Source organism: Lissotriton vulgaris, chromosome 1_2 (assembly GCF_964263255.1).
Source record: "Lissotriton vulgaris chromosome 1_2, aLisVul1.2, whole genome shotgun sequence".
Classification (NCBI taxonomy): Eukaryota; Metazoa; Chordata; class Amphibia; order Caudata; family Salamandridae; genus Lissotriton; species Lissotriton vulgaris.
Window position 1 is genome coordinate 226,237,736 of NC_141686.1, and position 72,089 is coordinate 226,309,824.

Genomic DNA, 72,089 nt, shown 5'->3' on the forward strand with positions numbered 1-72,089 from the left:
TTGTGCTCCCCTGGATATTAAACCCCCTCTGGGCAGTATGTTGACTAGGCTGGAAAAGCGAATGGGTGGACATAGGATTCAATGTGTTAGTACAGTCCTTCCCTTGAGGTGGAACAATACTTCCTCTTCTTTCAATTGTAACAATGGGTGAGAGAGATCTGGGTAGGGTCGGAGAAGGTGCTGGAGAGGGAGCTTCATTTACAGGTGGTAACCCTTCAGTAATAAAAGAGACTGCAGGCGACCCCTGGCAGCTGTCGGAACAGGCGGATGGGGATTCAACCAGGGGCACATTGGATCTAAGTGTAAGTGGCTGCAGACAATTAGAGGGTGACCTGGAAAGACGCCTATGTACAAGTTCGATCTCTTTGTCAATACTAGCAGCTGCTCTCTGCAGGAAGGAGTCCATTGTGGTTACAGTGGAAGATGAACTAACTGCTGATTTAACCCCAGCAGTCCCCATCTGAGCCTTTCGTCTCCCATATCTTTAAGTGGCTTCGATGATATCACAACTAAGTTAAAACAGATATGAGCATAAATGAATAGATTAAATCAAATTAAACAGTGTGTATACAAGTGCAATAAAAAACAGACAAATGCCTCTTACTCATATTATGTTGTGGTTTAAGTCCAGCGCTTAGTCCAGGGAAACTTCTTCCCTATCAAGGGATTTAAATACCAGAGCCTGTATTTAAACGTCCAAGCAGTGTCTATATGGTAGGTGTTGGTGCAAGCCTACCTCCTTTCACAGGTTCAGGTACTTGATGGCCAGCTGTTTCCAGATATCGGGTTTGAGTCTGACAACAACTTGAAAGACAGCAGCCAAGAGGGATGGCCCTACCCAGCCTCTGCCGGGCTCAGACTGGCTCGCCCTTGGTCCGGGCCTCGTCTGTGCTTCATCCCGCGCGTGTCTCGCACTGCAGGGGGAGAGGTGGCGCTATAAGCACGTCGGCCATGCCTCCCTATCACTCACGGCAGCTGGTGTGTGCAGTCATGCACTCTGGGGTTTGCAGTCCCCCCCAGAGTGTGGAAGCTGATGTGGGAAGAACGGCGTAGCCCATGGGACCCTCATCCCACAAGGGGTCCTAAAAAATTACTAATACTGGCTTTGAAGGCGGCAGGAGGGCTCAAACAGGCTGGATAGTAGTCCCTTAGTATTTATTTGTGTTAATTTCTCTAGTCACATACCACCTCCAAATCCAGTTGACACAACTTTTATTCTTTAAAAATTATCTTTTTACCAACATACAAAACACATCAATCACAAGGGAAGATTTAAAGCATTTACACAAATATTAAGAAATGGACAAATCTATACAATTCACTCCTAATTCCTTCTTACCCATTCTTGAAACTGAATGGTTGCTACATATTTATAAGCAATCCAACCATGAGGTAGTCCAATACACACAGAGCAGTGATAGGTTAGCCCTCTAAATTAGTCCAAAAAGTGTGTGTTCAATTTCTTTACAGGTGCTAATATTCCGACGGACTTCTCTGTTCTGTGGGGTTGGGGCATTTCGGACCAGTCATTCAGGCCTCGTCAGGACATGAGTGCAAGGAAAACAAAATGCCACAAGGCAGGGCTAATGCTGATCACTAGTTTCTACTCGGGCTCCGCTAAAGGGGCGTCAGAAAGGTCACCAAGGAAGGTCTGTATGGGGGCCACCTTGGGTAGACCACTGAGTGCTCCCAGGCTCTCCACGAGGGAGAGAGGAAAGGCTCCACTATACTCCTGGGCTCGGATGACATGTCCGTATGACTTGATTGTGTCAGGCAACCATTGGACCAACTGTGTTGGTGGCGTGAAACTGCAAAAATATAACCACTGCACAGTATAATTTCCATTAATTCTGTTTCACTGCATTTAAAACCCTATAATTGTAATCAGTACAGTAGATTTACACGAACAAGGCATATTTATAACCTTTGGTACTCTGTCTGGTGTTCTTCAATGCCCACACAACACCAGACAATACTTGAAAATGTAAAAGTGATCTGTGGTGCAAACACATAGTTTTATATATTTCAAGCCCAATATATCAAATGCATGCACAATACAGCTGATGCACGATTCGTCATCGTTTCCTAGCATATCATCTCCACCAAGCTGAAAATAAAGTGCATAGTCCAAAAGTGGCATCAATTACAACTCATGCTCAAACAAATTTTTATTGGCAGTCAAACAGCCAGTTTATCACGGTTTGCATAGCTTTGCATCACTTTACAGCTGCAGAGTTACATAACAACTCACCATGTGCTGTCTTGTGTTACCCATCATCGGATATACATTAAGTTGGTGGAGCATGGATGTTCCCATGTATACATCCCAAAATTATGAAGCAAACATAATTTACTACAGGTAGTAAACCTAGATATTGGCTTTCCAGCCTAAAGGTGGTCTTCCCACAAGTTGTTTGCCTTCCTCCTCCATTTTACCTGATCTTATTTATGCTGGTCCTAGGACTCTGTGCACTTTACCACTTTACTCCATGAAAGATACCTCCACTAAGCTACAGTCCTTAACGGAAAATTGGTCTCAGATGAATGATCGTCTTATGACAGTGAAGCAGAATATCTCCTCCCTCTCTTATACAAATGAGAAAGTAAATACTCTTCAATCCCAGATAATGTCTTTACAGCAACAGGTTGAAGATTTAGAAAACAGAAATAGACGGAATAACTTTTGCATTTATGATTTTCCGGAAAGTTCAGAAGGTTCTGATCCTATATCGTTGTTCAAGTCCTTTCTTCCTAAGCTGCTCCAGCTACCTGAAGGTGCTTCACTTAACATTCAACGTGCCCAAAGACTTGGTCATCACCGCACTGACACCTCCACCTCTCGTAGAGCAAGAGGGGTTATAATGTACTGTCTTGAGTATACAGATCTACTTAAGGTGCTCTCGGCTGCCAAATCTATTCAACGTATTTCTTGGTCAGGCTCTACTTTATTCTTGGTTCAGGACTGTGCCAGATCTACAACTAATAGACTCAAGGAGTTTTTGAATATGAGACCTGCTTTATGTGCCATAGGTGCTAGATATGGCCTCTTCCACCCGTGCCTCTTCAAGATTACCTATGACAATAAAATGTCAACCTATGATGATCCTGTCAAACTGCGGAGTTTCCTCAACTTTAGTAAAACTGACTCTATGGCCATTTTTGATGCTTCTTCTACCCAAGCTGTTTAATTGGTTCTTATGTTTTTTGTATTGAATTCTCTTATAGGTTTCATGGTTTCTAGGTCTTACCATTTATAGCTCTTACTTAACATATTTGTTTGTTCTGCGCTGTTTGTCTTGTTGGCTCTTTCTATTTTCTTTCTCTTTTTGCTACTCTCAGTTTATTGTTTCTACATTGTGCCTGTTCTACTTTTTTGTATTAATAATTATTGTTACTTCTTCTTTTTTATTCCCTTGTCTTGACAGGTGCCTGGATGTCTACATTTACTGTGTACCCTCGCCCTATCTGATTTGCTGTGGTATGTCCTTGTCCTCGTTTTGTAGAGTCTGGATGTGCCATTCGTTTCTCGTGGCTTCACCTACCCCCATTTTTCTGTGATGTCTTTTGATTTAGGTATGCTCTCTATCCTTCATTTTAAATATCTTTTCTCCCTCCTCTCTTTTTTTCTTCCTCTTTCCTATTCCTGTATTATTTCGTCTTCTCTTTCGCCCCTGTTTCGTCTTCGTGGTCTTCTGCTTCTCCATTCTATTCTCACATAAATACCTATTTTCTTGAATTACCCTCTTCTTTTTTCTTTTCTACTTGCATGTCTTTTCTTCATCTCCTTTTGCTGTCTTTTCTCTTTCTCCTTTGTTTCCCTTACTAAATCTTTTCTCCGAACCTCGGTCTTTCACTTCTTATTTTTCTTGTTTTCATTTTCTTCTCTCACTTCTACATTTAATGTTCTTAACTTTTCTCTCTCATTGTATATTTTGCTCACATAGTTGGAATGTTATCAATCTTACCTTTTGTTCTTTGTTGGTCTTTATTGACCTCCTATTCTTGGTAATTTTATTGTTGGTTTTATGACCCTGAAAATCATATCTTGAAATGTCAGAGGTCTGAATTCCCTCATCAAGTGACAAGGAGTTTTTAACACATCTTTCCAAGTTAGGAGCTGATATTGTTTGCTTGCAGGAATCTCATTTAAATGCTAGTGAATCTTTAAAGTTGAAAAGGAACTAGGTTGGAGATGTTTTTTTTCTCCGGGTGATGGGAAACATAATGGTGTTATTACTCTTTGCCATGAATTGTTGAAGATTAATTTGCTTTCTTAACAGTCTGATGATGAAGGCAGACTGTTATATACTAAATGACAAGTAAGAGGTGTATTGTTAACTTTGTTTAATGTGTATGCACCTACTAATGGGGATCCTCTGTTTTGGTCTACTTTGTCTCAGCAACTTTCCTCCTGTATTGACGACAACTTTATCCACGCTGGGGATTGCAATCAAGTGTTGGACCCCTTTACAGAATGAAATTCACTGGTTTACTTTAAACCTCATAAAGCACATAAAGTTTTTGTTCAAACCATTCAACAGTATACACTTATTGATGCCTGGAGGATCTGCAATCCCACCACTAGAGAATGTGCGTTTTTCTCCCCAGCCCACCAAACCCAATCCAGATTAGATTTTTTTTGTCTCACATGATATTTCCCAGTTTTTGAGAAGGGGAACACCACACTTACCTGACTTAGTTGCCAATGGGCATTGCCGTGAGGGGAACGGCGGGAGCAGCGAAAGCGGCGGCACACGCCGGGAGGCGAGGGAGGCGTCCCGAGAGACCGGACCACACTCCCCAGCATTCCCTCTGCCAGTAGCGCGCCCGTGACGCGCAGAGAGCGCCGGAGGCGCCTGATAAAGGCTGACCCCCCGGGAGCCCAGTGGAGGAACACCACGCTTACCTGACTTAGTTGCCAACGGGCATTGCTGTGAGGGGAACGGCGGGAGCAGCGAAAGCGGCGGCACACGCCGGGAGGCGAGGGAGGCGTCCCGAGAGACCGGACCACACTCCCTAGCATTCCCTCTGCCAGTAGCGCGCCCGTGACGCTCAGAGAGCGCCGGAGGCGCCTGATAAAGGCTGCCCCCCCCGGGAGCCCAGTGGGGGAACACCACGCTTACCTGACTTAGTTGCCAACGGGCATTGCCGTGAGGGGAACGGCGGGAGCAGCGAAAGCGGCGGCACACGCCGGGAGGCGAGGGAGGCATCCCGAGAGACTGGACCACACTCCCCAGCATTCCCTCTGCCAGTAGCGCGCCCGTGACGCGCAGAGAGCGCCGGAGGCGCCTGATAAAGGCTGACCCCCCGGGAGCCCAGTGGGGGAACACCACGCTTACCTGACTTAGTTGCCAACGGGCATTGCCGTGAGGGGAACGGCGGGAGCAGCGAAAGCGGCGGCACACGCCGGGAGGCGAGGGAGGCGTCCCGAGAGACCGGACCACACTCCCCAGCATTCCCTCTGCCAGTAGCGCGCCCGTGACGCGCAGAGAGCGCCGGAGGTGCCTGATAAAGACTGACACCCCCTCTAACCCCGCGAGTCGCGCGCGGGAGCGGCCGGGAGAAGCCCGGGACAAGGGCGGGCCGTCTGTGGCCGTCAGGGGCCAGAAGAGGCCGGGCAGGGCCACCCCCTTGACTCGAACTGTGAGTATTTTTGAAGGACATTACGTGGAAAACCCACTTGTTCCCCCTTGTGTATTTTAATCAAAATTTTTCCGGGTACTGTCAAATCAACCCCTGAAATGTCAGTCCAAAGTACATTACCGGATAATTACCTACTGAAAGTGGTCTCCAAAATCAACAGCGACAGAAGGAAGTCACTAGGAAAAAGTACTAATGCAGACCCCCCTTTGACTATGTCCGTTGATGCAATTAAATATGTCAACTCAGATAATATTGCTAATGAGATTGTCGCTCCTGTAGAGCTTGATAATAGTATTATTAGTACAAATGTCGAAGCGACCAAGGTTTCTGACAAGTCAATAATGGGGGAAGATGACCAATGTGATAATGTTGGGGGGACACCTCAGCAATCTGGGAGGGCTTCAGAATGTATGCGAGCTTGTAGAAAACCTATTTCCAAGCGAGGTAGTCATATCTCAAAAAGGAAAAAAGATACAACCCAACTGGAACATACCGAGGATTTAGTAACCTCTAACCCAGATAAATATGTTCTCATTAAGCCTGACCAAATCGACTCACTAACGAGTACTATTCTCAGTCAACTTAGTATGGTGGTAGAGCCATTGCTCACCAAGATTGGAGATCTCCAGGAGGAAGTAGCTAGGTTAAGGGGCTTGGTGGGTAAGCATGCAGACAACTTAGAAAAATCTTTAGCCGACATTAAAAAGTCAACTTGCCCTGCCACTGCTCCCACTATGGATAAGGAACAGCCACAAGCCTCTACTAATGCCCCTCCCATGGTGACTAGGAAACACTCCTCTAAAGAACCACTGAAACCACTACCCACATCGACTCAGGAGGCAGGAAGATCCTCAAAACAATCTAACAATGGGGTTACAAGTACTTTGCCGGGTGTTAAATTATCAGCCCCCATGAAAGCCCCCATGCAAGTATCAGCACCTGTGGTGCCAGCTCCATCTGATACGACGGGAGGATCTAATGGGGTGCCCACTAGGATATGTAGACGCCCTGTTGATCTACCACCCGACTGTGTACCCTACGTTGTGGTATTAACCAACGTCCCCATTATCACTCAGCCCCCAAACAAATATGAGACACCTGATTCTTTGAGAAATAAGACTATCTCCTGGCTTAACCGTCATTGTGGCTATCCAGTCGGCTATTCTGACCAAATCATCTCCATCAGAAGAGTCAACTGGATAGGTAACACCAAAAAAGTCGGTGGGGGGGATTGTGTGATAATAAATTTTAAGCACCCACAACATGTAGACATGTAGCGACTGTTTTGCTTAGAGCGGCCGCAATTACTCAGTCGGAGACTGAAGTAATTGCTAGACCATTGGGCTATTTTTATAATCACCTCAGTGGGCAACCTCTGCCAAACTGTAAGGAGAGGGTACCGAGCAATCCTACCTATCCATCTATGGTAAATAGACCATTGATGCCTAACTTCTTTTTTGGCCCACAAAATGGTCTATTCACCACACCGCTGCATTTGGGGAATCCTATGTTTGGGGGGAATGTTCCCTTAATGCATACCCCCAACCCATTTGTACCGTTTGGTAGTACCCCTTTGTATGATAATGGAATGGTTTACCAGGTCCCCACCCAGAACAGGTTCCAGTCCCTGAGTCATCTAGACCCGAACGACTGACATGAGATTGACCCTCCTAGGGATCTAGGATGTAGTACTCCTAATGAAGAAGTTGTTTTGTTAATTGAGGAAATGGGTAACGATGTGTGCTTGAACTGTTCGTTGAATGGGGGAGATATCCCTAATTTTATACCTAACATAGAGCCTTTTACTACAGAGAATAACATGTCCATATCTAGTGTTGAACAGCCAAATGCTAGCAAAGAGAGAGAGAAGGTAACTTGTTACATTGCTAGCTGGAACATTGCGGGAATTGGGGGCAAGGAGGATGCCTTAGGCTGGAAGCAATTTGTGTATTTGTTTGACATCCTGTGTTTACAGGAAACCTGGAGCAAAAATTTTAAGGGCATTGAGGGGTATGTGTCCTATGAGCTCCCAGCATCGCCCTCAACCCATGGTAGAGCTAAAGGCGGGTTGTTGGTGTTAATTTCTGTCAAATTACCCATCTTAGTGAAAAAGTTTGTTAATGTGGGGGCGCCTTCACAAATTTTATGGCTTGCACAAGAAAATGGTAGAAATATTCTATTGATAAATTTCTATAATAATGTTTTCGATAACACTAGACATGTAGCAATTAACGACTTAGATACGGCAGTGAATAATTTTGTGAAGAATTTTAATGGTGCATTTGAATTTATTTTTGTGGGGGATTTTAATGTTCCTGTGTGCCCATTATCCACCCAGAAGGTTTGTGGTGTGTATAACCGACTGGGGGAAGCTGAAGTCCATTTTCCCCATCACACCTACGGGGAAACTCTGAATAATTTTATGATACAGTATGACTTGGAAATTATGGACAATGCTAAAAATGACATGGGTGGAAATATACCAACTTTTAAAGGAAGGGGCGCTAATTCTGTTATTGATTTTATATGCATGTCATCAACCATTGCGCCGCTATGCCCAATGCCCAAGGTGATAGATATTATGTTAAGTGACCATAACTGTTTGACTACTGAATTAACTTTCTGGGAAAAAGATCATGTCTGCGAACAGGGTATCATCGCTAATATTGAACCCCATAGACAGAATGGTTATAGACTGAGGTGGAAAGGAGAAAAAGCGGCCATAACATCAGATTCCATTATTTCTAGTTGTCTGATGGATATCACGGCAATTCTAGAACAAGAAGACACCTCGTCTGTCAGTATTGATCACTTTAACAGAATTAACTCTACCATCAATAAAAGGTTTACTAAAGAGGCTGGGTCTAAAGCTAGGTGTCCAAGGGGCTGGTTTGATCATGCTTGCTCTATTGCCCGGAATGAACTTAAAGAGGCCCTTGCAGTAAAACCAAGGGATAAAGATCTGGTGGTCCAACTTAGACAGGGAAATAACATGACCCTCAAACGTAGAAAAGCTGAATTACAGCAAGAAGCCTGGGATAATCTTACCCAAGCTGCGGACACGAATAATTGTACCCTGTTCTGGTCCACGGTGAATAGCCCATTCCTAAAAGATGACAAGGTCTCAGAACTCACATCTAATGTGAGTATGGATTCGTGGATCCAGCATTTTTCTAACATTTTTGACTCTAGCAATTTAACAGATTCCAATGGTGATAGATGGCCCATCCTAGCCTTAGATATTACCATCAGTGAAACCATGGCTAGTATAAGATCTAGTAAAGGAGGTAAGGCCCAGGGGCCGGACGGCGTTCCCATAGATGTGTACAAGACCGCGCCAGATATTTGGGGCCCACTGCTTACCAAAATCTTTAACTCAGCTATATGCTGTAAAATACCGTCTACCTGGGAAGAGTCAATAATCATCCCTATTTATAAGAAAGGAGACCGGGGGGATGCTAAAAATTATCGACCCATATCTTTATTGGATTCATCAGTTAAAATTATGAGTAGGGTTCTTCTTGTAAGATTAGAAGAGTGGGCAGAATCAAACGAGATACTAAGTAACTGTCAGTTTGGCTTTAGGAAAGGCCGTGGTACTATAGAACAGTGTCTGAATTTAGAGCTATTAGTGGGAAAATATACCCAGGCGAAAAAAGGGTCACTTTACCTTTGTTTTGCTGACCTTAGTAGTGCCTTTGATTTGGTAGACCACGCAATATTATGGGCCAAATTATTGGAAATGGGTGCCCCTGAAGGAATTATTTATTTCTTAGCCCGACTGTATGAAAAGCTTCGCACCAGCGTCCGCTATGGACCCAATGGGGAATGTATTACAAAGTTTGGGATAGGAAGGGGTTTCAGACAGGGGTGCGTTTTAGCACCCCTGCTTTTTACCCTTTTTATTAATGAGGTCGAATCTGCCCTGCAGGCAGTCGCTGCAGATGCCCCTAGAGTTAATAACTTTAACATACCGGTATTACTCTATGCGGACGACGCAGTGTTACTGTCTAGGACACCCCAGGGTCTCCAACGTTTGATGGATTGTTTTGTATCCTTCATTAAGAAAAGGAAACTGGTGATTAATAAGTCTAAGACTTATGTAATGGAATGCGGATCGGGAAAAGTTAAAAGAAAAGGTAAAACCCACTATGTTATTGATGGTGAACCAGTTAAAAAAGTTGAAAACTTTTGTTATTTGGGAATTACCTTTTCTAATAATGGGAGTTGGGCCACTGAACATAAGGTGGTAGGAACTAAGATGATTAGGAGCGCTAATGGGGTCTTTCTGTTTGCCAAGAAGCTGGGGAATAGACGTATTAAAGACATGTTAAATATTTACCAAGCTAAATGTCTTTCTGCGGCCCTTTATGGGGCAGGGGTATGGGGTGTGTCATCTGCCAAGAGCCTTCAGGTAGAGGAGAACCTCTTCCTGAAAAAGCTCTTATGTTTACCCAAGTCTACTTCCAATTCCTTGGTTCATAACGAGACTGGGATCCAAGCCCTAAATGATCTGATCATGCTAAGGCCCATACTACTGTGGCGCTCTATCTGGCTCAGTGATGGTACCTCTTTGAACAGAGCAATTATTAAGAACTGCCTTCTATTGGACCAACACTTGAAGATCCCCTGGATCAAATATATTATTGAAGGTGTACAAAAATTATACGGGATCAATGTGTTGATGGACCCCTATAGGCTCTCGGAAATCCCCAAATCTAATGTGAAAACAATCTTTTTAAATCATTGTAATGAAAGGCATCTCTTAGAGGATTCTAAGTTAATTACATGTGTACTGTACAATAGCATGAATGAATTTACTGGTTTCAGCCCATATCTATCACAGGTGACAAGAACATCGCACCAGTTTGTACTAACCAGAATGAGGATGGGTATAGTACATTATCTGGTTGCGTGCCCTAACATTAAAATGTGCCCTACTGGTCCCTGTAAATGTGACAATGAAACTGAACAAAGCACTAGGCACTTTTTGTTAACATGTGAATTGTACAGAGAATTACGGAAATTCTACTTGAAGCCATTATTCAATAGATTTGGAGTGAGAAACACTACGGAGGCTATGAAAATGCTCTTTAATCTGAACCACCCGGACATTTGCTTTTTTACCGCTTCTTTTTTGCTTAAAGCTATTAGCGCCAGGAAAAGTATATGTTTTTAAAATATATGAACATTTTTAAATATTTATTCCATCCCCCTCTGGATATTTTGAATCATGTGGTCTTAATTGGAGATATGTATTGTTTAATGTATTGTCTGTAATTAATTATTCTATATTTTATATTATGTGTTTTCTTCTATGAAATTGTATGAAATGTCTGTATTATTTGTGCTTTTATGGACATGTTGTTTAAATGCTCCGAATAAAGCTTTATGAAATGAGAAGCGCTGATATTGGTTCTATTCTAATTTCAGACCATGCTCCCATCGCCATTTACTTGGATATAGTTCCAAATTCCTGCTTACCCAGAAGATGGAGATTTAATAACTAACTACTTATGAAGTATTTTTCACTCAACCAGACTGAAAATCTTCACTTTTCTGTTGTGTGGGATGCATTTAAAGCTAAAGCCAGAGATTTTATTATTGACTTTGTTTCCAGAAAACGTAAAAATGCCCTTCAGGTTTCCCGGGATCTTTTGGCTGAGATAAAGAAGCTCGAACACTCTTACTATTCTTCCAAGTGCAAACAATGTCTCTCACAACTGATTGAGAAAAAAATTCTATTTAACAAAGATTCTGCAGAGAATGCCTCGCTATATCTGTTGAAGTGAAGTGCAAAATACTATGGTGGCCAAAATAAGGTGGTCAAGCTCTTGGCTATTTATTTACAAATTAAACATAACAAGTTTGATATTGAGGGTATTCTTGATGAACGGAATATACTACTCACCAGAAATCTTGAATGAATTCCTCCTTCTTTATACGTCATTATACACTCCTGAGACCACGCCCTCAGAATCTCATATTATACATTTTCTTTCAGATATTCACAAATCTTTTGATACTCAAATTGACTTTTTCCCATTGGAAGCTGACTTATCACATCAAGAACTTCTTAGTGCTTTACATTCACTTAAAAAAGTCAAAACCCCGGGTCCAGATGGATTCACAGTAGAATTATTTACTCACTTCGCCCCTATACTTCTTAAAAAATTACTTAGGGCCAGATGTAGGTAGCCCAATACTGGTCAGTAACCGCCGAAATTACCAAATTTCGGCCATTACCGACTGGGTTAGGCTATTGAGATGTAGGTGGCTACATTTCAGATTCGGTAATTTACCGAATCAGTAATTTAAGGAATCGGTAAATTACTGATTCCTTAAAATAACGAATCAGTAAATTACCGAATCTGAAATGTAGGGAGCACTCAAATGAGTGCATTGCACAGTTAAGGATTCGGTATTTACCACCAAATAAAGGTTGGTGGTAAATATCAAAAACCTTAGTTTTTTTTAAGTGTGCCATGTGGCAGACATACATGCCCTTAGGGCATGTATGTGTGCCACATGTGCACCCATGCACTATTCAGGCGTGTAACAGGGTGTCAATATGACACCCTGCCACACTTGAAAATGTCCCCCCTATTACCGATTCGGTATTTACCGAATCAGTATTTACTGATTCGGTAAATACCGAATAGGTAATTCCCATTCATTCCTATAGGCCAAAGTTACTCCAAATAGAATGTTGCGGATTTCCTATGGAAAATAGATCCTAACTATAACTACCTACTGGCGACCGCCAGTAGGTAATATGAATATATATATATATATATATATATATGTATATATATATATATATATATATGTACTAGCAGCCCGTCCCGACGTTGTCCGGGTATGAATTGCTGCCGGCCAGTAGTATATTGTTTCGTAGGATTTCATTTTGATAGCATTTCTTATCTGAGACAGGCCTGTGAAACGCTCCGATTCACAGTGCACTGCTGATGCACTTAAGAGTGTGCGTTCAGTAGTGTGTGAACTCGAGTTTCCCTACTTTATTTTCCTTGCAATATTATATAGCGCGAACTCGACAACATGGCATGAGCACAATTTACATTAACGAAGAATACATTGATTTGTGGTAGGCACGGGGAGACAGAGCGATTTGCCTGGAATCACAGGATGTTGAGCTGATGCCGAGATTCTAACGTAGCTCCCCATCTCTAAAGTTCACAATTCTAGAACTTGTGGTGGGAGGTGTGTCTAAAAATGTATGTCGGTGCTGGGCATCAATGAGAGAGACCTGTGCATTTTTCCAATTGGTGGTGAAAAAATATGAGTATGTTGCTGGAGATGTGGGCCGCCGTGCCAGCAATGTACTTACGGGGGAGGGTAAACACCCATTATTCCGCAAATATCTTTCCGCATAGCATCACTCTGCATACTTTCATTACGAAAGTACCATAACTCCGCAATGCCATTATAACGCATGGCATTACATTTTATATGCTTTTACCACGCATACATTTACAACGAAATTCGTTGTAAATGCATGTTTTTTAAAAATGTTTGGATAAGGCAAATATGGGTATAGGGGTATATGTTTTGGGGTACCGAGGTATATGTTTTGGGGTGTTTGTGTATTTTAATGGTTCAGATATAGTTTTGGGTTATGGGGTACAGGGGTATTTGTAGGGTTCAGGGCTAGGTTTGGGTTTTGGGGTATAGGGGTATTTTTAGGGTTCAGGGGTAGGTTTGGGTTTTGGGGTACAGGGGTATTTTAAGGGTTCAGGGATAGGTTTGGGATTTGGGGTACAGGGGTATTTTTAGGGTTCAGGGCTAGGTTTGGGTTTTGGGATACAGGGGTTTTATAAGGTTCTGGGCTAGGTTTGGGTTTTGGGGTACAGGGGTATTTTTAGGGTTCAGGGGTAGGTTTGGGTTTTGGGGTACAGGGGTATTTTAAGGGTTATGGGCTAGGTTTGGGTTTTGGGGTACAGAGGTATTTTAGGGTTCAGGGGTAGGTTTGGGTTTTGGGGTACAGGGGTATTTTTAGAGTTCAGGAGTATGTTTGGGTTTTGAGGTACAGGGGTATTTATAGGGTTCAGGGCTAGGTTTTGGTTTTGGGGTACAGGGGTATTTTTAGGGTTTAGGGATAGGTTTGGGTTTTGGGGTACAGGGTATATTTATAGGGTTAAGATGGGTTAGTGTTTAAGGGTGTTGGGGTATTTTGGAGAGTAAGGGTTGGTTATGATTATGGGGTGCAGGGGTATTTAAAGTAGGGGTGGGCGGAATTGGCGCGAACTTGGTACAATAAATCCGCAATATTTCGTTCCGTCAGATTTCCAATTATTAAAACAGAAACCTCATATATTCAGAGGTAAAATAACAAGTACTTCTACATGCTAAAATGCATATAGTCATTTCACAAAATTGAAATTAGCTTCCAGCAAGCAGTGAGAGAGGTGATGATTTTGAGATCAAGCCCCTGCAAACCATTATGGGATGAGATTAGCAGTGGGAAGTGAATATTATAGTATACAAATAATTCTACAAAGAGCTGCAGTTCACCTCGTTCTCCCCAGTTGTCCCCAAGAGGCAAATGCAATAGCATTTAAAATATTATACATCAAGCTGCAGTTCACCTCATGGTCCCTAGATGTCCCTGATGAGGCAAATGCAATAGCATTTAAAATGTTACACATCAAGCTGCAGTTCACCTCATGTCCCTAGATGTCCCTGATGATGCAAATGCAATAGCATTTAAAATATTATAAATCAAGCTGCTGTTCACCTCGCCGTCCCTAGATGTTCCTGAAGAGGCAAATGCAATTGCATTTAAAATAGTATACATCAAGCTGCAGTTCACCTCGTCGTCCCAAGATGTCCCTGATGAGTGAAATTCAAAAACATTGAAACACTTTCATGAATGCTAAAAATTATGCTAAGCTTATCCCATAATGTTTTGCAGGGCCTTTTAGTTGTATTTTTGGCCATAACTGTGCTTGGGGTGGTTCTAAGAGAATGGGACCACCACTGAATTACTATTTAAAGGGAGCAGGAATGTATAGAACCTGGGAAGAAAAAACAACACCCGTGATGGAATGCCCCCAGCGATTGTCACGCCCCCAGCAAACACCCACAGCACAATGCAGACACGCCCACAGGGGACTACTTTGCTGGCACAGTTATTTTACATTTTAAAAGTATATGGTGGGCGTCTGCATAGCCTATGTCCTTCTGCTGCAACTGTCCTTTCCAACGCTGTATTGGGTGTTGTGATTGGTGCTGTGGTTCCCGAGTTTACCTTGCCAAAAGGTGCAAGTTCTCTCTTTATAATAGTAGTATAGATATATATATATATATACATGTATATATATATATATATGTATATATGTATATTTTTCAACAATGTTGCTCCTGCTGGAAATACTTCGCCTTGCAAGGGGTGGCTCGTAACCGGCGGCGCAGCCGGCAATAAACATCCATAAGCAAACGGCGTACCTTCGAGCACTCAGTTGGAGTAAAACAAGGAGTCTGGTCTCTTAGGCAAAAAATAGCAAGGTTTATGACTCAATAAACCTCGCTTGGCTTAAGAGACCCGACTCCTTGTTTTACTCAAACTGAGTGCTCGAAGGTACGCCGTTTGTATATATATATATATATATATATATATATATATATATATATATATATATATATATATATATATATATATATATATATATATATATATGATCAAGCCTCTGGAGAGAGGCGAAACGCGTCATGGCGGACATGCTGGCGATTTTCATGCACACAATAAAGCACTGAAATAATTTGCACCAGACCTGGGTTTTGTTCATAGTCATTCTTTTCCTGCGGTAACATTTGCCGGGAACACGTGGGATTGTGGCGAGGAATCCTACGAGATATATAGATGGTCCAGTGGAAGGCTAGGAGTAGCCGAAACGTGTAGGCCGTCCGTTTTTTTGTTTTTTCGATGCACGCTAAAACTTTGCACATGGTGTGTGAATAAAGCAAAAACTTTTACAAACTTACCTGTTGCTCTGCCGTGACTTCAGCCAATGTACATGGGGTGAGAAGAAACGTAGCTATATATATATATATATATATATATATATATATATATATATATATATATATATATATATATATATATATATATATACACACATATATATATATATTTATATACACACATATATATATATATATATATATATATTCAATGAAAAAACCATAGGTTTTAGCCCATATATAGTTAGGGATTAGCATTTACAAAACCTTATTTTACTCGCATAAAACCATTGAAATTCGCATATATAGTTAGTTGCGCTAACTATATATCGCGCACCCGCAATCCACTGCTGATGATGTCACATATTACATCATTCATGACATGGTCAGTGACATCACTGATGTCATCATCCAGTGACTGTATGCTTCTGTAAAGTTAAAATATGTATTACATATTGAAGAATGAGTGGATGTATAAGTGTCTGGATGAAGGATTTAGTAGGTGCATGACTGACTGTATAAGTGAGTGATTAAATGTGTCTCACTGAGTGCATGGGTTAGTGACTAAACTGTCTTAATTTGTGCATCATTATGTCTGTTGTTCTGTAAACTGCTGCATGTGTTGATCAGTAGCTATATGAGTAACTATATGGGTTATTGATTGGTTGCCCAAGTATTTGTATGGGAGACTGAGTGTGTGTGGGGGTGGCTGGGAGGTGTATGACTGTGCATAGATGTGTGAGCAGTTGATTCACTAGATGTATGGGTTCAAAAGTGCATATGGAAACAGCTGTATGGGCGGTTGACTGTGTGCATGAGTGTATTGGTGAGTGAATGGATATCTCAGTGCTACATGTCAAAGTAAGTACATATGTAAAACACAGTACATGTGAGAGTTGACATATATAAATAACTGTGCATAAGAGCCAGTGAATGTGTGAGTGGCTGTATGGATCATTGTGAACTTGTATCAGGGATTGTATAAGGGAGTAAATATGTGTTCGTATATGTTTGAATAAGTAAGATGTGTATAACTGTATAGTTGATGAAATGGAGGTGTGATTGATTCTTTGAATGACTGACTAGGTTTGTGAGTAACTCCATGGATGAGTGACAGTCTGTGAGTGTCTGTTTACACTGAGTGTATCTAAGGTTATATCAGAGTCTGAAGAGGTTCATCGTATAATCACATGAATGATGTCGTCAGTGATGTGATCAGTAATGTCAAATGAGATGTCATCATTGATGTCATCAGTGATGTCATTTAAGATGTCATCATTGATGTCATCAGTGATGTCATTTGAGATGTCATCAGTGATGTCATCAGTGATGTCATTTGAGATGTCATCAGTGATGTCATCAGTGATGTCACTGACCATGTCATGAATGATGTAATATGTGACATCATCAGCAGTGGATTGCGGGTGCGCGATATATAGTTAGCGCAACTAACTATATATGCGAATTTCAATGGTTTTATGCGAGTAAAATAAGGTTTTGTAAATGCTAATCCCTAACTATATATGGGCTAAAACCTATGGTTTTTTCATTGAATTTCAATGTTTTTTTAATAACAAATATCAAAAGCTGTCAAATGTCAAGTACGTGATAGGTAAAAACATGTTCGTGTTTATGCACGCTGATGTGCTTTAAACGCTGCCCCCCCCTCTTTCCTCTTAGAAGTACTCTCTCTTTGCAGATAGTGAAGGGTAGTTAACGCAGGCCTTTGCCCCCGTTGTATTCCATCGTGCCTGCTTGTCTCTCCATTTGATTGATTGTTATCCAAGCATTTACTATTTTAGAATGTATTCTCTTTGGTTCATTCTCTATTTACTAACAAGCACAAAGCCGCAATACTCTGTTTAGTCTTTGCAGATATTGAAAAATCGTGTAAAAAAAAAATAATCGAGCAAAATCAGTAGGCCACTAATGGGATCTCTTTTTGACCTCGCTAAAATAGAAACATTTGGAACAACCCTTCATGAGAAATACAAAACTAGTGAGATGAACTGAGCTCCACACCATGATGGTTGCAAGACAGCTCGGCTCCTCCACCCACCCCGCTCAAAATAACGATAAACTCTATCCAAATATTATAAATATATACAACACACCAGCAAAGTAACAGGGTAAAACATTTTATTAAATAACTATTTACATAACTATTTTATACTTTTTGTTGCCTGAACAGGCTAGCTCAATCGATCGAGCATGAAACTCATGCACTCTGATAGCAAGCGTTGCTGCATTGCTATGCAAACAAAAACTGGTTTCCAGTTTGTACATTCTTCAAGATTTTTCATCCAAGGCTGGTTGAGAGTTTGTAGAACGATGGCTTCAGATTTTCAACATACGGTGTGGTGGCGCGGACTGGGAGGGTGCGCTTGACTTCTGCCCCCTCCCCAAGTCGTGTTGCCCTGGCGTGGCCTAAGATCGCCCCCAACATAGGCGGCCGGCTCTGACTATATTCTGGACCTACGTTGTCGCGTAATGCGTTATATGACACGCCGCCTTAGCGCACCCGGAAGTACTCCAGTGCGCGAAGCGCAGCTTCCCGGAAGGGATCCGGGGCGCGGCGCGCAGCGCGTAACGTAAGCATAACAGGTCATGTGACTTGTTAATAAAACTTTTCATTGGTTCATATTACTTTTGTTATTCTAATGATGAAAGGCTTGGTCATACGACCTAAAAATTACGCTTTTTATTGCTTTCGAACATTATTTTTTCTTAAACATATATATTATAATGTTCCAAGCTAATGTATTTTCCCGGAAAATTTACAACTGTCCTGCAAGTAAAATATATTCCTTTTTCTAGAAAAAGGGCGTTTCTTCGTCCCATGACGGAGCCGTTGAGCAAAAGATGCTCGGCCTGCTGTCTTAGTCGCCGATACGCCTGAATATCCGATTCTTATCGATCACTTTATGTTGCAGGAGTAAAAAACACAACAGCCCTTGACCATTTATCTTAACTGCGTTCCTGCGTATTATACCTTTTATCCGTCATGTAATTGGACTGCTTTATTTCACTTGCCTTTTACTGATTCGAAAACAGTGACTAAAATTAAAAACTTTACCAATGTAAATACTACTACCATGTTTTGTTTTAAAAACCATTATTGTGAAAATGTCAGTATACAAATACGGGCCTATAACCACATGGGCCGGCCACGGAGCAAACTGGAATCGTATATGATGAGGAGACATTTACACTGTAGAGGAACGCAACGAGAAGGCCATTAGGTTGCAAGAACTAAGGTGTCTAACAGTTGCGGAATCGGTGGACGTACATTTTGTAATTAAAATACGACAGGGCCACTTACAATAAAATTATCTAGATATACATTTGCGGGCAAGTACCATGGGTGACGTTAATTCGAACTTTCAATAGTACAGTAATCAATAACACATCAGAACTTAATATCAATAGGGATGTCGAAATATTCAATCAATTCTCATTCCCGCCCGCCATGTGCTTCAAAACTGCATACGTATCTCGTGATATCAAGGTTGTGCAACCAGTACACAACAAGAAGTTACGAGTCCCATTTATACCGGCGCCATTTTGGGCGAGGCCGGGCAGGTCCAGGATATAGTCAAAATGTCTCCACCAACCAGCGGTCGGACCAGAACCCCTTTCGGCAGTCAAAAAAGGTTCAGTTAAATGACAACAGAAGAGATAGGCAACAAGACCAACAGTCAAAAGAGGGGAGGGCAAGATCTAAATCCATTGTTCTTCAAACTCTCAAGCAGACTTGGATGGACAAGTCCTAAAGAATGTACAAACTGAAAACCATTTTTTGTCTGTATAGCATCACCAGCAACGCTTGAGTCAGCTTTGTGTGGAGCCGCCATTTTTATTCAATCAATAGCGTCCCCCTGCACACATTCAGGGACTTGGTCGTGTCTAAAGGTCAAACGAATTGTGGAACAAGATGCAGAAAGGAAAAGGAAAAAAGTTCCGCCGGACCATGGGACTTTCGGCGCAGCATTGTAGGATGGCCACACCAGTGCGGCAACTTGCTAGACACCACCTCGGTGCCATCCAGATCTCGGCGCGTTGTGCTTCCTTCGGCATACTGTAGCCACAAGTGCGGACGCAACTCAGCTGGATAGCGAGTGAAACACCAAGGGGCGCCCCACTGCAGCCGAGGAGCCTCCAACTTGGGGGCGATGCACAGCATCACATTGCTTTCTCAAACAGCCCCCACTGACTGACGCGACCTCACAGGCCATTGGGGCGCCCCACGCCGACTTTCGGCGCAGCATTGTAGGATGGCCACACCAGTGCGGCAACTTGCTGGACACCACCTCGGTGCCATCCGGATCTTGGCGCGTTGTGCTGCCTTCGGCCTACTGTAGCAGCAAGTGCGGGCGCAACTCTGTTGGCCGGCGTGTGAAACGCTAAGGGGTGCCGCACTGCAGATGAGGTGCCTCCACCTGGAGAGGCGAGAGAGGCCAGTTTGCGCCACCTCCCCCCCCCCCAGGCACCCCACGCCGACTTTCGGCGCAGCATTGCAGGTTGGCCAACCAGTGCAACTTGCTGGACACCACCTCGGTGCCATCCGGATCTCGGCGCGTTGTGCTGCCTTCGGCCTATTCGCACATCGGTCCGCTACTGACGCCGCCTCACGTGCCAACGGATTTTCTACGCTTTTTATAGCAGCGCGTAACGTAAGCATAACAGGTCATGTGACTTCTTTATAAAACTTTTCATTGGTTCATTTTACTTTTGGTTTCCTAATGATGGAAGGCTTGATCATATGACCTAAAAATAACACTTTTCATTGGATTAAAACATTTTTTTTTCCCAAACGATGAAAGCCCCACCTTGTTTCTAGATGTTTCAGACTGAAGCTGGCGTCAGCCTGAGAGCACCACCATCTCGTGGCTCCGTCGTGGTCATTCCGCGAGCAATCATGGCAGCCGCTCCCCACCGGAAGCCTGCAGGAGTCGGGAGCCCCCAAGACTTTTGTAAAATCTTCAAGGCTCAGGGGACGTCCGAGTTCCAAGGTGTCCCAGGGCCATTTTAGTGGACCAGGCCCAAATCCGAAGAGCCGTCCGCCATTTTAAGAGTCCTGTGGCAGCCGCCTATCGCTGCACCGCAAGAGTGGGCGCAACTCAACTACATGGTAAGCGAGACACTGTACCCGCAACAGCGGGCGATAAACAGCTGAATGGCGGAAGAGGCACAGTGTAGCAAAAGCGGGCGGAATGGCAACTGAAACGGTAAAGGGGCGCCCCAGTACAACCGACGAGCCTCCAACTGGGGAGACCCGTTCACGCCGCCTCCCCCCCCCCCCGGGGCGCCCCACGCCGTTTTTCGGAGCAGCATTGTAGGATGCCAAAACCAGTGCGACAACTTACTGGACATCACCTGGGTGCCATCCACATCTCAGCGCGTTCTGCTGCCTTGGGACTATTCGCACAACAGACCGCTACTGACGAGGCCTCCCCACGCACCCCTCGGGACGCCCCACGCCGTTTTTTGGAGCTGCATTGTAGGATACCAAAACCAGTGCGGCACCCAGGTAACATCACCTGGGTGCCGTCCAGAACTCAGCACGTTGTGCTGCCTTGGGACTATTCGCACAAAACACAGCTACTGACCATTGTTGCTTCTTTTTTCAAAAAAATGTTTAAATGTATTTACTGTTTTTGTTGCGTTCTATATATTTAAAAGTTATTAAAGTGTTATAATCCTACTTTGTTGGAGTGCTATATATTTATAATGTGACACATAATTGTAAAAACTTTGATGTACAAAGAGGCATCCCTGGAATCTTCCGCTTCAGGCTCGGTCCCACACACCCTCACAGTGAGAATCCCCTCCCCAAGCACAATACAGGATGGTTATCAGATAGTAGGAACACGTGTGGTGTGACGGATCTCATCGGGTGGGGGCCTTGATCTACTGTAACTCCTTTGAAGAGGGGTGATTCTCTACAGCTGGGGCCATAAACTACATCTGCAGGGCTAGGTGATAGCCTGGGACCGGCATGAACAATCGGACACAGAGGAAGAGGAGTGTCAGAGGGTGCGGTAGTGAATAGGGTGAAAGGGTGGTGTCGGGCGGGCACAGGGTGTGATTCTCAGGGAAGAGCAGCGCACATGGGAGGAGGTTTCTGGCCCATGCATGAGAGAGAGAGCGGGGGTGACCAGTGCGTGGGGGAGATGCTTGCGAGGGTGAGGAGCCATGCTGAGGATAGGCGGCGTGCAGAGAGTGGGTCTGGTCAAGGCATCCAAAATGACTGCCGTGCTCAACAAAAGTGTGGCATTGCAAAAAAGACAAGATGGCGCAGACAATGTTTATCAATAAGGATTAATTTATAACAAATATTTAAAACAAAATATTTACTCGCAGTGACAAAATGGCGGTCAACAGTTCCTGATTTCCATCGAATCGAACGTTAACAGACGTCACGCAGCAAAAAAAAAAAACGCTCACACACAGCCGCTGGAAGACATGTATCAACATATATGTGCCTCCTCAGCCACCTTCAGAAAACAAAAGGGGTCCGGATACGTCTCCCATACCCCCTTATACCTAGTAATTTAATGAAATCGAAACACAAAATGGCGAATTCACGTTTCGCTACCAGTTTGCAACCCGGTTCGCAAGCCGAGAAGCGCTTCTACCGCGAAAAATCAAATTTTTATTATTTGCCCCACGGGACCCTTTAATAACCCCAACATCATTCCTAGGGTATCAAGAGGGGTCTACCTAGCCCTCTTTCATTAAATTCCCCCTTCGTTTTTCACCTCTTCTTGTCTCTCGATCCTACCGAGAGACAAGATGGCGGCCGCACCGGACTGTTTAGAATGTTGACAGACACCGGAGAGCCAATCAGCTTCGCTACGCAAAGCTCCGTTACGCGAAAAGTACGCGATCTGGAGCGCTATCTGGGACGCTGTCACAGATATACCTGTTTTTTAAACGTTAATTTCTCAAAATCCACTGGAGCACATATATTGAGACCCAGCAAAGGCACATCGGGCTAACAGTCCCTATAATTTTGCCAAGTTTCGTGCAAATCCATTCAGCCGTTAATTTGCGAACCGAGAAGCGCTTCTACCGTGAAAAATCAAATTTTTTTTATTTTCCCCACGGGACCCTTTAATAACCCCAACATCATTCCTAGGGGGTCAAGAGGGGTCTGCCTTGCCCCCTTTCATTAAATTCCCCCTTCGTTTTTCACCTCTTCTTGTCTCTCGATCCTACCGAGAGACAAGATGGCAGCCGCACCGGACTGTTTAGAATGTTGACAGACACCGGAGAGCCAATCAGCATCGCTTCGCAAAGCTCCGTGACGCGAAAAGTACGCGATCTGGAGCGCTATCTGGGACGCTGTCACAGATATATACATTTTTTAAAACGTTAATTTCTCAAAATCCACTGGAGCACATATATTGAGACCCAGCAAAGGCACATCGGGCTAACAGTCCCTACAATTTTGCCAAGTTTCTTGTAAATCCATTCAGCCGTTCGAGCTAAAAGTGAGGCCAAACGCCCTATGGAAATTAACATCGGAAAAACTTGTTTTGGGACCCCCCTTTTTTCTCTGCCCCCCCTAGACGAATCCCCCCCCAAATTTTCAGGGGCTGCTCAGAAACAAAATGTGCCATTTTCCTGAAAATTTCAGCCGATTCCGTCCACAAACGCCAAAGTTATTAGACATAGAATTTTCAAAAGTTCCATAGAGAAATAATCCTAACTATATATACCTACTGGCTATCGCCAGTAGGTAATATATGTATGTATGTATATATATATATATATATATATATATATATATACATTCCATGCCCCTCTCCAATGGAAAAGAACAAGCCACACCTGTAGCAGGTCAGAAATGCGCTTTATTAAGCATTCTGGGCATGACGAGTTTCGTCGTGTAGACTTTCTCAAATGTCCATATTCATTAGAAGTGCTTACATAAGTCCACCTTTAACCCAGATGACCTCATTACGATTGGCTGACACCTGCTGGCCGGCACTAGGGAGCATCAAACAAACTCGGACCTCCGAGTCTTGCAACAGGCAGTCATGTTACGTCAGTACTCCCCCCAGTGGGCGGTGACTGCCTATTACTCCACTAGCACTGAGATCTTGATGGCAAAAGCGGCTCTCCTGAAACAACCACCCACCTGCAGGGCACATCTGTAACCTTGGAATGACACATCAGTGCGAGAAGCTCCCTCATGTGTTCACAATCCAGTCAATTGGCAGGTCACAGTAGCGCAATGCGGTGGTTCGGCAGCATCCCCAGTCGATGGGGTAAACCAAAACACACGTTTGTTTGCCACTGCTTACGCCGAACAGCTTGGTTGGGTGGGGGGCTCGGTGTGCTGTGGCCGCATACAATATCTCCATACCACGCCCCTCTCCAAACGAAAAGAACGAGCCACACCTGTAGCAGGTCAGAAACACGCTTTACTAAGCATTCCGGGCATGACGCGTTTCGTCGTGTAGACTTTCTCAAATGCCCATATCCATTGGATCTTGGAAAAGGCAGTCATGTTACGTCAGTACTCCCCCCAGTATATATATATTGATATTTTAATGCCTTTTCATTCTAACCTGGATAGGGTTATATGATAAAATAAAAAGATGTAGCAGGTCAGAAACGCGCTTTATTAAGCATTCCGGGCATGACGCGTTTCGTCGTGTAGACTTTCTCAAATGCCCAAGATCCATTAGATCTTGCAAAAGGCAGCCATGTTACATCAGTACTCCCCCCAGTATATATATATATTGATATTTTAATGCCTTTTCATTCTAACCTAGATAGGGTTGTATGATCAAATAAAAAGATGTATGTTTCCCTTTTTTTCTCTGTTCCTTATCCCCCATATATTGTATTGTACTGAATCAATTGTTTCGTTATTAAACTAAGGGGCATATTACCAACAACTAGCGATAATTTTTGTCTCTAACTTGTTTAGAGACTAAAATTATCGCCGCACATCGGCGATTTTTATCGCAGATAAACCTTGCTATTAGCAAGGTTTATCGCAAATGCGATAAAAAACGGCCGCAATGCATGAATATCGCTGAAAAGTCAGCGATATTCATGCATTATCGAGCAAATGCTCTTAGCCATGTTATCCACCTCCCATTGGATAACATGGCTAAGAACTGCTCAGGGCAGGTGTTAGCTTTTGGAGATATTCGCGCTTAGCGCAAATATCTCCAAAAGTTGGTAATAGGAGATAGCGATGTTAGCGACTGTTTCCAGTCTCTGACATCTTGGCACACCCACTTTGCATGTCATTAGTGATAAATATCACTGACATGCAAAGCGGGGCCCAAGATGGTCGTTATCTCCTACTAGCTGTCGCTAACTGGTGTTAGCGGCAGCTAGGTAATAGGGAGATAATTTTATCTCCTCTTTCTTGGCTTTTAAAGCCAAAAAAGCGGAGATAAACCCCCTTGATAATATGCCCCTTACTTTCTAAACTAAAAAAAATATTTAGCACCATGTAGAACAGAAACCTATAGCCCCTGTTGACACATCTAGTCGCAATAGACCGGGAAAAAGTCAAAATGGTAGGCTGACCATGATGGAGCACTGCGCATCTACCCCTCCCAGTAAGCTTCGGTCAAATTGTTTACCTTCTGACGTAGAAACTTTCCTGAAAATATTTCAGCTGGGGTCCCTCGATGCTCTCCACCAGTCTGGGTTGGGTGAGGGTTTTGACGGCTTGATTTTCAATGAGCTCCTAGTCAAACTCTTTAAGTCTGACCTCCTCAGCTTTTCAGCTGGACAAACCAGTAGAGCAAGATGACTTTGCAACATATAGAAAAATTCAAGCTTATGGGAAAGTCAGATTTTAACTTACAATTTTGAATATGCTACTTTTAGAAAGTTACATTAGTAGTGGTGAGTTGCACACCGTTTACTTCCATTTTTAGTCCTTAGTTTTATATTGCTTCAGATATATAAAGGCGTGCAAGAAAGTATCGCACTCTGTCCAATTGCGCTAATCGTATTAAACAAACACATGTGGGACTCTTTACGATCCGACTACCATCCGCACAGCCATATCCATAGATTAATGAGTCCAATAAAACAATTTCAAGTTTCTTCTCAATTCATCAATTTTTTCTTTCGAATTATTTTGCTCCATTTTTGTTCTTCTTTCATCGATTTATTTTACTCATTCTTGTCTTATTTTCAAAAGTAGTTAGTGGTGGAAAGCGGGAACCAAGCTAGTTTTAGATCCACATTATGCATTGTTAAACACCTAGTCACGGTAAGCACGCTATGAAGTATTTTGAGAGAAGAGACAGGACAAGAAAATTCATGGGCGTAGGGAGGTAAAAATAATATCAAATTAGTGGAGACTATATTAAGAGATACGTTATGTTTGCCAGATAACAGGGTGATCTGAATGAGTGTATTACTGGGTGGTAGAGAATGAGTGGGAGATGATGAAAGTTGAGGAAAACACTATGTTGTTAAGTATGTAGAGTTTCTGTAAAAAGAGCTGGCTTTTCATATAAAATTAGTGTTTGATATACTCTTTTGGTTAAATTGTGACTAGGATCATCACATCCAGGCTGATGGTTGTTTTATTAATTTTTTTAGATACCCCTGATAAAAGGAACATATCCCGGAATGCATTGGGGACCTTTTAAATAAAGCTGTGACTTGGTGAAACACCTCCTGTCCATGAATACTTTTGAAAATAAGACAACAATGAGTGAAATAAATTGATAAAAGAAGAAAAAATTGGAGTAAAATAATTTGAAAGAAAAAGTGGATGAATTGAGAAGGAACTTGAAATTGTTTTATTGGACTCATTAATCTATGGATATGGCCGTGCGGATGGTGTTAGGATCGTAAAATGTCCCCCATGTGTTTGTTTAAGACTTTTAGAAAGTTGCCATTTTCCTGCCTTAACCCTTTCATTCCTGTTGCTGGTCTTTTGGGCACATGAATGGGTGGAGTTGGCCTTTGGGCCTTGTGCATTCTATTGTGGGGTTCAACGGGGCCAGTGATCAAAAGCCTCCATTTTGTAAACTCGCCGTCTTTTTATGTGGTAACTTTTCACATGCTCTGCAGGCACAAGATTGTATACTTAGATATCATTCTGCAGGCAGTCAATTTCTTGGTAGCATGTCATCAGGTAGCTTAGTACACTTCATCCAAGGCTAAGAACATCGCACACAATACCATTGTTTTTGGTTGTCTGCTTGGAGACAGCTCTGAATCAGAAAGATAAACAATCACCTCTGACAGAGTGTGAATGGAACTGGGCTTTGATCATATATACTGCCTCTCAGCTAGGTTCCTCAGTATAACACTTCTATGGCTTATCCTGCAATTTGTGACTGAGTTGTAGCCCTGCTAATTACATTCTCTATCCTTCAAAGGTGATGGTCTTTGTCAAAAGTACATGGATCAGCTTTGTGGCTACCAGGGATCTCCTGCTTTTACCACAAGCCGTCATAGTGAAAGATACTCTTTCCGGAAAATGTTTCTGTAGCTAGGATTTATTTTTTCATGATGGGTTAGCTATCCTTTACTCAGACAACCTCATAAACAAGTTTTGAGTCCTGAAAGGAAGTCAAGGGGAGAAGATCAAAGAAGCAGTAACAGCAACCTGCCAGAAGGTACTGGTTCCCAAGAAGCACCTGTACAAAGAATTGATCACCACCAAGACTCTATGCAAAAATCAAGAGAGAAAGGAAAAGAAAGCTCCAGTCAACACCATTGAAGCAGGATCAGAAAAAGGCAAAGCTCAAGGTAAATACACCAAAACCAACAAGGAGGCAAAGAGAAGCTTCAGAGCAGAAAAGGGAAGATCCATTGATGGTTTTGACACAGAAGCCTAGAAAGCAGCAAGCCATGGAAACTTGAAAGACAGGTGACGCGAGTACCTGTGCAAACTACAGAGGGATAACTCTTCTATCAAACCCAGGCAAAGTGTTCAACAGAGTCATTCTGAACAAAATTAAGGAACACGTTTATGCTTAGGTGTGAGCCCAGTTAGCTCACTGCTGGAAAATTAGATCCTGCACAGACCTGATTACAACACTGCACATCATTATTGAGCAGTAGATGGATTGGAACTCACCCCTCTATGTCAACGCCATTGACTGTGAGAAGGCATTTGACAGCGGAGACAGATAGAGCCATGGGAAACTCCTCCCCACTACTGTTTGGAGATAAACCACAAAGAATCATCAGGAACTGTTACAAAAGAACGGCCTGCAAGATAGTCCACGGAGGACAACTCATAGAAGCCTTCCAAGTGAGGATTCAAGCCTGGCATGAATATTTGCTCTTGACTTTTCTCTTCCAGCTGGACATTAACTGGATCATGACGACATCCACAGCAAGGAGGAGAAATGGGATCCAGTGGACACCTTGTACATAGCTCCCCAACCAGGTCTTTGCAGACTACCTGGCCCTACTCTTCCATATCTATCTGCTGATGAAAGAGAAGACCAGCAATGTGGTAGCCACTTCAGCACAACTTGGCGCTAACATACAGGGAGAAAGAAGATGATGATAGCTAACCCGGAGAGCACAAGTGCAGTCAGTCTTGCAGGCGATGCACTGGAAGAGACTGAGGCCTTTATCTACCTGAGCAGTGATATAGACAAGCTGGACACTACAGGTGCCACAATCAAAGCAAGAATCAGCAAGGCAAGGGCTGTCTTTATTCAGCTAAAGAATATCTGGAGCTCCAAGGACCCAACCCTGCAAACCTACATCAGGTTTTTTAACACCAAAGTAAAATTGTTCCTTCTGGATGGAGCAAAAACATGGAGAACAACAGTGACCAACACCAAGTCTAGACCTTCACCAGGTCCCTGCCTTTGTCACAAATTGGAAATTCTCTGAAGAGGGAACACCAAACAGCTGAACTAAAGATTTACGTACAAACGCCCTTCGTAGAATCTGCCCCTTTCCCTCACCTGGACCGATACCTGCTGTTGCCTCCTAGCTCTCCCCCCGCTGCCGCATGCCATCTCAGACCTTCTGCGGCCGCAGTGCGGGGGAGGGCAGCTGACACCGGGGGACACAAGGACTACAGGTCCCAGCGGGCTAAGCGGCCGGAGCCAGGAGGCGCTATATCATCAGCCACTTCCCCGGCAAAGTGGGGGAATTTACGTACAAACACAGTTGAGCTGCAGGAAAGGCTCACCTTTGCTTAGGGGTTCGGAGAATCTGCCCCTTGCCCTCACCTCGACCGATACCTGCTGTTGCCTCCTAGCTCTCCCCCCGCTGCCGCAAGCCATCTCAGACCTTCTGCGGCCGCAGTGCGGGGGAGGGCAGCTGACACCGGGGGACACAAGGACTACAGGTCCCAGTGGGCTAAGCGGCCGGAAGCCGCCGCCAGAAACGCGCCAGGAGGCGCTATATCATCAGCCACTTCTCCCGCTTCGCGGGAGCGTCGCCGGGCTAAGCCCTGGCAAAGGGCGGGCCGTCTTAGGCCGTCAGAGGCCAAAGGAGGCTGGGCTGGGCCACCCCCCTTTTGGTTGCCCTACACCACCTCTGTGGACCACACGTAAGGTCTGTGATAAAGCCATTTACATCTTGGTTATAATTGCGCCTGAACTATGGGGAAAAAAATTGCACCTGTAACTAGGCTAAAAAACTCTCTTAAATCGGCCAACCCTTTGGTCACTACCACTCCGCGATCAACATTAACTGCAATTGATAAAATGCTCCAAAAAACTATCGATGTTGTCGCGAATGCCATTCAAAACACAGAAAGACGCTTTTCTCTCCCATCTACCTTGCCTCCCCTCTTATTGCATCATGATAACTCTATGGACTCATTACTGGCTGCTTCCTATGCAGGACTCTCAGGGACAGAGCAAAATGAGAACTCCATAATCTCGGACAATGTATCAGTGTCACAACGCACCCCTGGCAGCAGAATATCTTCCACTCCTACTCTGCCCAGGGCTGACACAAACATTAGCCAAGACTCTTGTGCACTATTGGTTGATGACCAGCCTTGCATAAATGATGCTGAATCTCAGGCGGATATTGATATATCAATTACTGAGGTAGATAAAAGCGACAGTATTCCGATACGAACCAGGGGCCAAAAAGCCAAGACAAAAACGAAGCATCTAAATACTGAGTCCCCATTAAAAACATATAGAAATAAAGGAGGACGCAAGCGCAACCGGAGATCCCATGTCTCCATAGAACAGGAAAAGATTAGGGGGGAAAACGAAAACATGGCTGTCAAAACCCCACCTATAGAAACTACTCTAGTACCAGGGAATGAGGCATTTTGGGGGAGGAAGGAGACACTACTGTCCACACTTTTAGGCCCAATTAACCAACAAATTTTAAATTTGGATAAAAAGCTGAAAGTGTTGGACGACCGAGTATCAAAATTGGGTAACCGGGCAGATCCCTAGTAATAAAGCTGAAAACGGGACATCTGGCCCCTCTAAGACCAAAACCAGCAGGCCCAATACAAACACCAATACTAACCCAAAAACAGTGGCCCATAATAAATCCACCCGATCCGTCCCTACATCTAGCACTAGTAATAACCAACTTCCCCCCAAAAAACAGGCTCCTAATTCAAGCCAGAACTTAACTAATACAGCAAGCGTGGTGAGGATGGCCCCTAACACTGATAACAGTGTAAGGGCCCCAACTCACCATTCGAAGACCAATCCCCAAAACTGCCCCTCAACTGAATCTGAAATGAATTCACTGAACCCTAGAAAGAAGATGCCTTCTCGCATCAATCTCCCCCCTGAATGCGGGGCGTATGTGCTGATTCTGGTAAACGTTCCTAAACTAAAGAATGAACAAGAAAAAAGCCATACAACCCTCAATAATAGGATCCTCCACTGGCTAACTACTAATTGCAATTTCCCAATGGAAGGAGCAAGGGAGATTATCCAAACACAAAGAGTGGGGTGGGTAGGCCCATTGAGAAAGAAGTTTGTGGGAGACTGTGTTGTTATCAATTTTAGGACCCTTGCCAATGCACCACTACCCTCACCTTGGGAATTTAATACGACCCTGCTCCCCTTTGGTTATTTCTATAGACATCTAGCCCCAGCATCTGGGTCTATGCCCAAACCAGCTGTACATTCTCAGGATCGAAATCTTGGAATTAGGAATTTCTATCCATCACACCAACTAAACCAAGATTTGTATCCCATGAACATTCAAGCCCTGTGTTATCAAACAAAATCTACGGGATACACGATGACTTATCCACATCCTTCGTTCACGCCCCGGTACAACTATAGTGAAAGGCCACACTTTAGTTCTAATGTAAATTCCGACTCCGGTTATAATGAGTTGAGGCCTAAATATAACATACCAACTTATAATCGATTTGAGTATGCTTTCTCAAATCTAGATGAACAGGATTGACTTGGGATAAAGGGAAACAGTGATGAATGGCGAGACCTAAGTGCCGATATCGAGGAACTTCCCTCCTCGGTGTCAGTCATTGTCACCCAGGAAATATCTGCACAAAGTCATGCCACAACATCATTAATCACAGAAGAGACAGTACTTCCCACTCCATCTGTCCCCATGCAGAGCATATCCAATAATGCTATAAGAAAATCTGTCAAACATACTGAACACTGTGACTTATCTATTCTCAGCTGGAATGTTGCAGGACTAGAGACAAGACTAACAAATCCTGAATGGATTAAGATATTGGATGGCAAAGATATTATTATGTTCCAAGAGACCTGGGCAGTGGAGAACCTATATATAGAAGGGTATCAAAGCTTCAGTGTGACAGCACCAAAACCAGATTTCGGACGTGCAGTGGGAGGCTTGTTTATTGGTATCAAGACACTGGCCAGTGGCACAATTACAGATCTTTCTAGAGGGCACCCGAATATCCAGATTTTAGAGTATAAGCGAACGACCCGGATTTATTTAATTAATTTTTACAACAATGACTTTTCTTTTGTTCCTAATAAGAACTATGAAGCACTTTCTAAGACTTTACGAAACCTTGAAACTAGTTTTGCGATTGAGGAGGAAACATTGTTCCTTATTGGAGGGGACTTTAATGCAAACATTGTTAGTAAATATGGCACCGAGGGGAGGAATCACCTAGATTTGGTGGAACGCAGGGGTATTGAATTATCAAATATCCTAACTGAGTATAACTTATGTAATGTCATGGATATATGTCATACCTCTAGTGAATCCCAAGCCCCCACGTTCAGAGTGCGGGACTGTTCATCCAAAATTGACTTTATTTTTATGTCACCTCGATTATTAGATTGTGTGATAAAATCTATTGTGATAGAAACCTCGTTCGGTGACCCCTCAATGTGATGTTAAAACTAGGATGTAATAAGGTCTATGAAAAATTAAATGGGACAAGAGACATTACACCAACAGGAGATGGTTTGTGCCTTAAATGGAGGGGAGTCGATAGTGGGGCTGTGCTAGAAAACGTAACCAGATCACACCCTAATCTGCTCACCTCCTGCCTAAATATGGATGGGGACTGTCACAGGATAATCGAAGATTTCGAAAAACTGTGTACAGCAATAAAAGCCTCCTTGTCAGTCCCGTTACCTAAGGTGCTTAAAGAACCTAGGTGGTTTGATTCCGCCTGCTCATTAGCAAATAGGGAGCTTCGTAGGGCATTAAATGCTAAACCAGAATGTCTAGCTGAGGTCCAGACTGCTAGAAAATTTTATAAACTAAAAATAGCCGAAAGGAAGGCCGCATTATTAACAGAACAATGGGAGTCGTTGGTTCGGAGTGCCAATTTGAAAAATAATGGACTTTTTTGGTCAGCAGTGAAAAAAACCCGAGAAATGGGCAAACAACTTACCCCAGTTAGCTGTAACATAACTAGTAACTTATGGGAGGCCCACTTCTCTAAAATATATGCTGCCCCAACCGAAGATATATCCGGCTCACCAGAGGGCCAGCTCCCCGGCTTAAAAATAGAACTGCATGAGGTGGTTTCAGCCATTAAAGAGAGCCCTGGAAACAAGGCACCAGGTCCTGATGGGCTGCCCATAGACGTGATTAAGTATAACCCAGATCTATGAGCACCAATCCTCCTCAATGTTTTTAATAGCCTCCCTACAGTCCCTATGCCCAAAACCTGGGCCATCAGCATCATAGTCCCAATCTTTAAGAAAGGGGAGAGATCGGATCCAGTGAATTATCGCCCGATCTCTCTCCTGGATAATACATTAAAAATTTTGGGGCGAGTTATATATAAAGGGTGGTAGAGTGGACTGAGGACACGGGCATGCTGGACCGTGCCAGATGGGATTTAGGAGCGGGGTGGGGACTGTCGAGTAATGCTTGAACTTGAAATTGATTATTGATAAGTACAGCATTGCCCGATCGTCCCCTATCTACCTTGCTTTTATGGATCTCTCATCCGCTTTTGACCTAGTAAATAGAACTAAACTATGGGCAATTCTTTTAGACTATGGATTGGATGAGGCTCTTGTTAATTTTTTCGCATATCTTCACACCGACCTCAAAGCGCAAGTCAGGATTGGCGCGGGTGGAGAAGTATCAGGACCCATCGAAATAGGCAGAGGGGTAAGACAGGGGTGCGTTTTAGCACCCCTGCTGTTTATTATCTCCATTAACGGCTTGGCCAAGGCACTAAAAGATGTGACTAGTGACGTACCATCTATCCAGGGGCACCCATTGCCAGTTTTATTATATGCTGACGACGCGGTCTTGATGGGAAGAACTCCCAATGCCCTTCGTCTACTGGTAAGAGGCTTTGTCCAATACATGGAGGGCTTAGACCTACGCGTCAATTTTTTAAAATCTTTTATCATGCCCTGTGGCACCGGGAAATGTAAACTCAATACGATACATATAGGGGCAGACAAACTAGAATCTGTTAGTTCATTTCCCTATCTTGGTTTGGTTTTCGCTGCGAACGGCTCATGGAGTGGGCATAAGGCCCACGCCATGAGCAAATTCTCGAAAGCCAACAATTCTATCTTGAGTTTGTCCCGACCTAAGAAAATAGGTGCCACTAGAGCTATTTAAAAATGTTTTAAACTACAGTGTTTACCAGTAGTCACATACGGGGCTGAGGTCTGGGGAGCAGGAAAAAGTCCCGGGATCCAGCGTGAAGCAGATCGATTTTGTAGGAAAATCCTGGGTGCCCCAATCTCCTCTACAGAATGGATTTGTCATGAGGAACTTAACCTCTCCTATGTATGTGACTTTATCAGATCTAGACCTGTTCTTTTTTGGTTAAGGATCTGGAGAAATTACTCTGCAATTTTAACACAAAATATAATAAAAGTCTGCCTTAAATGTGATCATTTTTTAGTATGAAGGAGTTCGGTCCTTAAAGTGGGAAGGCTGGACCTGAAATCACAATTTTACACGAAAGAAATGCATTTCTTTCGTGTAAAATTAAATGTGATCATGGCATGTCAATCCCCTGGCTCGCTGATGTTTCAAAAGCATTGAGCGATGTAAACAGGGAACATCTTTTCTCCGATCCTAATAACATTGAAGTGAATGACAAAATTGAGGTCAAACAAGCACTGTATGCACTTTATAGTTCAGAACGAATGAAAAAAGAAACTGTCAAATCAACTGTTGTGCTTTATCAGAAAAATGAATTAAGTAGGAATAATCTTGCACAATACCTCCCTTTACCAATGACGAATTGGGAAAGATCATTACTGTTCCGATTAAGGGCAGGCTCTATAAAAACTTTATTGGGATTTCTCTTGGGCTACCACCATGCAAATGATTATAATCCATGCCCATGTGATGGTAGTAGTAAACAGAATGATTTGCACTTTCTATTCTTTTGTACATTTTATTTAAAATATATCAACTGGTTTTTAACTCCGTATTTTTGAAAACACAGACCCCTTTCATTAGGGGAATCTTATGCAATGTTATTGTCCCTGGATACAGATGAATTAATTTTCCGCACTAGCACTTTCCTGAGAATTATTACATGTGCACATAAAACCATGGAAAGCCCTTCTTAAATTGTTTACTTGCCCCATGAGAAATGCTTGAGTTTTTAAATTTATTATTCCATATTTGTTTTTAATGTACAAATGAATGTTTTTATTGTGTACTTTTATGAATTTTATGAAATTCGAATAAAGGTCTTTTGAATTGAATTGAATTGACTAAAGATTCAGCATGTGGTGACCTGACAGCAAAGTGCTCCTCTGCCTAAACCTGGAAATGCTTGTTTATTTATAATGAAAAGCATCCTTGCATTTTCAGCCAAAAGCTGAGCCTATTAATATGTCTATTATTAGCTTTCTCACCTTGTGGATGAAAATAAACATTAGCATTTGACAATGTGTGTCAAGGCCTGGTACATGGTGTTCAAGGATTCGTGCTAATGTTCTCTCTAAGTAGAATCTGTAGGCAAAGCAGAGAAACTAAACTGGCATTGTTATGCACGCAAATGTGTGTCAAAAGTCAATGTGTGAAGAAGAAGACAACTTAAGAAACACGTACATGGTAAAAGATGGCAGCGTTTCTTCCCAAGACGAACTAAGAAACATGACACTGCTATGAGAGTTTAGTTTTTTTATAATAAGGTAAACTTTATTTATTCTTTCAATATAAACCAAACTAAAATTACACATAAATGAGACATTCTTATTCTATAGCTGTACAATCAATTTATAATTTATGCACCGTCTTTAAATGAATACAACTTTACTTACTCCTTAAGAAGGCAGGGGTTTAGAAATTTATATTTTATATACTTTAACTTCTGTCTGTACCTAAAGGATTGTGAGCAGTTGGCCTGGCATATGCTGTCCACTAGTTATAGTGGGCACCTTGCACCAGTTCAAATAACCCCTTAGAGGTAATAGGTTAAAGACAACCTTATTTGAAAGCTATCCTAGTGGTAGCTATTGAGAGCAGCCTTCAGGCTAAGTCTTGAAGGAATGTGAAGCAGCTTGTTTTACCGGTCTATAATCTCTTGAATGGCCAAATGGAAGGAATATAAAATATATGCATTTATTCTAAACCCACCCTACTAGTCTCTTTATGGGGCTAGATGTAAAAGCATATATGTTACATTTAATAACACACAGTAGATTAGCAAAATATTCGCTGAGCCCTAGGGGCATACCAAACCATATATTAAGAATGTGGTATAAGAACCATGAATTGACAAGACACAAGGCCTACAGCCTGTAGAATCACTGGGGCCACAAGGAACCACCCAAGGTAGTGACACTGGGGACCCATGGGGGACGCCTGCAGTGTGAGAACACAGCTGTGAGACACCATTAGCTTCTATTGGGAAAGCTGCGGATGGAAATTTAAAGATTAAGGATATTTAGGAGAGGAATTTGAGCAAATCCCTTTAGACTCAAGGGGTTCTAGGGCCAACACCCACGGGAGCACCAGAGTACTCGAGTTACCTCACTCAGGGAAGCCGGGTGCATAGGTGTCTTTTGGTGTTGGGAATCGTCGGTGATTTCAATGGCGATCTGCTGCAAAGTGCTGCTGCTATCAAAGTGGAAAGTGTCCGGTGTGATCCAAGCCTGGATCGAATATGAAAAGAACCTGAAAGCAGAGGGGACAGAGTCTGGGTCACTTGCCAGTGACCAGGGGCACGATAGACAAACGCCCACCGATGTCAGGTGATTTCAGGTTGAAGAGGTGGAGCTTGACTCTGCATCCACGAGGCCCAGGCGGCGTCGATAACAACCAGGAGCTGGATTCAAGCTGTCCCACAAAGGATGTCGAGAGCTGCGGCATCGGTGAACAGATTGGACCCAACAAGCCTTGGCAACAGCAACCCATGCAGAAAGAGAAGAAATGCTTTGGTGCAGATCAGCAAGGTCCTGGGGACTCACCAAGTGGTGGAGAGTAAGGGCACATCTGGAGCAACTAGGGAAACCCAATGAAAGTTAAAGTTCCCTTCTCAGTGACCCACCAGTCAGCGGACCAGGGATTGCAAAGGTACCTCGAGCGAAAACACAAAGGGCCAGCTCACAGAACCCTCCTGGAGTGTAGGCCAGAAATCTTCAGTGAAAAAAGTGCTCTGGGTCTAGGAAACAAGTAATCCAATGCACTGCCTCAAGGAACGTCGAGAAGCTAATGCACTAGCAAATATGCACGTGTCCAGGGGTTCCGGTTCCACGGTACTTACAAGGGCTGCGGGTCTCAGCTTTGCTGAGTTCTCAGGTCGGCCTTGGAGAAGTCTGGAAATCTACCTCCTGGGCTGCAATTACTCCGGAGTCTGTCGGGAGCTTCAGAGATGCAGACTGGTCAGATGCATCTTTGGTGCCTGTCAAGCAGGGGAGTAACTCCTTTACTCCAAGGGAGATTCTTCAGTAATCTAGTCGTGTAGATCGATGAAGCTCCAGTATTTCTGTAGCAGAGTTTCGTCCAGGTGTAATCTAAAGTCCTGTAGTCAGGGGTTCCTTTCTTAAACCCATGGAAGGGGTTGGACTTACTCTAGGGACCCACTATGGGAGGGTATGGAAAGAGGGGTGGCTACACCCATTTCCTTTGTCCAGTTTCGTGCCAGAGCAGGGGCTGGTAGCCCCTGCAACTGGTTTGAACTGGGCTATGGTCAGGGACACCAAATGTGCCCCCAGTGCAGACTTCAAAGCACTCTCAGAGTGCACCACCCCAGCCCCAATTCACAAAAGCCTGTCTGGGAGGTGGTTACCCCAACCTGTGACAGGAAACCTCTTGTCCAGGCCCCCCCTGCCAGAGTTTCATCCAGCATTATGAGGCCACTTTATGTTTGGACTATCACTCCTTTGCTTACAGTTGGACATCTGCTTCATGTTCTGAGGTGGAGTTTTCCCTAAATACTCTATTAGTGGGCCCCATAAGTCTTTTGGTCTGGATGATTCTGGAATCTCCTCTGCGTAAAGAGCTAGCTCTTCTTTACAGTATACCATGTCCTTGTTCCATAGTTCCACTATAGGGCCTAACCTCTTTCTCCAGTGTTTTGCTACCGGTCTATTGGCTAGCTGCAACGCGATTGATGTAAATATGTGCATTGCTCCTTTCAATGTTGGTATTAGGCCAAGCATGCATACCTTTGGGCTACACTCTATTATATCTACAATCACTTTGTTTCTGTTTTGAACCACAGATACCCAGAAGTGTCGTATTCACTTACATTCCCAGGCTAAGTGCAGAAAATCTGCTCCTTCCCTCCCACACCTGTGTCCCATGTTGTCTTCTTTGATCTAATATGTAACCTTGCAGGTGTGTAATATATTTGGTGCCTGTATTTGAAGTGTACTATACACAGATTACAATTAGATAGTATCTCCTTTGTTTGGCTGCAGCAGAACTCCCAGTCTTCCTGCGTGAGCTTAGCTTGCAATTGCTCATTACAGTGCTCTAGAGCGCGGTTCGGGGTACCCTCCACCTCCTCTAGTGCTATTTTATATAATTTGGTGACTCGTTTCCCTCTTGTGGGGTTTGTTAAGATCGCTTGTATCATATTTATTGTTGGTGGTTCTTCTGGAAACATAGGGTATTACTCCTTTATAGCTACTTTGAGCCTTTGATATATGAATGCAGATAGTGATGTTTTATTTTGTTTAATTTGCAAGTTTTCGGTTATGAGGAATCCACCCTCTGTAAACATGTCTCCCATCTTATCTATTCCCACCTGTTTATGAATTTTAAACCCCCTGTCTCTTGTGTAACCGATAATGCTGGATGGTGTCCCAGCGGCAAAAGCGGGGCATATAGCGTGGCATATAGAGGAGGCCTATGAGCTCTCATTCCTAAGATCTGCCATGCTGTGGTAGTAGTGCAGGAGAGTATTTTTTTTCAGTTTGCGGCGTCCTTCTTTTGTTGTGCAGTTAGATATTGCGTAATGGGACTAGATGTGTATCACCGTCTTCCAGTGCTGTGTGTGGCATATAGGCCTGTGGGTGTACGAGTAAAGCACAAAATGTGCATGAGCACATAAGCAATATAGGTACAGATCTGGCACCACAAATCCCTCCTTTTCATAAGGCCGGGACAATATCTTGCATTTTATCCAATGCTGCTTCCCTGCCCATATAAGTCTCAGTAGTTGTGAGCGTATGTTTGCGAACAGCGAGCTTGGTAAAAAATAGGTATGTTTATAAAGAGGTAGAGGTAACTCAGGGGTATCATCATTTTTATTAGAGCTAACCTATCCGCAAGTGATCTGTCTACTTGTTTCCACATTTTAATCAGTGCCCTTCCACAGTTTTCCCAAATTACCAGTTCTGGGTCTCTATGTATCCAGACTCCCAGATATTTAACTGGGTGCATTGACCATTCTAGGGGATATTCCAGTGCAAGTGGTATGGTGCATTCCATTAGATAGATAACCTTCGATTTTTTCAGTTTATGTTTAGCCCTGAGAATTGACCAAAGCAATTATATTCACAGAAAATGGTCATGAGGTACCTCTCTGACTCCCTAAAATAGAGCACCATGTCATCTGCGTACAAAGATATGTTTATAGGCCTCTGTAAAAAGTGCAGCGCTGATGCCCTGTGTCATTTTCTAATAATGCACACCAGCGACTCTAGCACCAGAGTGATTAAGAGCAGGGACAGAGGGCACCCCTGCCTTGTTCCCCTGTGTATAGGTAACAGCTCTGACGTATACCCATCTATGCCTACTCATACATGCGGATCAGTGTATAACAACCTCACCCATTTCCGAAAGCAATCTGGGATTCCCATTCTCTGGAGTATCTGAAACATGTAGCTCCATTCTATGGAGTCAAACGCCTTAGCGGCATCTAACATTACTCCCGCGTACTTCAACTCTGAGTCGAGTTGATGGTACAATGGAAAGATGGTGCACAGGTTTTGTGTGGTGGATCTTGTGGGTATAAAACTGGACAGATCTGGGAGTACCATTGTATTTAACAAGAGTTGCAGTCTATCTGCTAATATTCATGCTCCTATTTTAACTTCTTTGTTGATGAGTGAGTGATAGGGGCCTAAAGGACTCGCATTTCTCTGGGAATTTATCAAGCTTTGGCAATGTTATTATTAGAGCTTCTGGTAGTGTGGGCAGTAGAGTTTCCTTCTAATAGGCCTCCCTGTACATTATAGTTATGTGTGGGATGATTAGGTCTTTAAACTCTTTGTAGAACTCACATGTGAGCCCATCTGGACCTGGTCCTTTCTATTTGGTAATTCGCATTTTGCCTCCCGCACCTCATCCTTTCAATGGGCTGAATTAAATATTCCATAAATATGTCCATTTGACAGCCATGGGAGTGCAATGTCCGATAGATACTCATCCAGTTCCTCCTGATTCGCCTGCATACGAGAAGAGTAGAGTTCTGCATCGAAACCCCTAAACTGATCTAGTACATCCTTAGGCTCATAATGGTTCTCTCCCACTTCATTTGTGATTTTTATAATGTTATGGTGTCTGTTATTTGCCAATATTCTCATTGACAGAATATGTCCCGCTCTCCCCATCTCTTAGGCAGGTATTGCACTTACTCCAATGCTAACTCATTGTATAATGCCCCTTGTTCTCAAATTTTTGCTAAACTGTCAGTTTGGGGTGTGATCTCATATTCCTCCTCCAGGTGCTGTAAGGCCTCCTCTGTGCATTGCAGCTGTCTGAGATATCTTTCAAGATTCCTGCACTTGTAGTTATTCACATTCCCCATACAGTAGCCCTAAATGCTTACCACAGTGTGGATGCTTTGCTTACCGATCCTTTATTAATTTCATAGTACTCCTCTATTGCCTTTTTGCCTTTTGTAGATCAGATCAAGCAACGTGTCCACTTTGAATCAACTTGTGAATTGTCTGGGTGTACTTGCTGGAAGCTGTAAACTTAGTTTGACCGGGTTATGATCTGATAGTGTCCTGGCCAAACCTCTGATATCTGCGAACCATGTGCTAACCTCTACTGTCATCAGCCAATAATCTAGTCTGGACCAGGTTCCATACTCCATTGATGCGTGTGTTCCCTACAGTTTTTCCGGGTCGTGAATTCTCCAGACATCTACCAGCCCATCTAGTCCTACCCTTGTTTTAGAATTTGAGCAGTCCTAGTTGTATGACCTACTTGCGGGACCGATTCGTATTTACTGGAGTCCAGATGTGTATTCAAATGCCCCCTGCCCATATTATTTCAGTGTTCAGAAGGGGGAGTCGCTAATTCAATATGGTTACATAGAATCCTGGATCGTCTGTGTTTGACCCATACACATTCACTTTTGTGATGAGTTAGCCATGTTTTTGACCCAGCAGTATAGCAGATCTCTGCCCTCATCAGTGATAGTGTGTGTGACCTCAAACGGTGTTGCTTTCCTTATTATTGTGAGCACACCTCTTGCATAAGCTGAATATGAAGACACCAGACAGACTCCTGCCCATCGAGCGTCCACCCTCGCTTCTGTATGTTTCTTGAGGAAGCGCTACTTGAATGATATGCCTGGTGATGTAGGCCATTACCCGTATATTTTCTTGGGATTATTAAATCTCCGTACGTTCCATTTCCGGAGGCAGCTTTGCAGTTAATGACCTGTGTGCTTGCTTAACCACCATTATGGCTGACAAGTTTTCCCTGCCAAACAGTTCATTAATCTTCTGCTCTACATACAGCTCCATTCTTCCTACGTTCGTTGTCTCAGGAACTACTATTATATGTAAGTTGTTGCACCTGGAGCGCGCTTCTGAATCTTCATTTTTATCTTGTATTGAAGTTAGGAGATTCTCCATGTCTGTGCATTTTTTGAATCGTTGATCTCAGGCCATCCTCTACAGGTGAGATTCTTCTGTTTCCTGTTTGGAGTTGCACTGCCCGCCTTGCACTGGTTTGTTGTTTTTTTTTCATCAAAAGTGTTTTGCGATTGTATTTTCTCTGACTTCCCCATAGTGAATGTCTTCCTCTGGCCTGCCGTCCCTAGGTTCTGTGCCTATATGTTATCGCCACTGGGGGAAGCCTGTATAATTCATTTTGTTGTGCCTTTATATCTGCACTTGGTTTATCTGAGTTATTAGGCATCTGTTGCTGCTCACAGCGGGACAGTATTACCGTTCTTAGCTTGCCCGGGGTGTCACCGCTTATATGTAGCTAGTTCACACTGACTGCCTAAAATCTTCGCTCTACTGCTAGACAGTTGCCTTCCTATTAAGGGTGGGCGTAAAATCCGTTTCGCGGGCGAATTTGCGGATTTTCCGCGATTTCGCGATCCGCGAATCTCGCGGTAAAATCCGCGAATCAGCGGGGACGAATTTTCAGCCAAGCAAGGGTTACAGCAGCAGGTGCAAAAGTTGAACCTAATTTCTTTGTAACCTTTTACAAAAGGGTTACAAACAAATTAACTTCAACTTGGACACCTGCTGCTAATTGCTTCCTGGCGCCTCGTTGCCTACTTGCAACTATTCTCTGACCCTGCTCTGACCCTTGAAGCAGGGTCAGAGAATAGTTACAAGTAGGCAACGAGGCACCTGTCCAAGGAATTAAACCTCATCAGGAAGCACTTACAGATATAAAAAACAGGAAGAAGGGAGAGGATTGCAAATACACCCATTTTGAGTTGTCGGGAGGGGTTAAACTAAAAGAGACCTTTACAGCACAATTTTCTTATGCATTTTGATAAAAATAAAAAGCTGTATGTTCAGTAGGGGCAACTTAGGAATCTGGCCCTTCAGAGATCCGGCCTCTCTTTCTTTCTCTCGTTCTCTCTCTCCCTCTCTCTTTCCCTCTCTTTCTCTATCTATCTATCTATCTATCTATCTATCTATCTATCTATCTATCTATCTATCTATCTATCTATCTATCTCTCTCTCCCTCTCCCATAAACGACTGCATGGGTAACTTCGCTATGCAAGCGGCTCGCAAAGACGCAAAAAGCCCCGCGAACACGCAAAAAACCAAGCGAACACGCAAAAAAACAAAAATCCGCTAATTCGCACAAATTCGCGAATTTTGCAGATCGCGAATTCGCAAATCCGCAAATTCGCGGATCGCGAATTCGCAAAATTCGCCCATGCTTACTTCCTATGCTCCTAGGCTTGTTTCGTAGGTCACTGCTCATATTCCATAGCACGGTTTCCCCCTGGGTGCGTCGCACCATCACAGCAATTCAGCACCTCAGCGCGCTACAGGTTGCCCGTTGCTGTTTGTTTGCTCCTGTATCACGTTTTCTCCTTGGCCCGGCGGGACCACGGGTGCCTGGCTTGTGTACTCTGCTGCATCTTGGCTGTACTCACAGGCATGTATGTGGTCACTGTAAGGAGAGGCCCCGGCCTACTTCTTCACTCTCTTCTTTCTGGGCCTGCCACTGTGTCAGTGCTTCTCCTTCAAGGCACTTCCCCAGCCACGTCACGCTTCACCGTTGTCCACAATAGGTACGATCTACCCAGAGCATGCCGAGCCCTGTCCCACTTTGACTTTTTATCTGTACTTGGAGTGTTGCAAGTTATCTGTGTCTTTGTTAACCCAAAACAGGACAATATATCCCTTCTCATCCTGCCAGGTGAATCGCCTCTTTTTTATTTATCTTAATACATTAGCTTCTTTGCAGCCAGCTCTAATACTGGGCAGTTGCCTTTCTCTGCTCCTGGCTTAGCTTGTGAGTCCCCACTCGGGTCCGCAGTGCAGTCCTCCTCCCAGCAGTTTAGCTTCTGGGGCCTTGATGATGCATCTAGGGTCCTTATGCCCAGGCCTTCAATTTCTTTGCACTGCTTACTTGTTCAAGTTCAAAATTTGTATAGCACACTACTCACCCAGAGGGACTCAAGGCGCTTGTGGGAGGGGGGGGGGGTACTTTACTTATTGAATATCCAAGTTTTAAGTTGCTTTCTGAAGGAGAGGTGGTTCTGTGTAAGGCGGAGGTGGGTGGGGAGAGAATTCCAGATTTTGGCCGCTAAGTAGGAGAAGGATCTTCCCCCCATGGTGGATCTATGGATGCGCGGAATTGCGGCTAGGGCCTGATTTGACAAACGTAGTTGGCGGGTGGGGGTGTAAAAGGACAGGCGCGTGTTGAGGCATTCGGGTCCTAGGTCGTAGAGGGCTTTGTGTGCGTGGGTGTGGAGTCGGAAAGTTATCCTCTTGTTGACGGGGAGCCAGTGGAGGTCTTTCAGGTGACCGGAAATGTGAGCTTGGCGGGCGATGTCTAGTATGAGTCTGACTGAGGCGTTTTGGATGCGTTGGAGTTTTTTCTGTAGTTTGGCTGTGGTTCCGGCGTAAAGGGTCTTTCCGTAATCCAGTCGGCTTGTGACCAGTGCGTGGGTGACCATTTTTCTTGTTTCGGTGGGGATCCAACGGAATATTTTTTTGAGCATGCGTAGGATGTTGAAGCATGATGATGAAACGGCCTTGACTTGTCTGGTCATCGAGAGGGAGGAGTCTTGTTGCGTGTTTATCTAGGTTCCTGATCGATACTGTGACCTTATGCCCCTATTCGGCTATAAATCCATTTATTCCCTGTATTGGCATAACCGTTCAAGTGCGATTTTCTGAAAAGTCATCTCTGGCCTCACACGAACAGAGCCACATTCCAGCAGAGTTCCCTCTGCCACTTCCTTTGCGACCAATTAGTGCAATGACAGAGCAGCAGTCACTATCTGATATTCCTAGATAACACTCCGAGTTCTTCAACAAGATAAAAACTCAGCAAACCTGGAAATCCCCGCTTGCTATGTTTTGATTAGTAATAGAACTCTAATGAGCAACTGATAACTATCACTTCCTAGTGACATCTTTAATTGACGTCTTATGTCCAGCAAACTTGCGTCAAACCCGGCACCTGTCAGGTATAAATATTACCAACGTTGCCTTAAGCAATGCCTGTTGTACGAGCTACTGAAGCCAGCTGCCTGCACGACCCCGTGTTGGTAAATCTAGCACTCTGTCGCTGCAGCCTGCTATCCTGTGGTGGTGAAGCTGCTGATACCATTATCGCCGCTAAAGCGCGAACTATGGTGCAGTACGCTTAAGGAGCTGAACAGCCGTCCCTCTGCGAAGACATCCAGCAGATCCAGCTGCCCGCGGACGCTGTCCCCCCTCCTTCCTCGACGCGCTGAAGAGAAGCCGCTGCCTTTCTCGTGCAGAGAAATCCAGCCACGGCGTTTCCGGTTTACCCTCGCGGGTGACTGGGATATCGAGAGAGACCCCTGAAGGAGATACCAATCCTCCATCATTCTATTCAGAGGTATGGTGTTGACTAAACCCTTAGACGAGAATTCTGGAAACAAACCTTGGCAAAACCAACTTAACTTAAAGCTACTTACTTACTCCCCTTTCACGTGTTCGGCTTAGGTCAGGCACACTGGGGTAGGCTTAGTTAGAAGCACCAGTTGAGTATGTTAGCCTAATGTATATATGACTGTATATATGTTTTATTACTTTAAACCGTTGTATGGCTAAGAAACCATATCAATGCTTTTACAGTTCTATTTCGCAATACTTATCTTACTGTACGTACTTTTTATAATAACAATTATTGCAATTGTGGCAATACATTTCTCTTGTATGAGAAGAAAGACTGTTCAATAAATGTTAACCCTTTATTGACTAACGCCCGTCTCTCTATTCTCTACATCTCGTGAAAGTAAACTGCACTAGACTGACTGAGTGAAATACATGTCTATTGTTTCACACGACCCTAGAGATTGACTCTTGATCTGAGGAGCAAAGTCGTCATGTTGCACGGTTGTTGGAAAGCTGAATCCCTTCTTGTCTGTGCCAAGGAAGCTGATCACTTCCTATGCAGAGAAGAAAGTTTCCAGTGACCTCTGAGCTAGTTGGTAACACAACCCAATTAAGTTTAGCATAGTCAGTGGAGGCCTGGAATATCCGCAGTTCCACGTCGATACTACTGTTTATGTTATTCCAATGCACAGGGCCTAGTGGGAAACTAGGAACTACACTACATGGCGCCCAAACGTTTGGTAAGGCGATAAACTAACGCAAGACTTTTAGAGTAACTCAGTCGTGCATATTTCACACCCCTTTCTCCCGTAAATACTCCAATAGACGTCTGGAGTGGGTGAAAGGTTAAAATCCGCCCGACCTTAGTAGGAAGAGATTCCTATGTAAAGCTCTGGTTTATTCAACGGTGAAGGATACAGTGTTCCAAAATATTGTGCATCTAATCTTTGTCTCCTTGGAGACCTACTCTGCAAAACCTGCATTTATACAATGTCAGTAGAAAATAACGGAACCACTGGGGGCGCAGCAGATACGACTCAGCAAGGTCCCGAATACACAGACCCGGATGCAATAATCATCCCGGCACATTTAAGAAAATCTATAACTTCAAAACTTATAGTAAACGGACTGACACCTCAGGGTGGTACAGTAATTTTCGTGATAGAGGCTCACGAGTATCGGCAGACAGAGGTATTCTATTCATGGATAAACTTTCCAGCGGTAAACGCTATAACAAAAGAGTTTCACTATTACAAAATAGAGGAACCTCCGGAAGAGTACGCTCCTTTCGAGGAGATTGAAATTCCACTTAAATTTCAAGAGCACCTGCTCTGGTTTAATGGCGCCCTAAAACACAATGATCACATAACTAGGCTCGGTCCACTAGGTAGACCAGGAGCCACGTGGCCGGTTCTAGCCAGCTACACACCACATCCTGACATTGCAAAAATGTCTAAGGAAGAGCTGTTAGCACAGCTCAAAACACTAATAAAAATACATAGGCAATTAGTCCAATATGTAATGCGGACTGCAACAGTCCAGCCAGCTGTTAATACACCACAGCTGACCCCTCATCAGGGGAACACTAATAAAATTACACCACAGAACATACAGTCATGTCTTGGTAAAACACCCGTAAAACGGGAACAAATTCCTTTCTGGTTGGCACAGAAAATCACTCAAATAGAGGCAGTATTTCCTGATACTACCTCTATTGAGAAACACAGAATCTTGACCATCTGCCTTCCTATGGGAATCGCACCACACGTGGAGGACTGCGACACTTGGGGTACAGTCTTTGCTTCCATTTACACAAAAACACACGGTGTTCCATCTATGACGGTAATACCAGAAGTGCTAAAACAGATTCAAAATGAATTCGGTCCAGAGCCTGCTTTAAATCTAGGTATGAAATTACTGAAAGACTTCAAGCAGGTCACGGCTATATTATTAGCCAACATAAAGGGAGAAGCAGCATCTGTGGCGATCTGCCAGAAGTTGAAGGAAACAGATATAAAAGATCCTGTTGAGCTTGCCAAAATCATAGAAAAATGCTATGAAGAATTAGGTAGAGACAGCTTGGGTGGGAAACCGGTAAAGCCCCAACTGCTCGAAAATCCTGAAAAATTATTTATTTAAAATAATTTAAACACTCCTAAAAAGAGCTGGGATGGAAATAAACAATCCACTCCCAAGGAAAAAGTTTTCCAGTCCAGAGGAAGGTCTCCTCGACGGAGGGAAAGAACTCCGACTCGAGAACGCCAGTCTCCCCAGAGGGAGCCCTCTGAGAAAAGATATAACCTTAGAAATAGGGATAATCTGAAAAAACCTGACAGATATCAAAGTATTGATACACGTCCCTCTCGATCTTTTCCACAGAATTCGGAAAGAAGAGGACGGTCAGACCCAGGAGAGCACACCAAGTCCAAAGACAAGGAACCTGCTCAAAATAAGAAATCTCAATTTCAAAAAAAGAAGGTAGCCAGTATTAGAGTAATCAACCATGCCGAGAATACTGAGGACACAGTTGAAAAACGGGGAGTGGGCATTGACAATGTTGGACAGTGCAGCAGAAATCAGTATAGCGCGCAAGATCTTGATGAGTCATCTGGAGACAGTGGACACGAATGAATACATTCAGGTTGAAACTGCCGACGCCAGACTTAGCGAGCCCCATAAAATATACGAAATAACATTGCGTATGGAGGATGATAAGACTAGGAAAATTAAGGGTCTATTTTGGGATAAGCTCTCAAAAGGCTATGATATTCTGTTAGCTGAAAAAGATTGGCCCCCAGAGTTTGTCAGGGAGTGCCCTCGTGGCGAAGAAGTGATTATGCCTGCCTTCTCGAATCACATACCGATTCACAAAAAATATACATATGCAAGGAAATGGGCAGTAGCCCAGACACCTGCATTATATAAAAATTATGTAGGATGGGATGAGGATTCAACGCCTCACAAAATCCAATTAAAAAATGAACCAACTGCCCAACGGCAGTATCCCATAAAGCAAGAAGCTAAAAAATAGGTCAGGGAGATCTTAGATCAACTTGAGTACCAGGGGGTGATTGAAACATGCACCTCTCAAATGAACAATCCTTTGTTTCCTGTCTCCAAGCCAGACAATTCATATCGTCTAGTTTTGGACTACAGACATCTTAATACATGTTGCAAAACTTTTGCAGTACAAAACTCGCATAGTGCAGCCCTAATGAATAACATAGTTAGGAAAAAATATAAAACGACACTGGACATTTCTAATGGTTTCTTTTGTCAAAACATTGCACCAGAAAGCAGATATTTGACCGCTTTCTCCGCATTTGGGTCGCAGAAAAAATTCTGTCGACTCCCACAGGGGTTCAAGAACAGCCCAGGACTATTCTCAGCTAGGGTGACAGAGTTACTACAAATCTATGATGATGAAGCATTGTCTTACGTAGATGATATTTATCTCACAGACGACGACTTGGATACTCACTTGAAAAGAGTGAACACCATCATACTTGGGTTCGCAGCAGAGGGTTACAAATTCAACTTTAAAAAGTCCCGAATTGCCCATCTGACAGTACTGTTTTTAGGGTACGAATTATCAAGTGAAGGGAAAAGCCTAGCGGACAACTTCTTAGAGAAGTGCGCTGTACTCCAAGCTCCAAAAACGCTGAAGAATTTACAATCCATTCTAGGTTTTCTGAATTTTGGAAGAACTTACATTCTAAATTACGCAGAGAGGGTTAAACCTCTCTACCAACTAATTAAACCTGATTTTAAACAAATCAATTGGACTCAAAAACACACAGAAATTTTGAGATCACTGCAAACAGACATGTTAGCAAAAACAAAATTAGATACACGTGACAACACGATCGATCTTGTAATCCGAGTCATCCCAGGAAGATGCGGATTCACGTACCTGACCTCTAATGAGGGAGAAAAGGTACCTATTTCAATTAAATCTCACTTGTACACACAAGCAGAAAAAACATTCAGTCACATAGAAAGAACTGTGAAAGCAGTGCAAATCGCATTAGCAAATGAACGAGAACTAGCACACGGCAAACGGATTAATATCCTTACAGCGGAATCCGCCTTCGAGGCGCTATTCAGCCCAGTAAACCTGCCTACAGTGTCACTGGATCCGAAATGGATACAGTGTATAGATTCTCTAGGAGCGGAAGACGTGAAATACTATTTCGCCCCGCAATTTGAAGAACTGAATGATTTAGAGTATGAAGAAGAATATCCTCTGCCAATCGAAATTTTGCCTCTCCCACAATATGCCTGTATAATCTATACAGATAGCTTTGTACAGCATTTCAAAGTAGAGAGAAAATCCTACGATGCAGCATGTGCGATCATTAAAGGTCGTTGTCTGTGCGGTAAATTCAGACCGAAAGTAACAAAAACTGAATCTGTAAGAAACTGTTCGGTTCAAAGAACTGAAATCAGATCTTTAAAGATGGCGCTCGAAAATGCAGAACGTGAATTCCCGACACTTATAGTGTGCGGTTCTCATTTTTGCGTCAACTCTTACAACAATAAACTGCAGAATTGGATCGAAAAAGACTACAAAGATGACACAGGTGCCACAATAAAGCATAAATTGCTCTGGAACGAGGTAGCTCTTTTACACAAAGAACTACAAAAGACTCACGTGATTCACGCACAGAGTCTTCGACGTGATGGCGTTCACATTGCAGGGAATTCATTGGCTAAAACAGCCATAGCGGAAGCAACTAAACCGGCTTCCGTAGCCACAAAAAAGCGTACAGATAAGTACATAGACGGGGAAACCATGCTGGCAGTAAAAACGACCGTAAAAGGCGACTGTGCAGCCCTACCCGTAAACTATCCACTCAAATATGCATACATAATCGATGCAAACTCCGTTCCTTTTGCTCGAATCCCTGGAGTGGGGGACAGAGTAATTCCAAACATGAACAGGAGAATATTTTTAATAGCAGACGCACATATGGGTTTGGGTCTAAGGCACAGAAAGATCAAGGAATCACTGACTGAATTGCAATCAGTATTCTGGTGGCCGGGAATGAGTGTAGAACACCAAATATATGCAAACAACTGTGAAAACTGCAATAGGGATCGCAGTAGCGAACCATGCTACCGGCTACCAGTCAGAAAGAGTGTAACACTGCCTACACCCCATCCTGCGTCCTATTAATAGTTAAGATGAAAAGCACTTAAAAAATGAGGCCTCCAGCGCTCGGCTGACGCTAGAACGGTTATAAAAGATTTGCGAGTCAATATCGGCATATACGCAATTACCACGTTCCATTCTGACCATAGTCCTGCTTTCAGCTCTCGAGCTTATAAGGAGGCCATGGCCAGCATGGGAATTGGGTTGCGGTATTCTTGTCCGTCATACCCCGGAAGGGAACAGTGTGGTAGAAAGAAAAAACTGTGACATAAAGCAATCTATAACAGCGAAGGTATTAGGTTCAGGCGCTGGGTGGGTCAAACATTTAATAAGTATCCAGACTAGTCTTACCAACATGCCAAGAAATTCTCTAAAAGGTTTCAGCCCATACGAACTATTGTTCGGAATTAGAATGCGAGTTCAGGACCTCAATAGTCAGATGTCAGTGGTACAAGAAGAAACAACGCACTTTGATGTAAAAGATCGTTTGGCTGTTTTACAGGAACTGAATGAAACAAGAAAATCATCAAGCAACATAAAGTTAAAGCAACAGCCAAGTACCACTGACGAGGCACCACCCGCAACAGCCCCAGCAAGGCCTGTCTGGATTCCAAAGATTGGGGATCTAGTCAGAGAAAAGATCGCGGTTAAGAAGGAATTTGGGCCTTCTTACAGAAAAGCAGTACCTGTCTTAGCAGTCACCGGAACAAGATCAGTTGTACTACCGCCCCTTGCTGATAAAAAGGAGAACAGAGTCGTGTCTATCGATCTGGTAAAACCACAAGCATGTGGCCTATAATCAACAGTAGGCCCAGTGGACTCCCAAGAAACAACAGAATACCCAAACTTGCAACAATCCAAGAGGTTCAAACTGAAAGACTAATCACATTCGATCAGCCTGCAGTGCACAATGAAGGACTATGCAATAATGCCATGGAACTCGTGCCTCTTGAAACACAGATTGAAACAGTTCGTCAAGAAACAACACCAGTCTACAATGATGTGGCATCAGAAAGTGCTACCGAAAGACAGATTGAAAGAACAATCCCATCAATTGACAGAACTGCCTCTGGTTATTTCATCAACTTCGACAACTTCTCTGAAGATTTAAATGACCCCGAAGTGATGCCAGAAACAAAAAAGTCTTTTAAAGAAAAAGCAACTGAACTCTTTCATCAACTGAAGGAAATCTACCTTGTTTCCCCTTGGCTAGAGTTCTGGTTTGGTCTAGGTGTATTTTTCCTCCTGCTTTGGCTCATCATGGTACTGTGTTTGGGAAAATTCATTGAAGGAAAATATATTACAATGGACACAGCAAGTCAGAACATCAACCTAGTCCTGAAACCACACAGATCATCCCACGTGAAGAAAAGAGAACTGTCAACAGTAAATGTGACAGCAATTCCAATACCTGGTGGGGTAGTATGGGAGAAAACAGATTATGAGATCTATGGTCCGGTCGAAATCCTGAAGTATCCTCATCAACTAAAGGTTTCCTTAAGTGACTTTGTGACACCAAGTACATTCTCTGATGATTGGGACTTTAACAGTATTAATGACATGATGTCTGATTTAGTAATGTCAGCTAGATTCACAGATCATGATTATTTACAAGGTTCATCTAGTTATGAGCAGTTATTCTGTTACACCCATTATGGGGATCATTACTTGCATAAATCTGCACAGCCTAGAAATGTTTTTATGTATAATCAATGGGAACATTGTGCTACACCACCTAAAAGCAGTTCTAAAGCATTTTTTGAGAAATTCAAATACTTCTCAGGGTTTAAAAACCAGTGATGCAGAAACGTTTTATTACAAACTGTTAGATAAAACAGGAATGAAAACAATGCTGACAAATTCTAAATTGATATATTCAGAAGCATTTTATGACAAAATGATGACATTTGGTTTTGATTATTGGAAAAATAATATTGAAACGAAAACAATTTGGGGTACAAAAGATTGGCAGGTGCAAGGCATTGAAGCACTATTTAGAACCTGCATGATACCAGAACAAATGTTATTTTTAAATGACACAATACACCAAACATCTTGTCTTGGCCTAGCTAAGATCAAAGACCTTAAAACACCGTCTATACCAAAGCCAATACCTGAGAATACAACCACAGATATTGAATTAGACGTGTCACAAATGTTACATTTCAACAGAACACATCCTGATTGGAAAAAGTGGTTAATCTGGCCTACAGACACAAATAGCTGTCAAGATAGGTTCCTGAATAAAACACAGGGGTTAAAAATGACCAGATTAGACCCTAGATATTCCCAGAGACAACATCCAGGGATTATAACAACATACAGTGTAGGGAAACTCTGCCTAGAATGGCTAACTACATCCACACTGGCTGAAATTAAGCAACACTTGTCTTTATTAAAAGATGGTGCTGATTTGCGCGATTTCATTCTTGGACCACCCAAACAGTGTCAAAAGCGTTTCATAGCGACCAGTATCTATGCTGCTTACAACGAGGCTTGGAAAGTAAAGCAAATTGAAACTGCTGAAAAAATACGAGAAATTGATCGTATTAATTTAGAGAAATCACTTTCTGTAGTAGACAATGGGTTAACGACTCTGTCTTCCAGAATATATTCGTTGGACAATATTGTATCCTCTGCCTTTGATGTGATAGACAGAGATTTGCTAATGTTACAACATGGCCAGTCTCAATTACGCTCTATTATAGAATTAGGCTGGACGCTGCAAAATCTTCGTTCAGGCTATGTGCCTTGGCGTTTAATCAACACAACGTCATTATTTTCCAGTTTTAACCTTACTGATAAACAGATCAGTTTGGCACAGAAAGGAGCCGACTATACAATCCTGAGCATCGAAAAACTCGAGAGATTACCATTGACAATGTCAGAGAGTCCTGTCATTGAATGGATAATACACGGAATTATCACAATTCCGATAACAACTTTCCGATTTAAAAAGTGCCTTGAGTACATACCTGCTGGCCAGTATGAACAATTGGGTAAAGGATATGTAAAATCCGAATGGAAATTACCATACACTCATTCTTGCTATAGTGACAGTGACAAAAATGTATTTCTTAGTGGTGAAAATTGTAAACATTCACTAAGCGGTATACTTTTGTGTCAGGGTATTAATTTACACGGAGCATGTGATGGAAATTCAAACAACCTTTCATGCCACCAGCTAGTCACACCTGCAACTCAGATAGAGCCCTTCTTTATGCAACTCGCAAACGGGAGTTACATTCTTAGAACGGATCACAGATGTTGTGGCCTCACGCCAGGGAAAAGTTATCTAATAGAAGTAACGTCCATGGTCAAATGTTGTATGCAAGCATTGTTTCCGAGTGGGCCTCCAGACATAGTGACTCCCATCTGGCCTCGTCTGAATCTCTATTCTATACGAATTGATACATTAAGCAAAATGAAATCTGTACTTTTACAGACAACAGTGCCTATAACGTCATCTAAAGAGACGTATGATCTTCTAGTTGCAAGGACAGCTACTGAAGTTCATGACCTTTTATCAACAAATTGCCCCGTGCATTTCGTAGAAATGTTCAGCCAACTCCTTAACATGTCTAGTGCAACAAGCATCCCAGGCATATTTAAGACAGTCTTTACGGGACTGCTAACACCCTTCCAGGCAATTTTGGGAATCTTTCCTAATTTTGTGCACTCCATTTTTGGCGGCATACCATTATTTTTGGGACTCGTCGCAGGGATTCTATTTTTGACCCTCCTGCTTCGTTATGGCAAGCCTCGGCTCAGACATAGCTCCCATGGGAATGGAAGAGACAATCCTAGCAATGCGCTACCGGGACAGGATAACTAACGTCCTTGGATTGGCCAGGCTGAGAGATCTAAACATGACCTGGTTCCTTTCATTCAGACCGATATGGCAAAATTGCATTTTACCTGTGCTACGGTGTATGCTTTGCGGCGATGAATGCGTGTTGGACATCTGTCTTTCACTTCCATCAGCAGTACCAATGGACGTCGATACTTTGCTCAGTCCAATAACGGCTCACGCATTGTGTTGTCCCCAGCGGCTACCAATCCTGATGACGGCATTCGTGGAGACTCCTGTACTACAGCCAAGTGGTAGCAGTGGAGCGAGTGACAAAAGCAACATCATCCAGGTACAACGTTCTGTGAGCATTGCTGGTCCTGCCTTCGATGACAGCAATCATTCTCACACCTGCCAAGTTACAGCGCTATCTAATTTGGTTGAACTATCACCTGAATTTGTAGACCAATTCTTTGAGAGCCTGTCTGATACGATGTTCTCACCCATAGAGAAACAATAACTTTTGAGAAGCTTTCCGACACACAGCGTTCCCATGAACTCTGAATTCGGCCTTCAGTTTTGATCAACAAAAACTGCCAAGAGCTTTGGAAATCTATTTTCTTTGAATTGGACAATTTTTTTTAATATTGACCCTTTTTTGGTACGAACAATTCTTTGCTTAACGTAAAAACTATTCTTAGAGAACAGAAGCTTCACACTTCTATTTCTAAACACATCTAGAGACATAACAACATTACACCAGCCTCTAGCGCACATGTTATTACAATGTATTTTTATGTGATGATTTATCTCGCTTTTCTTCTGTCAGAGATACTTCATGTGTAATTCCTTTTGCATAATCGTTCATTGATCTCATATGCAATAATTTTCTGAATGATTACTATGCTTTAAAAAACGTACAGTACCTAAATTCATGTATTACAAGTACGCCTATTTCGAATGCATTTATGTATTTTGGGGTGGGCAATGTTACACATGCATCTAATTGCTTTAGTTTTAGTCATTTTGATGGACATTAACCCGTGGAGTGGGTGTTGCGTGTTTATCTATGTTCCTGATCGATACTGTGACCTTATGCCCCTATTCGGCTATAAATCCATTTATTCCCTGTATTGGCATAACCGTTCAAGTGCGATTTTCTGAAAAGTCATCTCTGGCCTCACACGAACAGAGCCACATTCCAGCATAGTTCCCTCTGCCACTTCCTTTGCGACCAATTAGTGCAATGACAGAGCAGCAGTCACTATCTGATATTCCTAGATAACACTCCGAGTTCTTCAACAAGATAAAAACTCAGCAAACCTGGAAATCCCCGCTTGCTATGTTTTGATTAGTAATAGAACTCTAATGAGCAACTGATAACTATCACTTCCTAGTGACATCTTTAATTGACGTCTTATGTCCAGCAAACTTGCGTCAAACTCTGCACCTGTCAGGTATAAATATTACCAACGTTGCCTTAAGCAATGCCTGTTGTACGAGCTACTGAAGCCAGCTGCCTGCACGACCCCGTGTTGGTAAATCTAGCACTCTGTCGCTGCAGCCTGCTATCCTGTGGTGGTGAAGCTGCTGATACCATTATCGCCGCTAAAGCGCGAACTATGGTGCAGTACGCTTAAGGAGCTGAACAGCCGTCCCTCTGCGAAGACATCCAGCAGATCCAGCTGCCCGCGGATGCTGTCCCCCCTCCTTCCTCGACGCGCTGAAGAGAAGCCGCTGCCTTTCTCGTGCAGAGAAATCCAGCCACGGCGTTTCCGGTTTACCCTCGCGGGTGACTGGGATATCGAGAGAGACCCCTGAAGGAGATACCAATCCTCCATCATTCTATTCAGAGGTATGGTGTTGACTAAACCCTTAGATGAGAATTCTTGAAACAAACCTTGGCAAAACCAACTTAACTTAAAGCTACTTACTTACTCCCCTTTCACGTGTTAGGCTTAGGTCAGGCACACTGGGGTAGGCTTAGTTAGAAGCACCAGTTGAGTATGTTAGCCTAATGTATATATGACTGTATATATGTTTTATTACTTTAAACCGTTGTATGGCTAAGAAACCATATCAATGCTTTTACAGTTCTATTTCGCAATACTTATCTTACTGTACGTACTTTTTATAATAACAATTATTGCAATTGTGGCAATACATTTCTCTTGTATGAGAAGAAAGACTGTTCAATAAATGTTAACCCTTTATTGACTAACGCCCGTCTCTCTATTCTCTACATCTCAGGAAAGTAAACTGCACTAGACTGACTGAGTGAAATACATGTCTATTGTTTCACACAACCATAGAGATTGACTCTTGATCTGAGGAGCAAAGTTGTCATGTTGCACGGTTGTTGGAAAGCTGAATCCCTTCTTGTCTGTGCCAAGGAAGCTGATCACTTCCTATGCAGAGAAGAAAGTTTCCAGTGACCTCTGAGCTAGTTGGTAACACAACCCAATTAAGTTTAGCATAGTCAGTGGAGGCCTGGAATATCCGCAGTTCCACGTCGATACTACTGTTTATGTTATTCCAATGCGCAGGGCCTAGTGGGAAACTAGGAACTACACTACAGTCTAGGATGAAGCCCAGGTTACGTGCGTGGTCCTTTGGTATGGGTGCTGTTCCCAGGGCCGGTGGCCACCATGAGTCGTCCCAAGCAGAGGGGGATGAGCCTAAGATTAGGACTTCCGTTTTGTCCGAGTTCAGTTTTAAACGGCTGTTCTTCATCCACTCAGCTACATCTTTCATTCCTTTGTTGGTTTTGGTGGTGTTTGGGTCTTTGGTGAGGGAGAGGATCAGCTGGGTGTCGTCTGCATAGGAGATGATGTTGAGGTTGTGTTGGCGCGCGATGGATGCGAGGGGCCTCATGTATACGTTGAAGAGGGTGGGACTGAGTGAAGATCCTTGTGGTACGCCGCAGATGACTTCAGTGGGCTCCGATCTGAAAGGGGGGAGGCGGACTCTCTGTGTTCTTCCGGCGAGGAACGAGATGATCCAGTCCAATGCTTTTCCTTGCACTCCGACGTTGCTGAGGCGTTGTATGAGGGTGCTATGACAGACTGTGTCGAAGGCTGCGGAGAGGTCAAGTAGGAGGAGGGCAACTGTTTCTCCGTTGTCCAGTAGTGTTCGAATGTCGTCTGTTGCTGCTATGAGGGCGGTTTCGGTGCTGTGTTTGGCTCAGAAGCCGGACTGTGAGGGGTCGAGGGATTTGTTGGATTCGAGGAAGGCGGCGAGCTGACTGTTGACGGCTTTCTCAATAACTTTGGCAGGGAATGGGAGGAGCGACATGGCGCGGTAGTTCTTAAGTTCAGTGGGGTCTGCTGTGGGTTTCTTCAGAAGGGCGCTGAGTTCGGCATGTTTCCAGCTTTCCGGGAAGGTAGCGGATTTGAGGGAGCAGTTGATGACGTCTCGGAGATGGGGTGCAATGATGGAGTCTGCTTTGTTGAAAATGTGGTGGGGACATGGGTCGGTTGGCGATCCTGAGTGGATGGAGTTCATCAGGCGGATGGTGTCTTCAGTGGTGATTGGGTTCCAGGCGCAAAGGTTGTTAGAGGGGGGTTTTGGTTCGGAGGTGGGTGGAGTGGACTGGTCTCCGGATTGGTTTTCAAAGCTGTTATGTATGTCAGCGATTTTGTTGTGAAAGAAAGAGGCTAGGGAGTCGCAGAGGTCTTGGGATGGGGTGATGTCGTTGGTGCCGGCGGTGGGGTTGGTAAATTCTTTGACGATGTTGAATAGTTCCTTGCTGTTGTGGGCGTTGTTGTCAAGTCGATCCTTGAATGCTGATTTCTTGGTGGATCGGATCAGTTGGTGGTGTTTGCGGGTGGCGTTCTTGAAGGTGGTCAGGTTGTCATTGGTTGGGTTTTTTCTCCAGGCTTTTTCGAGGGTACGACATAACTTCTTGGATGTCTTAAGGTCATCGTTGAACCAGGGGGATTTTTTGCTACTTTGCTTGATTTGATGGTTTTTCAAGGGTGCTAGTTCGTCGGCACTGTGGGTGATCCATTGTCTGAGGTTGGGTCTGATGATTTGGCAGGAGGGTTTTAGTGAAGCGAAGTGAAGAGCTGGTCGGTGGTAATTTTGTTCCAGTTTCTTCGGGGGATTGGTTGTGGGAGGTTGTGGGTCGTAGTCTTTTTGTAGTTGAAGTGAACGCAGCTGTGGTCCGTCCAGTGGAGAGCTGTGGTGTGGTTGAAGGAGATGTGCTTGCTAGAGGTGAAGATTGGGTCGAGCGTGTGCCCGGCATATTGGGTGGGGGTATCAACAAGTTGTTCGAGTCCGAGATTGGCCAGGTTGTCCAGAAGGGTGGTGGTGTTGCTGTCGTTTTTCTTTTCCAGGTGGAAGTTGAGGTCTTCCAGTAGAATGTAGTCCTCAGAGGGGAGGGCGTGTGGGCTGATGAAGTCAGTGATGTCTTCGCTGAATTGTGTGCGGGGTCCTGGTGGTCTGTAGATGAGGCTCCCTCTAAGTGTGGTCTTGGGGTCGGTGTGGATCTGGAAGTGAAGATGTTCGTCGGCTGCAAGGTTATCGTCTGAGCTGGTCATGATGCGGATGGAGTTCTGCTCTGTTTGGAGTCTGTGGATTTGGTGTGGGTCCTGATGCAGTCGAACTTGCAGGAGTGGCAGGTGAAGGGTCCATGGGTGTGTCCTGGGGCGGCTTGGTAGCAGTCTTGGAGACGGCCGGGGTTGAGTGCTGAGAGGGGTGCGGCATCATACGTTATGCGGGTGGAGTGGGATTTGCGAGGACCAGGGGGTCTGGTGCTGGGCGCGGTCCAGGCGCGGACGGGTGTAGACGGGCTTACCTTTGGCGCACCTTCGGCACGCATGGGGTGCGACCGCTGCGCGTGAATGCTGCGCGCAAATGCGTCTGTCATATGTGGATAGAGGAGGGGGGCGGAGCGAGGGAGGAGCAGCTGGGAGGCGGGAGCGGGGTGGAGAGGACGGGCTCCGAGGCACAACAACAACAAAATGGCAGCAAAAGCGAAACTGGAACAGGATGGGGCACAAAGTAGGGATACGCTGTGGGCAGTGGCACTGGCACAATCAGGTATTAATAATTGTATTTAAATCAATGATGTGGGCGCTACTATTACAACTGCATAAACGAGCAATACAAATAATAATTGCTTCACAAGCTAGCAATACAGATTAGGACTGCAAAAATAAACGAGCAATGTTTAAGTGAGGCTAAGTGCTATATCATTAAAGCAGGCAGCAGTTTTTAAAGGCGCAAAGCAAAGAGCGCAGCCCAACAATACAAGTGCACAGTGCTAATCTACGGTTGTATCACTGCCACAGTAGCACAGTGCACTCTGGACTGCCCCACGGTTATTTCTTCCAGTACCGTATTAACCTTTGGGCCCGGCAGGGCAACCTCTCTGGTCTGCTGAGCGGCCTGCCCCACTGTGTTGTTTATACACACTGAGGGCTGGCCTTCTCTATGCACCCCAAGCACCCAGCTGGTGTGCTACACTATGCCGTGGTTGTACTCGCTGGCATGATTATGGTCGCAGTAGAGGAGGCCCCAACTGACTCCTTCATTCCCTTTGTGCGGGCCCACCGCTGTGTCTCCGCCCTGAGTTGGTGCCTCCCTCTCACTGAAGCTCGTTTCCCAGGCACACCTCCCTATGTCTTTTCTCCACAGGTGGGAAGACCGTCCCAAAAATACAATAACAGCTTTGGGCCACTCCAGTATTTCTTACTTGGGCTGCAAGGCCGGGTATGCTACCTGCGTCGTACTCTTTCGCGCTTGTGCCAAAACTCCCCGCCACGAGGCCTTGCATACTGCACTCCAATTGTAATCCTCCTGCTGCTGTTCAGTAACAGATTTGCTTCAAATTATCCGATACAGCTACACGCTTTGTTTTCACCTTCAGTTCATTGCCATCTTACACATGTTTAGTTGCTGGATGTTCTGACTTTTTATGAATTTCTTTGCGCATCCGGCATAGCAGCACTAATGTGCCGCCATCTTGCCTCGGGGCTTTCTAGCGCCCCCTCAACCGCATTGAGAGTTAATAATATCGGACATGGTTTTACCGCCGGCTGGGACTAGCTGAAAGTTGTTTGTTTTAACCGACTTACCTATCTCAATCGTGGTTCTCTAATCCTCGGAATACTACTTATAGGCATTGCTGAGATGCCCCAGGCTGATTTGAGTGCTTTATAAAACAGTTAACATAACATAAGTGCCAACTTTTGGAAAATAATTCATAGCCTGCAGCGGCCAGGGCACCACAGGATAAGCTCATATATATCAGAGCCAGTTTGGGCAGATTACCTGCACAATCACTTTAATCAACCCAACGAAGACAACTCCACAGGTCCGACAACACAAGGAAACAAGCTTTTTACAGACATCAGTGAAACAATGAAGGTAGAAAAAGGGCTCAGAAACGCAGGAGAATACATCAGAGTACAACATGACCAACAGAAGGCAGGGGGAGAAAAGAATAACAGCACATCAACATTCAACACTGAAAACGACATCAAAATAACCATTTATCGGATAAAACTCAAATAAAGAAGGGGAAAACGGAAGGAGCCCCGGGCCCAAATGGGATACCAACGTCAATATTCAAGCATGACATTGAATTCTGGAGCGATATCTTAGTGCCACTCTTTTCGAGCACACTGGAGACATGCCCGGAATCCTGGAAAGGATCTATCGTAAGCCCTATCTATAAGCAAGGAGACAGGAGCAATCCTGCCAATTATTGGCTGATAGCTCTACTAGATATAGAGGCCAAATATTATGCTGGCATACTATTAGAAGAACTGACTTCATAGGCCGAGACAATGCATATAATTCCACCGACCCAAACAGGATTCGGCAGAGGACAGGGTACTTCCACAAATATCATGGCTCTATCCCTACTTACAGATGCGGCAAAACTAGGAAAAAACTCGCTGTTCCTGTTCTTCATAGACTACAGTTCAGCCTTTGACCATGTGGACTGGGATAAATTATGGCAAAAGCTTGAAAAATGGGGGATACCCCACCCCCTCTTGAGGCAACTCATCCTACTCCTCACCAACACGTGGCTCAAGATCAAGCTGGGAGACGGGACGCACCTTTCAAGGCAAATTATCACCCTGTTCAACCTTAACCTGGCAGATCTACCAGGGGAACTGGACAGTGCTAGATCGCATGCCCCGCGGCTAGGGGACATTACGCTGACCAATCTCCTCTATGCCGACGATCTTGTCCTAATAAGCCGCACTCCAGCAGGTCTCCAACATCTTTTGAACACTACTAGCTCATTCTCGTATCGTAACGGCTTAACCATCAATTTGAAAACAACAAGCATCATGGCTGTGAATTACAAGAAGGCCAGGAAGAACAATTGGCTCCTGGATGGTCACAAATTGGACCAAGTGACGTGCTACAAGTACCTGGGTGTCCTACTGGATAGCAGAGGGTCATTTAAACCTCAATTAGAGTCGCTACACCGAAAAGGAACCATAACCTTCCTCGCGATGAAACCATTGGAGAAGCTTCTGCCTGACCACATGCTCGGCCCTTTTCTGCAGGGACTGAGAGGTCGTCTCCAACCGACACTAACATATGGGAGCGAACCAACTTTTGGAAAAGACGCTCTGACAATAGACAAAGTAATCGCCAGAACTTATAGGTCAATCTTCCAGCTTCCTAGTTATGTCTCACCAGCACAAATCCGTCTGGAGTTCGGGGTACAAAAGCAAACTGTGGAAAGAAGGGGCAGCTTCATAAAATGCTGGCACAAGATCAGAAACGCAGAGCCAGGCACTCTAAATTCCCACCTCTGGACTGAACTGCAAAGACGTGAACGATCACATGCTAGAGAGTATCTGACGGAATCTCTACAAAATCTCGAGCTGACTGGCCTTTAGCACAGCCCAGTAGACCACAAACACTTTAAAAAGCTGGTAACAAAAGTAACTAAAATAACATCCCTGCTGGAAGACAAAGAAACTCTGGCAAAAAGGGCACATGGATGGATAGTCTTAAATGACTATAAAACTCTAAAGCCTCAAGTGTATTTAGATCAAGGATTTAAACAGAAGACTAAGGAAAAATTCCTAAAGCTGCGGTTAGGCATTCTTCCAATTCTCCCTCATCTGGCTCCATGGAAGAGGACTCAGGACGACCAAATTTGTCGACTCTGCAAAACAGGTCCTGAAGATCTAGTCCACACAATATCTATTTGTCCCTGTTTAATGGACCTAAGGAGAACACTATTACGTGCATTATGGAATCAGAAGGGGATTAGATCCTGCCGACAGTCAGTCAAACTGTGTTTCAATCCACAAGAGATCCAACTAAACTGCAGAATCACAAAATACCTTGACGCAGTGGCAAAAAGAATTAATGAAGCACAAGAAGATGTAAATGTGCAATAGCCAGAAATTGCCCTGAGCATCTCTGAGCTCACGATCTAAACGAAGTACATTAACTGACTAATCGACAATACGTACTACGCAAATTATTTTAAATGTTTGATAACACATTTCTATGTATTTTAAATTGTGAGTTTTAATTAACTGTGCAATAAATTTACTAAAAAACATAACATAAAAGAGGACCCGATATTTTATTGTTTAGTACATGTGGTAGGACACCTTCGAACCAATTTTATGTTCATAAAAAATTATTGGTATTTCTAATCTTCATAGGCTCTGTATTGGCCTTATATTACAGCTACTGTGTATGTATAAAAAGCGTGTGTGTTTGTATATGATGAAGGAAAAGTGACCCATGAATTGATTACATCTGATTTGTTTGCTTCAAGGGCACCTACCATAAAGATGTCTCTCTCTGTAAGAGGAGGCTCAGTTGTTGTAAATTTGTTGTTCATGAATGACTTCTTTTTAGTGGAATATCCAATGGTATTTGCAAAATATTTATTTAACGGAATTCAAATAATGGAAACATTGTAAATGTTCAAGCTTGACAAACTACAGACAACATTAGATTTTCCCTATATCACTGAGGAGGATTATTCCCTAATACCAAGGACTTTGCTTTATAGGGTGACTACGGGCTCTGAGCACAGATAGAACTACTCAGGAGACCCATTAAATAAGTACCTGACCTAGAACATTGGTGGCGCCATAACGTATGGTTCCTATGAATTAAGTAGGACTATGTATCTGGACAACATAAATGTTAGAGTATGCAGACTTAGTCTATCCATATTCTCATGGTTTGTTGCCCGAATTCCTAGCTAGCTCATACGGCCACATTCGAACCCTTAACCATAACAGGATACATGAGGGTATCTGCAACCTCAAAAAAAAAATGACCACTCTAATTCCCCAAGGAAATTGTGAAAACAGATTTACCCTTTCATTATTACTTAGGCATACAGAAACAGAGACACAAGAAATAGAAGCTGCAATTATTACAAACACATAACTGTTACCGGCATTGCAAGAATGATGAAAAAGATAAACAGTGCAATCAATATGGCAATATTGTGTCATTATATGATTATATGCATCTATGCATACTCCTATCCTAAATCTACCAATACTAATGAGAGTATTGTGGGTGTACTGTCTGCCAGATATCTTGGACAACCAAACTCCCCGTACCTGTGTATGATGAATAAGGAAGCCAGTCTGGGGTAGAACAGGCTGCCGTCCTTTGCAGGATAGAGATTGGAAGCGATAGGGCTACATCTCAGTCACAGATTGCTGGATAAGCCATAGAAGCGCTACAGTGAGGAACCTAGCTCAGAGGCAGTTTATATAATCAAAGTCCAGTTCCATTTGCACTGTGTCAGAAGTGCAATGTTGATGTGATTGTTTGTCTTTCAGAGATGTCTCAAATCAGCCAACCAACAACAAGGGCATTGTGTGCAATAATCTTAGCCTTGGGTGGAGTGTACTAAGCAAGTTGATGATATGCTACCAAGAAATGTACTGCCTGCTGAATGATTTCTAAGTATGCAATCATATGCAATCAAAAAGTTACAGTCTAAAAAGTTGTCAAGTTTAAATATCAGCTACAGCCAGCCATGTGGCCAAGAGACAAGCGACAGGAATTAAAGGGCTAAGGCAGGAAAATGTCAAGGTTCAAAAGGTAACACTTTCAAAATTATAATTTGGGATCAGACTTTCCCATAAGTTAGAATTTTTCATTATGCTGCGAATTCATCCTGAGTGCCCTGTGCATTCCAAATTTTTTGTTGAGTGGTGCTGGTGGTAAGTGGCTCTGACTGTATCCTGTGGTCTGCTATGCAACGCCAGGACCAGTGTAATGGTGAAAACACAATGAGAATACAGCGAAAACACCTACATACATGAAGGTACACTATATATTAGGGTAAACTTATAATTGACAGAACTATTCTGCCTAGATTAAACAATCTATTTGGTATGTAAACCACTCGGAAGGATATAAAGCAGTATGTGTCACATATAAGCTAATTGAAATTTGGCATCTTTAGCATCTCATGCAAATCTCCATGTGTTGGAGTCCTACTCTGTGAGGTACAATTACAGATAGAATGCATCCAGGACAGGGTGTGAGAGAGAAGCTGGGATGCTTTACTTGAATGGACAATAAAGTATTGTTCTTTGTTGCTTCATTATTGAGGTGTAACATACAACTACTGCACAAGATCACTCGGAGATACCCTACCAGTGACCCCGGGCTAGGCAGGCCATTCCATTCCACAGGCTGTGCTGAGATCATGGCAGCATGTATTTTAATATTTTTTTATTTCAAAATAACTGTGTGAGTTGAAGAAGATAGCCATTTAGAATATTTGTCTAGAATATTTTTTTCCCATTTCGTCTTTCAAACTGCGGTTGGCCATTTCAAAAAGCATTCCCACAAGCATTTCTACAATTTTAATAAAGGAATTACAGCATCCAGAAATAGGAGGTAAGGGGATTATATGCAGATAGAATGTGTGCCGAGTTCTGTAATGATACACAAAGGGGTTGGGCCTATACTTACGTCCAAACTGAGCCACAATATTATGAGAAACAGAGAATAGTTTGGTTTTCAACTTAATTTTCAACCTTTAACTTTCCTCACCTTTTGAATTGTATTGTGGTCCTGAGGCAGTAGCTGCCCGCCTATGCTCCCCGGTCTGTCACAGCAAGTGCCGATTGTACGGAGAGGGCAGAGGGTAGGGTTAGCACTCCCTCACTTCCGTTGTTAGGGAGACAATTCCGGGGGTGCGCTGGCTCGTTGTTGAAGCCCAGAGACCATTTAACCCATAATAGTACGGACGCACAGCAGACGCGCGAAGTTTGCGCGCCAGCGGTGCGCCAAAGGCAAGCCTGTCTGCGCCTGCCCGCGCCTGACCCGGGCCTAGGGCCAGAACCCCTGCCCAAAACAGGAATAAAGCTAACAGGAGGGTTTACAGCAGTATAAATGATGAAACTGCGGTCCAGGCTGGATTGTGGAATACTCAATCCAATGGAAGAAACCAAACACTGTCTAAGCTGCTCGCTGTACCTTAATTACACGCTATGCGGAACAGCAGCGTGGCAACACCAGCAGGTCGGAGCGCACCTTAATAAAAGGATAAAGGCAGCTCTGGTGAATGTAAGGTCCCTATTAAAACCTAATACAGAAGTAGCCAACCTGATTGACACAAATGACCTAGATTTGCTGTTCACTTGACATATTGGGCAGATAAAACCTCAGACATTGATCTGGCACTAGCCCGGGGGGCTACTCTTTTCTTCGGGCAGATAGAAATTAGAAATGTGGGGGAGGCCCAGCCATCATCAGCAAAGATGTATTACAGGTTCGTGGCTTGGAGGCTCGGAGTTCCCCAGAGTGTGAGACTCTACCTTTTAAAATTGTCATCACTAATAACTACACCTTTGATTGCCTTTTGCTGAACAGGCCGCCTAAGGCTAGACCCCTCCTGTCACAATCGCTGGGCCCTGCTCTTGAGTCCAATCTCTCAGGTGCAGACTACACCATTCTGGGAGACTTCAATATCCACCTTTAAAAAGTTGCAGATAAAAACACGATACTTATCTATGAGACCATGGCCAGTTATGGCATGACCCAATTGGTCCAACAAAGAACACAATCCGCTGGTCACACCTTGGATGGGATCTTTTCCTCTTATCGCAACATCAAAATAGGTGACATTATCCCAGTCCCCTGGTCTGACCACAAAGTCATCAATTTGACCCTAACTATAAACCATGTAAAAGCTTCTAGGGTCCATCAGGGTAGGCAACTCACCTACCAGGAATGGGATAAAATGAAATAGCCAAACTTCACGCGCAGCTTAGCACGACTGTATCAGGTTTAGACCAGGGTAGCAATCTGGCCACAGACCAAGTACATAACTGAATCAAAACGGTGGTTCTTTTAGTCGCACCTGTTAAAATGAAAAACTATAGGAGGAAAAACTTCTCTGAGCCTTGGTTCTCAGAGAAGCTCAGACTACAAAAACAGACATGTAGGTGGGCCGAAAGGAGATGGAGGGTTAACTGCGAGGATAAGGAGAAATAAATCTATTGCATGACATTAGCTACCTACAAGAAACTAATAGCTGAAGAAAAATCGGCCTTTTTCGCAAAGAAAATTAAGGAGGCCAATAACTCAAGTAAGGAACTCTTTACCATTGTAAAAAAAACTTACGGAGCCAGCTGCTAAACAGATTGAAGGCAGTCTAGGTCTGAGGCATTTTTCATTGACAAAGTGAAACTCATTTACGAATCAATCTCCACCCCTAACTGTGACACCAATTTAATAGGAAATTTCCAGCCTAACCCAGGAAAGCACTCAGAGTCAGTTAACACCGACTTTCAGTTTTCAGCCCCGTCGGCAGAACAGGTATATCAACTCATACTAACAACCAAGTCACGGGGTGCATGGATCCTTGTTCCCCTAACGTTTTGCACATTTTCCCTAAGATGCTCAGCAATCAACTCCAGCTGCTCTTCGCCAAAATAATACAGGCTAAATGTTTCCCAAAGGCTTGGAAAGCTGCCTCGGTTTTACCACTCCTCAAAAAGCCTAACCTTGACCCTTCGGTTCCAGCTACCTATAGACCAATCTCGAGAATTCCCTTCCCGGCAAAGATTTTAGAAAAATATTTGAACACGCAACACTCTGGGTTCGTTAGGGCCTCCCAGGCATTAGACACATCACAATACGGGTTCCGCTCTGATTATGGCGGCGGAGGAGATTAGGAGTATACTGGACATAGGTGGGAAGGGTGCCCTGATATTGTTATACCTGTTGGCAGCCTTTGACACCGTCAACCATGGCATACTCCTGACCCATCTAGAGGAAATTGGTCTTCATGCATCAGAAATCTCATTACTGGCTTCTTTTCTGGGAGAGAGATCCTTTACGGTTCAGCTAGGCGAATTCTCATCAAAATCCTTCAAATCCCCCTGGGGGGGTTCCACAGGGCTCGTCATTAAGTCCAACCCTGTTAAATATATATGCTGCCCCATTAGCAAACATTGTCAGGAAATGCGGCTTCCTACCCATATCCTACGCTGATGACACCCTAATAGTGGTGGCTATATCAAACAACACAACCGAGACAGCTGATAGATTTAGGCACTGCATGGATCAGGTTAGTCACTGCATGCAAGTAAACTGCTTAAAATTAAATGGTGATAAGTCAGAGGTCATGCTGCTGGGGGCTGAACCTAACATTTGGTCACTCAAATGGTGGCCCAACAGTGTAGGCAGTAGCCCGTCACCAGTGGACAACGTAAGGAACCGGGGATTCATGTTTGATTGCAAACGTACTATTAAGGCTCAAATTAATAAACTCGCCTCCTCCGTATGGTACACGCTGAAGCTGAGCAGAAAACTGTTGCCATATATCCCATCAGATACCTGCAAAACCCTTGTAACTATGCTAACTTTCCAAAATGGATTATTGGAACGCTCAGTATGTAGGCTTCAAAAACAGCTATTGCTAAAACTTCAGGGCCTCCAGAACGCTGCAGCCAGGCTGGTATTGGACATTCCCAGGTTTGAGCCGGTGGCCCTCAGAATGAGAAGTCTCCACTGGCAACCCATAGAGAAAAGAATTCAATTCAAGTCTGCTTGCGTGGCATATAAGGCATTGCATGGGTCAGGCCCTCACTTTCTGAAAACTAACCTATTACAGTACGACCAGTCTAGGACTCTCAGGTCCAGCAGTGCTAAGCTTCTAAAGACTCCCAGATTTAAACAACTAAGTTGGGGGGGGAGGCTTCTTACTGCATACAGCTAAAACCTGGAACAAGTTACCAGTAGAATTAAAAAACAGCCCATCACTGTTATCTTTTCAAAAGAACATAAAGACCTGGCTTCCCCCAGCATAGTCCTGGCTCTTGTTTTTGCACGACTCTTTCCCACTTCCGGCAGGCATAGTCATTTCTAGTGTCAAGACGCCCTCGGGCATTCGTGCGCTCTACAAATATGATAATTAAATCAAATAAAATTGACGTGCATTGATGATTAATACATTCAAAGTAACCACCTTGGAATCTAAAGTGGCTCTAGTGCTTTTATTCCACCTTTTCTTGTTTATTCATCTTTCTCAATTACAAACATGATAAACATTTGATTCATGTCGTGAAGAAAGAGACACCATGAAACAATTAAATAAAAAAGCAATGATACAAATTGAGACAAATCCACAAAGACATCAAAAGCAAACCAATACTTATAAATGGCACAACATAACAAAACGAGACAAACCTTAGTTATAACTGAGGCAGTGCACATAATTATAATTTTTCAAAAGTACATCCTGCCATAAATAATTCTGTAAGGCATGTAAATTTACTGCTGTGAGCTACTTCCATCTTTTTGCCACAAGTGCACACACACAAGAAAATCATATCTTTATTAATAACTCATTATTTAAATAAGATTTTCCCAGACATTGTAACATTCTAATAAACATAAATGAATATGAGCTCGCCATTGATTGGAAATTAAAATTGATTGGAAATTAAAATATCTTATACAGCCGGAGGGTCAATGAGCACATAAGAAAATGCCCCATACAGGCGGCTCTTTAAGTACGCATAAGGTAACACACATGAAAAAGGTTAATTTAGTAAGAGGCCTTTGATTGCAATCCTCTCCCTTAAGATCACAACAGGCCAGCTGTTGTGAACCTCGAGGATCATGCCCAGCCTCAGTCTTTTGAAAGGCAGACAGTCACAGTCAGTGTTTGTTGGTAGGTTTCACAGTCAACCCAGTCCTTTCTTGTGGCACTTCCTGTTATTTTTGTCTACGGAAGCCCTTTATAGGATGGAAAGGAGCCAGGCCCACAGTGTGAGGATCTTCATGCAACACAGGATCTGTGCTTTTCAAAAGACTGTTTCTGTGTCCAGGCCCCAATATGTGTTGTCAAGAAACAACTTGGCTGGGAGCAGTCCACCATCAAATAGAAGCATCACATTAGACTTGTTATTCCAGATACATGCTATTTGAAAGTGCCTACCACCACTACATAATACCCATATGTTGTTCCTATTCACTCCCTTTCCCTCACATTCTAAGAGAGCTACTACGGGATGCCACATAAGTAGTTTCCCTTTGTCTTCCTGCCAGAGATCTACTACGAGGCCAGGTTCATTTGTTCCTCTTTGAGAGGTATTTAACATCTAATTACAGGGCTGGAAGAAGTTAATTGCTATCACTGCAGAAGAAACTTGTTTAGTTAGATTAATATTTCGTTTCCTCAGCCCTATCTTTAAATACACATTCTTTCAACAAAATAATTACAGTACCTTCAGCTTATAATTTGATCATTAGGTTGATGACTGTCCAGGCCTCTGGCAGAGATGAAAAAATGACATCCTCCTTAGTCTGTACCAATAAACTAGGGGGCATATTACGAAGGGGGGCGATAGGCAATTATCGCCGGTTTAGCGGCCGTTTTCAGCCGCTAAGCGGCGATAATTCTGTCGCTATATTAGCAAGCTGTTGCTAACTGATGTTAGCGACAGCTTTTAGGCGATAGCGAGCGGTTTGGGGCCCACTTTGCATGACATGCAAAGTGGGCGTACCCAAGCTGTTAGCGACTGAAAGCAGTCGCTAACGTCGCTATCGCCTATTAGCAAGGCAGGCGTAGCGATGGAAATATTCCCGCTATCGCCAAAAAATAAAGCCTGCTCAGACCAGTTCTTAGCCATGTTATCCAATGGGAGGTGGATAGCATGGCTAAGAGCATTTCCTAGCTAATGTGTGAATATCGCTTTATTCTCAGCGATATTTACACTATCGCCGGAAAAATTATCGCTTTGGAGATAAACTTTTCTAATAGCACGTTATCTCAGCGATAATTTCCGGCAATGCTTAGCGATAAAAAGATCGTTGCTAAGCCTAGTTAGCGATAATTATCGCTACGTGTTGGTAATATGCCTCTAGATTTCTTCTAAGTATTACAACAATATACCGATTATTTTCTTGCTGTCCTTCCCTAAGCCAACCTGTGAAAAATGGTACCAGATTTAGGGCTCAGAGCACATGCATTGGAGGTTGTTAGGATTTACAAGACAAGCCTGTAAGCAGTGTTCCCACTGGAGTTTAGGTAAAAAGACCAACATCACACAATTTTATCACACTACCACCAACTGTTGGTAATGTCATGTCCTTAGGAGCAGTTGCCACTCACATCAAAAGGCATACTTCCTCACATACACCGGCCATTGCAGAACAGACATACTTAAAGACGAAGTGCACTTGTCAGAATGCCCATGACATGGGTCATCTGCACAAGAAATATCTAGAAAAATAAAATTAGGATAATTTTTTGACATGGATACACCACCTGGGAGTTTCAACCCTACAGGCTTGTAAGATATTAATGAGAGTCATTGTTCTGATGTGGCCAATGAGACTCAGACCCCAATTAGAATCATGACTGGTGGAACTATTTCCACCTTTAGAATCACACATTCAGTGACTTTTATTAAGCTAAATAAAAAAACAATTAAGATGAATATTCTATTGAAGTGAAGTACAATTTCAGTACCTTGAAAGGATATGGAAGACACACTTGTGGATGATTTCTTTTGACATTTAGGATAATGTGCAAAGCTGAGACAGAGCTCTCACTCTGATACAGCTTTCTAGAAACTATTGGATTTTATATCATTTAACACCTTTGCTGCAGCGGCTATTCCACCGCAGCGCTAACAGTCGTGGGGGGGCGAGCGGCTCACCTGAGCGGGTGACAGAACCGTTCCGTCACGGCTCGCGGGTGAGCTGTGCTTGTGACGGAACGGTTCCGTCATGGCCCGCCCGCTTAATGACACGCACCGCGGAGGCGCCAAATCAGGCGCGGCGAGCGGGCCGTGACGGAACCGTTCCGTCATGAGCACAGCCCACCCGAGGGGCGTGACGGAACGGTTCCGTCAATAGCGCCGAAAGAGATAAACTCTTCTTAACACAAGTTTTCAATTTGGGGAAATATAAAGTTGCTTGTTTGTTTAGGAATTTCAAGACCAGTCTAAGGACTTTCGATGTTCTAAGCGAAATTGCATTGTGTTTATTCCTCCTCTAGCAACGATTCTTGGGGTAATTTGAAGCATCCTACCCAGTGTCTTCTGAGAATTATTTTTCACTCTATCACCATTAATCAATATTATGATAAACAATGTTGTTCCGCACATTATCCGTACCACATCTATGATCTGCCAAAGCATCACTCAATTTTAGTTTCAATGACCTTTTGCCCATTAAAATGGTAGTAAACATCAATAACTTTGAAGGGTCTGAAATTTGAAAAAAAGTAAAAAAAACATTGAAATTACACAATATGAATTACTAGCAGCCCGTCCCGACGTTGTCCGAGTATGAATTGCTGCCGGCCAGTAGTATATTGTTTTGTAGGATTTCGTTTTGATAGCATTTCTTATCTGTGACAGGCCTGTGAAACGCTCCGATTCACAGTGCACTGCTGATGCACTTAAGAGTGCGCATTCAGTAGTGTGTGAACTCGAGTTTCCTTACTTTATTTTTCCTTGCAATATTACATAGCGCGAACTCGACAACATGGCATGAGCACAATTTACATTACAGAAGAACACATTAATTTGTGGTAAGCACGGGGAGACAAAGCAATTTGCCTGGAATCACAGGATGTTGACCTGATGCCGAGATTCGAACGTAGCTCCCCAGCTCTAAAGTTTGCAATTCTAGAACTTGTGGCGGGAGGTGTGTCTAAAAGTGTATGTCGGTGCTGGCCATCAATGAGAGAGACCTGTGCATTTTTCAAATCGGTGGTGAAAAAATATGAGTATGTTGCTGGAGATGTGGGCCGCCGTGCCACCAATGTACTTACCGGGGGAGGGTAAACACCCATTATTCCGCAACTTTCTTTCCGCAGACCATCACTCCGCATACTTTCAATATGAAAGTACCATGACTCCGCAATGGCATTATAACGCATGGCATTACATTTTATATGCTTTTACCACG